The sequence below is a fragment of the Nerophis ophidion genome, linkage group LG16, assembly GCF_033978795.1.
Source record: "Nerophis ophidion isolate RoL-2023_Sa linkage group LG16, RoL_Noph_v1.0, whole genome shotgun sequence".
Classification (NCBI taxonomy): domain Eukaryota; kingdom Metazoa; phylum Chordata; class Actinopteri; order Syngnathiformes; family Syngnathidae; genus Nerophis; species Nerophis ophidion.
Genome location: NC_084626.1, coordinates 14,086,105 through 14,158,193, shown reverse-complemented (window position 1 = coordinate 14,158,193; position 72,089 = coordinate 14,086,105). Strand labels below are relative to the sequence as shown.

The window sequence follows — 72,089 nt, the reverse complement described above, 5'->3', positions numbered from 1 at the left end:
CCCAAAAACACCAGACCTACTGTGAAGCATGGGGGTTGAAACATCATGCTTTGGGGCTGTTTTTCTGTTGAGGGGACAGGACAATTGATCCATGTTAGGGAAAGAATGAATGGGGCCATGTATCGTGAGATTTTGAGCCAAAACCTCCTTCCATCAGTGAGAGCTTTGAATGGTTGACCAAATACTTGTCTTCCACCATAATTTACAAATAAATTCTTTAAAATTCCTACAATGTCAATTCCTGGATTTTTTTTTCACATTATGTCTCTCACAGTTGAAGTGTACCTATGATGAAAATTACAGACCTCTGTCATCATTTTAAGTGGGAGAACTTGCACAATCGGTGGCCGACTAAATACATTATTTCCCCACTGTAGGAGAGGAGAGGAGAGGGTGAATAGAATCTGATAGGATAGGATAGGATAAGATAGGATAGGATAGGATAGACTTTATTAATGCTGCGATTGCAGTGCATATTTCACATATAGTAAAAAAAAAGTAGAACGTAATAAAAGACAGGAGGGAACAAAAATGACTAATAATAAGATAGGATAGGATAGGACAGAACAGGACAGGATAGACTTTATTAATGCTGCAATATGGAAATGATGTGATTGCAGTGCAGATTTCACTTACAGTAAAAAAGTACAACGTAATAAAAGACAATAAAAAACTAAAATGAGTAATAATAATACAAATAACTGCCACACTGGTGCCACATATGAACATAATGCAAACTAAAAGATTGCACTATGTACAAATAATAAAACTGTGAGAACAATATCAAAAAGTCTCTTTTTAATGAGTGGACATGTCCTTGTGTGTTTCTTCTTAGCGCATCAAGACCAGCTGCCAGTGTGCCGACGACCTGCCCATGATGGCCAAGGAGATGGCAAACCTTCGCATCGCACTGAATGTTCACGATGATGGGAAAAACAGTAATATTCGATAAAGTAACAATCATTATTTAATGTCATTTTCAAAAAATAGTAAATGTACATTTTATAGATGATATTTTATGCTAGTATCTGCTAGTAATTTCTATGCAGTTTTTTTATATTGTTGACCTACAAGTCAGAAAGTCATGGCAAAGTGACACTATGAGATATAACTTTTTATACTATGCATTAGGGGTGTACCCATACAACTTGTTTACTTTAGCTACGACGCCAATATTGCAGCATTGACTATTGGCCGATACCGATACCGAGCTGATACGATATCAACACAAATAATACATACAGTACGTTTTACTTATTTTGTAGTTTGGAATGCTAGAAAGTATTGTTTTGATGACGTGTGCTCTGCATGCTGGATAGAATACTTGAGCGGAGTCTAGAATGGACTGTATACCGTTTCGATGTTATAAGTTTCTTTTTTTACTCTTTTGGGTCTCATTTGCAAGTATGCATTCATTTTAGTTTCTACAACTGTAGGTGTGTTGGCGGTGCCAGGAAGTAGTCTTTGCCGTTAAGTTGAATGTGCCAGCCCTGTATTTTGTTGAGCCCGACAAAGTGTTTATACCCTAAGTATTTTACTTATTAATTTGTTGATTGTAACCTACATTTTAGATGTGGTTTGGATTGACAAGTTTTGAGGTGTGGAAAATCGCTATGTAAAATTAATATTGCCAATTATTATCATGTATATGGCATATACAATGTAAATTAGCATCGAGGTACCCCATTTGTTTTAATTAATTTATTTCATGTTGGAATTTTGCAGAGAAGTTATTTTGAATCTCATATAAGTTATATAGGCATACTGTAATTCTGTATGTTCAAGTCATCGGTATTTTAAAGTAAAAATTCTAACTTTAAGCTAGCCAGAAAAGATGGTTGCGGGAGCATAATAAACTGCTTGTATCTGACATTTTAAATGCAGGTCAATTGGATCTGATACCTGTTTTTTGCTGATATAGGAACGATATCAGTATCGGATCAGGACACCCCAACAATGCGTAGTAATATAACTGTATCACTTATTTCACCATCTACTTTTTTCCTAACGCATACTGTGTATTACATCTTTTTTTATTACTTTACCACATTATTTAATCTAAATTTCCCCGCCATCTCAGATTATGCTGTTACCTCACACATTGGCTACTCAACTGCAGAGAGCACCTGGCATCTATTAGAGGTAGTTCTTTCTTTGTACAAGTGCCTTATGATAATATATAATCATAGTTGTCATAGTTTTTTCCACAAATAGTGATACTTCTTAAAATGTACTTAGAAGTAAATTCTGCACCATTGTTATTATTATTATTATTATTATTAAAATACATTCAATATAATATATTTCGTATTGATCTGAATATAAGATGACACTGAATATAAGATGACACTGAATATGAGATGACCTGCCTTTTTTGAGGCTAAAAAACATTTAAAAATTTTGTTTTGTAGCAATAGTGTTGACCCTGCGATGAGCTGGCGACTTGTCCAGGGTGTACCCCCGCCTTCCGAGAGGGACAAGCGTTAGAAAATGGATGGACGGATGGATGGATGGATTTTCATATCAGAGAAATAACAAGTGGTAGATTACAATAAAAAGGCAATCATATTTTTTAGCTGCTGAACTTTTTAAAGTCTTTTAAAGCATTTTTAAAATTATCACGGTGGCAGAGGGGTTAGTGCGTCTGCCGCACAATACGAAGGTCCTGCAGTCCTGGGTTCAAATCCAGGCTCGGGATCTTTCTGTGTGGAGTTTGCATGTTCTCCCCGTGAATGCGTGGGTTCCCTCCGGGTACTCCGGCTTCCTCCCACTTCCAAAGACATGCACCTGGGGATAGGTTGATTGGCAACACTAAATTGGCCCTAGTGTGTGAATGTGAGTGTGAATGTTGTCTGTCTATCTGTGTTGGCCCCGCAATGAGGTGGCGACTTGTCCAGGGTGTACCCCGCCTTCCGCCCGATTGTAGCTGAGATAGGCGCCAGCGCCCCCCGCGACCCCAAAAGGGAATAAGCGGTAGAAAATGGATGGATGGATCATTATTTCTTCCCCTCTGTTGTTTGCTAACTTGCTAACAGCCTTCACAACACTTGCTTTGCTGTTTGAGTGAGTGACGAAAGAATAGCTCTGACTTGATTGGGGAGAAGTAATATAGCACCCCCTGTTAGTAAGCATGTGTAGACCTCAAGTCCTTGCATATAGGACAGATCTGGGCAAATTAAGGCCCGGGGGCCATATGCAGCTCCGTTAAGATTTTCAATCTGGCCCGCCGGACATTCCCAAATATATATTTTTAGATCTTTAAGATTGAAACTGTAGTTGCCATTATGATGTGCAGTGATGTTTTCAAATTACCGTAAATCTTGAACTATACAAAGTATTCCAATGGTTGGAATTTGCGGTTTTGCATGATATACCAGTTACTAAAGTAATCCAATTAGTTACTAAGGTCATCTAGTTAGTTACTATGGTAATCTACGTCACAGCATCTTAGACGAGGCACCAAGCAGTGTGAGTGGGGAGCGTTTCCACAGAGTGTTTCCAGAGCTGCCAACCTGAATTGCGGGACAGGTACCGAAGCGGAAGGAGATTTTTACAACAAAGTTCTAAAGCTTAGTGAAGTATAAAATCGTAGGTGGTGGTTTTTTTACCTATCGCGTTCATTTTTCACTGTGTTTGTTGCATTTTTGTTGCGTTTCGCTTGATTGAAAAAAATATGTCGATTGAGAGAGGGTGTGACGTTCATATGTTGTCAATATTCAGTGTTTTATCGTTCATAGTTAATACTGTGAATCCCACATTCTTTATTTTCATGTACATTCTGGGTGTCTCATTCAGTAAAAAAAAAATTAAATTCCATTTAGTTTTTAACCTGTGATGAGGTGGCGACTTGTCCCGAGTGTACACCGCCTTCCGCCCGAATGCAGCTGAGATAGGCTCCAGCACCCCCCACAGCTCGGCCGAGATGGACAAGCAATAATAAACGAATGGATGGCTTCTATTTTTAAGGCGGTCTGTCATAACGTTTTCAGCATTCAATCAGACATTATTGTGAGGTTTTGTATCAGTGTTCCTGAAGATAGATGTACCGGCCCCTAGACACATTTTTTCTCTAATAATTCAAAAATGATTGTCCAGGCCTGATATAGGACAATATTTTTTGGACCTTTTCCCTAGAAAAGGTACTGTCTTATGTTCGGATCAAAAATGTGTTATTAAGAGTATTTAGTGTTTATTCAGTGATAAATGATTGATAATTACATACATTTTAGGGATGGAATTCACAATTAAATTTCATCTCCTGGGGTGATGATTTGATTGAGAATCAATTCACGATTCAACACAATTCTCGATAGTCATTATATGTATTGTGAAACAGTGTTGTGTTATATATCCGACTGAAATTAAACAGTCATTGTCACACCCGACAGACTGCTATGATGTTAATGATGTGTATATATATATATATATATATATATATATATACATACATATATATATATAATTATTTTTATATGTATATATATATATATATATACATATACTTAAGACATCTGATTGTAAAGCTAATCAATAGCGTTGTTTTCAATTTCTGAGGAGGGGGTGCTTGAGGTGCGGCGTTTAGTTATTTAAGTGGACGCACTCTGCAATTATTGGTGCTCGGCGTCTACTAAGCCACTGTTGGAGGAAATCGGCAGACATAAATGTGCAGTGTGGTGGCATAAGCTTGTTTTTTTAGTGTGTATTTTTTGGAGAAAAAAAAAGATCCAACATTTTTTGCCCTGCCGGAGCAGCCCTTTCGTATTTGCGGCATGGCAACACTTGGCTTCCTTCCCCTGCACCGTCTGCTTAGTTAAGTCGGCCTCTTGCTGGGCATCACCGTGCCGGTTTGGACATTTACGCTTCATTTCCATTTTGGCACCTTTCCTCTCACGCTGCTCGGACTTTTTAGGCCGCCAGCCGAGCAGCACGCATGACCTCATCATCACCAAACACATCAACTCAACTTTTGGCAAAGATTTTGTATTTAAGCGAGCATTAATACGATTTCAGCTGAGAGGGAAAAGTTCTCGTTTTTTTTTACTTGTCAGGGAAATGCAGGAAAGTTTGTTGTGATTTTGTTTCTACCCTGGTAGCATAGCATGCCGCTAAATAACTTCCCAGCCAGGTTACAAATATTTGATCCCCAACCAACTTGAAGCATTCCAATGTGCCCATGAAATTAAGTCAGGTTGGCACGATTCCACTTTCTGTCCAATACCACTTTTGTAACATTGTACAAACCCTGTTTCCATATGACTTGGGAAATTGTGTTAGATGTAAATGTAAACGGAATACAATGATTTGAAAATCCTTTTCAACCCATATTCAATTGAATGCACTACAAAGATAAGATATTTGATGTTCAAACTCATAAACTTTATTTTTTTTTTTTGCAAATAATAATTAACTTAGAATTTCATGGCTGCAACACGTGCCAAAGTAGTTGGGAAAGGGCATGTTCACCACTGTGTTACATCACCTTTTCTTTTAACAACACTCAATAAACGTTTGGGAATTTAGGAAACTAATTGTTGAAGATTTGAAAGTGGAATTCTTTCCCATTCTTGTTTTATATAGAGCTAAAACTCTCAGGTAAACAAATAAACACAGCAGAGATCAGAAAGTTCACTGAGGTCCTCAGATCAGTCCCGCTGGGGTCAGCTTTGGTTCTAAAATTTGACGATCTAGAGCGGGGTGTCTCCGCGGGGCTATTTGCAGCCTGCAGCTCAATTTTATTGGCCCGCCACATATTATAAATAGAAAATAATCATGTCCCAGATTAGAATGTTAAAAATAAATTTCCACCAAAAATGGGACCTGAAAACCACAATGGCTGACGACCTGTGGATGTTACGGCTCTTTCATGTTTTCCATATGTCCTCTCATGATGAACATGTGTACCACTTTCTTGCAAGAGATGCTATGTTTTCGATTGTGTTAAAGCCCTCAAAAAAGTTTTACAGACCCAAAACCATAGAAGTTGGCACGTTGTATAAGTAGCAAATAAAAACAGAATAAAATGATTTGCTAATCCTTTTCAACCTATATTCAATTGAATAGACTGCAAAGACAAGATGCTAAATGTTTGAACTGAGAAACATGTTTTTTTTTTGTGCAAATAACCATTACCTTAGAATCTAATGGCAGCAATACATTGCAAAAAAGTTGTCACATGGGGCATTTTTACCACTGTGTTACATGGCCTTTCCTTTTAACAACACACAGTAAACATTTGGGAACTGACGAGAACAATTTTTGAAGCACTTCAGGTGGTATTCTTTCTCATTCTTGCTTGATGTACAGCTTAAGTTGTTCAACAGTCCAGGGTCTCCGTTGTAGTATTTTACATTTCATAATGCGCCACACATTTTCAATAGGAGACAGGTCTGGACAACAGGCAGGCCAGTCTAGTACCTGCACTCTTTTACAATGGGAGACAGGTCTGGACTACTCCCAGGCCAGTCTAGTACCCACACTCTTTTACTACGAAGCCACGCTGTTGTAACACGTGACTTGGCATTGTCTTGCTGAAATAAGCAGGGGCGTCCATGATAACGTTGCTTGGACGGCAACATATGTTGCTCCAAAACTTGTATGTACCTTTCAGCATTAATGGTGTCTTCACAGATGTGTAAGTTACCCATGTCTTGGACACCAATACACCCCCATACCGTCACTGATCCTGGCTTTTGAACTTTGCACCTATAACAATCCGGATGGTCCTTTTCCTCTTTGTTCCCGGGGACACGATGTCCACAGTTTCCAAAAACAACTTGAAATGTGGACTCGTCAGAACAGTTTTGCACTTTGCTTCAGTCCATCTTAGCCCAGCGAAGTGTTTCTGGGTGTTGTTGAATAAATAGCTTTGTCTTTGCATAGTAAAGTTTTAACTTGCACTTACAGGTGTAGTGATAAATTGTAGTTTCTGACAGTAGTTTCCTAAAGTGTTCCTGAACCCATGTGGAGATATCCTTTACACACTGACATCACTTTTTGATGCAGTACCGCCTGAGGGCTCGAAGGTCACGAGCTTAACCGCTTACGTGCAGTGATTTCTCCAGATTCTATAAACCTTTTGATGACATTACAGACCATAGATGGTGAAATCCCTAAATTCCTTGCAATAGCTCCATCCTTGTTTGTGGATGACTGAGCATTGAAAATGCTTAGATACCCAATCATGGCACCCACCTGTTACCCATTTGCCTGTTCACCTGTGGGATGTTCCAAATAAGTGTTGGATGACCATTCCTCAACTCTCTCAGTTTTTTGCCACATATGCCAGCTTTATTGAAACAGGTTGCAGGCATCACATTTTAAAATGAGCTAATATTCGCACAAAACAACAACGTTTTCCAGTTTGAACATTAAATATATTGTATTTGCAGTGTATTCAATTGCATATAGGTTGAAAAGGATTAGCAAATCATTATATTCTGTTTTTATTTACACAACGTGCCAACACCCTGTGATGAAGTGGCAACTTGTCCAGGGTGTACACCGCCTTCCGCCCGATTGTAGCTGAGAAAGGCACCAGCGCCCCCCGTGACCTCAAAGGGACTAAGCGGTAGAAAATGGATGGATGGATGGATGGACAACGTGCCAACTTAACTGGCTTTGGGTTTTGTAGTTGGAGCTATAATAATAATGATAATTACATAGGCTCATGCCACTAACCATCCACCCCCCATCCCCACCCAGCCCTAGAGAGGGACAAGCGGGTGAAAAATGGATGGATGGATAGAAAAGAAAAATTTAAATGAAAAAAATTAATAACTTTACCCACATGCTCCCAGTGCCACCCATACTGGTTTAAAAATGTAACTTAGATATTGGGTTTCACAATGTACAGTGCTTTGAGTCACTAGAGAAAAGCGCTATATAAATTCATAATAATTCATTTCACTTCACAATTCTTGGGCAAAGTGCTTTACTTTACTTTACTGTATTAAAGTAAAAGAAGTTGAATAAAATCATAAGTACATTAGATACATTACTTTAAAAATAATAATAATAATGTTATTATGAAACAAAAAAACATTTGTTTCCATGCCGTACTAATAAATGTTAAAGGCAGCCACACTGGAGAACAGTCCAAAATTCCTAGGCAGAAGATAGTTGATGATCTCAATGGAGCAGGAAAGAAAAGCTGTCATGGATTAAGGGGGTATATGTAAGAAATCAGCAGGGGATCAAATACCTCTTTGCCCCCACTTTAATGTGGATGCTGTTGCTCGGGAAAATAATCCAGGCCTGAGCTGAGAAAGTAAGAACAAGTTGCCACACACTTCATGTTTGGTTGTACAATCATGCAGGCCATGAATCAATGTGTGCCCAAATAATGACTCAGAGAGTATTATTTTATTTAATCAAAACAGTCTTTTATATCACGTGAAAGCTCGGATGGCGTGAGGAGCTTGGTTATGGAGTGATGTAGCGCACATTTTCAAAATGAAAAATTTTAAGCGTGAACCTATTCCAAAATAATTATAACAATAAGGCTGCCGGACCTTAACAGCCAATTGCTCTTTGTCTAACATTTATAGCAGCCACATATGCAAGTAATCTCCTTCCCACTACCTCTCGTTCTAAAAATGGAGTCGTGAAGCGAACGAAATATCATCACACTTTAACATCTCATCCAAAATAGAGGCACAGTTGGACTAAAGTGATGTTATGAATATTGCATGTTATGTTTTACGTCTATTTCAAGCCAAAACAAGTCTATCTTACCTGAGTCTACCTAAAGCTTGCTGCTGGCTATCTTTTTTATTTTACTACTATATCTTATAATTTTTTGGGTAAAATGTCTCTTTGCATTTTTGTTTTGACGGATTTATTGTTCTTTTTATACGTCTGTATGTCACTATAAAATGTGTATAATAAAATCCATTATGTGCCAGTATGGGTCATTTATTCAACACTATACATTATTATGATATTTCACAATGTGTTACCTGAAAACAAGGCGCATTAATGTCAGCATGTCTTAATCTGTGCCTGTAGCACTCCTTACAATTAAAAATGATATCTATTTCAAATGTTGGTCTTTTTCTTAGAAAAAATTGAGAGTGTGACACATAAGCGTATTTGGCCTTTGTGTGTGCATGTATGCGCTCCCTACATTGCCTGAGCATTAAACATAAGAAGCTCTGTGCAGTCAAATCTCTGTGCATTTCCCAAAACAATAGCATGTATGGGCTCCATGTTGCGGTATGCACTCCCTGCCATGTCTGAGCATTTAAAATAAGCATAGACAAACTAACTCAAACGTGTGTGTATTTTCTTAAGACAACTGAGAATGCAGTTCAGTCGTGTTTGTGGCCTCCACCTGCCTGTCTGGACTCCCAATAATGTCTGAACATTGAACATAAGATCGCAGTCATGGTCTAATTTCTGTGAATTTCTCCAAAACAACTCAGAATGTTGTGCAGACAGTGATGGGCAGTAACAAGCTACATGTAACGAAGCTACGTAGCTTAACTACGTTTTCCAGCAGCTTAGCTACTTTTTTAACGAGTACCTTTTCCTGTAGCTTAGCTACTTTTAGAGCAAAGGTGGCTTACATCAAAGCTCTAAGCAACAAAGAGAGAAAATGGACTGCGAATCCCGGCCCCCCAAAAATATGAAGAAAATACAATGACCTGGATGTATGAGAAGATCCATACTTACGAAAAAATCCATGATGATTGGTTGTTCGTATGATGAGTCACAATTGGCTAAGGTCAGGACGAAACCTTACGAACTGGCCAGTCAGAGGCAAGATATGGCGGGTAATCGAAACTACTAAGCAAAGTCATAACAGCTACATGACGAGGAGGGAGTCAGAGACAGAGGGACGCTTCAAGCTGACAACTCAAAAAAAAAAATGTACTTGAAAATGTCAGAGGAATTCCTTCCTGCAGATTAGATTTTTCCTTTAGTGATGAAGAAACCCACAATAATACATGTCCTTGGCCATATTTAGACACATGTATGAATTTAGAGAAAACAATGCCCTAAACCTTAGTTTTTATTTCTTCTCTCTGTAAATCAAAATCATAACTGCTCTCTTCATCTAAGACGTGGAACACACATTTAGGAACACACATTAAAGTGAGTTGAGTTCATGAAAAGTTTTACTCACATAGCCATTACCAGAGGTGGGTAGTAACGCGCTACATTTACTCCGTTACAGTTACTTGAGTAACTTTAGGGATAAATTGTACTTCTACGAGTAGTTTTTATGCAACATACTTTTACTTTTACTTGAGTATATATAGAGAGAAGAAACGCTACTTTTACTCCGCTCCATTTATCTACATTCAGCTCGCTACTTGCTACTTTTTTTTATCGATCTGTTAATTTTTGTTTTGGTTTATGACAGACCTTCAATGTAAGATACGCATGCCTGCGTTTCACCAATCACATGCAGTCTGGTGACGTTGGACCAATCAAACAGAGCCAGGCGGTCACATGACCCGACTTAAACAAGTTGAAAAACTTATTGGAGTGTTACCATTTAGTGGTCAATTGTACATATTATGTACTGTACTGTGCAATCTACTAATAAAAGTTAAATCAATCAATCAAAAGTGTAAAGGAAAAAAGACACTTTTCATTTCAACCGTACTTCCCGTCAGACTGATCGCACAGTTCCTGTCTTCACAATAAAAGTGCCGCTCCATCGCGCCTGCGCAAACAAAATAAGAGTCTCCGAAAGCCAACACAAACAAGCTAGCAAGCTACCGAGTTTGCCGCCAATGTATTTATTGTAAAGTGTATAAAAAAGAATATGGAAGCTGGACAAATAAGATGCCAAAAACCAAAGACTTTCATGTGGTATTAGACAGAAAAGAGGAACTTTTTTTCTTTTCCATCTGAAAACGTGGACGTTATCAGCAATACTGTCTAATTCCAATCAATGCAAGTCATCAGAATCAGGTAATACACCAACTTATATTCTTGTCCTCATGAAAGATAGGAATCTATATGTTAAACATGCATGTATATTCATTAAAACACCTTTAACGTGAACAAAAACAGCAAAATAAATAAATATAAATGGTATATATATATATATATATATATATATATATATATATATATATATATATATATATATATATATATATATATATATATATATATGTTATGTGTGTGTATGTATATATGAGGTAGATCACCTCGACTTGGTCATTTATTAAGTAATTGATAAACGTTGAAAAACCATTTAGTGGTCAATTGTACGGAATATGTAATGTACTGTGCAATCTAATAATACAAGTTTCAATCAATCAATCAATCAATCAATGCTTACTGAGGCTATAGTGCTGTTAAGTTATTGTGGCTCAATGTGCCTTAATTTTTTTTTTTAATGTACTATTATTTAATTAATATTATTGTTTTAGTTGCTTAAGAGATATTCCTGGCTCTGAAATTGCTCATTGCTGTTTTTATGTTTGTGTGCATTATTTGTTGCCATAATCAGGTTACTCATCAGTTACTCAGTACTTGAGTAGTTTTTTCACAACATACTTTTTACTTTTACTCAAGTAAATATTTGGGTGACTACTCCTTACTTTTACTTGAGTAATAAATCTCTAAAGTAACAGTACTCTTACTTGAGTACAATTTCTGGCTACTCTACCCACCTCTGGCCATTACTGGCCAACATGCTTAATGGACCAAAATGGAAACAAGCGTTTTGGCATTTGGTGCCATCTATTTGTCTTTTTAAAGCATTACATGGATTCAATTATTTAAAATGTCAATAAACTTCAAAATCAATTGATCAATTACCAACTGTTCCCAGACAACACGCAAGTCATTGTTTTTTTTGTTTTTTTTGACGAAATGGATAGACACTGTTTTTTTACTGCAGGTAGAAAAATTAATAACATTATAGGGGTGAGCAAAAAAAAAGGCAAACTAAATAAATACATACAGTGGAGTGTGGGGACCCCTAGAGGTAGTTGTAGGGTGTCCCAAGCTAAATGATAGATAGTTAATAGTAATGGACCCTTGTTGGTTCCATTTGTACACTCTCAGTGACATGAACATTGATGTTATACATGTGGGCACATGGATATAAATAGCGGAAAATGAAGTTTTAATGTAGCAAGATACTTTTGCTGTGTAGCTTGCTACAATTCTACGCGGATAGCTTCCCCTTTGGCTTAGCTACGTTTAATCTAGAGCAGGGGTCACCAACGCGGTGCCCGCGGGCACCAGGTAGCCCGTAAGGACCAGATGAGTAGCATGCTGGCCTGTTTTAAAAATAGCAGCACTTACCAGTGAGCTGCCTCTATTTTTTGAATTTTATTTATTTACTAGCAAGCTGGTCTGGCTTTGCTCGACATTTTAAATTCTAAGCGAGACAAAACTCAAATAGAATTTGAAAATCTAAGAAAATATTAAAAGACTTGGTCTTCACTTGTTTAAATAAATTCATTTATTTTTTACTTTGCTTCTAATAACTTTTAGAAAGACAATTTTAGACAAAAAATATCATCTTAAAAATGATTTTAGGATTTTTAAACACATATACCCTTTTACCTTTTAAATTCCTTCCTCTTCTTTCCTGACAATTTAAATCAATGTTCAAGTAAATTTATTTTTTTATTGTAAAGAATAATAAAAAAAGTTTAATTTAATTCTTCATTTTAGCTTCTGTTTTTTCGATGAAGAATATTTGTGAAATATTTCTTCAAACTTATGATTAAAATCCCAAAAAATAATTCTAGCAAATCTAGAAAATCTTTAGAATCAAATTTAAATCTTATTTCAAAGTATTTTGAATTTCTTTTAAAATTTTTGTTCTGGAAAATCTAGAAGAAATAATAATTTGTCTTTGTTAGAAATATTGCTTGGTCCAATTTGTTATATATTCTAACAAAGTGCAGATTGGGTTTTAACCTATTTAAAACATATCATCAAAATTCTGAAATTAATCTTAATCAGGAAAAATTACTAATGATGTTACATAAATTATTTTTTGTATTTTTTCAAAAAGATTCGAATTAGCTAGTTTTTGTCTTCTTTTTTTCGGTTGAATTTTGAAGATAAACTATGTTTCAAAATTTTATTTTCATTTTATTCCTGTTTTCTCCTCTTTTAAACCGTTCAATTGTTTTTCTCATCATTTATTCCCTACAAAAAACCTTCCGTAAAAGGAAAAAAAATTAAAAATGTACGACGGAATAATAGACAGAAATACCCATTTATATATATATATATATATATATATATATATATATATATACATATATATATATATATATATATATATATATATATATATATATATATTTATTTATTAAAGGTAAATTGAGCAAATTGCCTATTTCTGGCAATTTATTTAAGTGTGTATCAAACTGGTAGCCCTTCGCATTAATCAGTATCCAAGAAGTATCTCTTGGTTTTAAAAACGTTTGTGACCCCTAATCTAGAGTAACTTGTAGCTTAGCTAACTACATGTTCCAAGTAGCTTGCCCATCACTGTGTGCGGAAAAGTGCACAGTATGGCCTCCACATGTCTGTATGCGCTCCCCACAATGTCTGCACATTGATGATAAGATCACAGGCCTGGTCAACTTCTGTGGGTTTCCTTGAGTGTGGTTTAGTAGTGTGTATGCCCTCTACGTGTGTGTGTGTGCACACCTTACAATGTCTACACTAGCATGAGATCTGGAAATGGTTTAAAGGACTCATCCTGGTACCAACAGCAGTCAGGGTACCACGGTAGACCTGTGCGGCCCTCTTGAGTAGATGTCCCAATAAATATTCATCCTTTAACCATGCAATGTGATGTACAATAAAAATGTATAAACACTGCATCATTGAAGACGTATTTATTTTGTAAAAAGCATTTTTGTTTAGTTGGCCGCGTAAGCGGAGATGATCCTCACGTCGTCGACAGGCCGATCTTGACCGCTGGTTTCCACCAACCCAATCCGGTTCAGCACTCCCATGCCCTGATGCACCCTTCCAAAGATGGTATGTTTTCCATCTAACCACTGGGTGGGTTTGAGAGAGAGGAAAAACTGACTTCCATTGGAATCTGGTCCCGCGTTAGCCATTGCTAAGATACCAGCACCTAAGAAATGATTCCATTGTTAAATTGTAAGTACAGGGTTTTATTGGACAGACCTCTGCTGGGCATTACGTTGTCTTTTCATATTGTTTTGGTTATTTGAGCTCAATTTACCTGTGAATTTGAGCTCTTGGTGCAGTTCATCTTCAAACTGCTTGCCATATATGGATGCACCACCCCGACCTGGAAGATAAACAAATAAAAAGTGTGCATGAAGTAGGGCTGGGCGATATATCGATATACTCGATATATTGCGGGTTTGTCTCTGTGCGATATAGAAAATGACTGTTGGATTTATTATGTGTCTTTGTTTTGTGTACATGTATTTATGGCGGGCTTGCTTGGGAATTTTAAAATGGCCGTGGCTACCACTGTCAGGTGACTACTTAGGTAGCTTTCAAAAATGGTGTCATTGTTCGTTTGGTAAAATACATACAGCGTGCTTCGTCACCGGCATACCCCACCGGTAAGATCATTTTATGTCCGCTTTTCTTGGTTAGATCAACTGAACTATTGTTTAAAATCCATGCTTGCTCGCTTCCTTTCTTTTTTGTTTGTTGTGTGTTCGGTAAGTCCGCGGCGCTTGTTGTGCGGCTGGCTGGCTGGCTGTTTGACAGCCAGAGCAAACACGCACTGTTTAAGCTTTTGAACGACATCGGCAAAATTACTAAGTTAAAGGGTACAACCACAGTAATGTGCGGATTGAAAACTGTTGTATTAGAGTGTTGTCACGTTGTGTGTGTCCGGCTGAATTTGAGTGATCGTAGGTTTATTCTTGGCTTGAGTTTGAAAATACATACTTCCTGGTTTGGCTGATGGGATTTGTAGTTCTCTAATGTAGTTCTGCTTAAAAGTGTAATGTGTGGCTCAAACAGAGCACCTCTGTTTTATGTTTTGTTTTAGTATGCTTGTCCATGAATCATGGCGACATTATAAATGATTCTGATTACATTTAAAACATTATATGACATAAATTAATGATGATAATAAAATGTAATGCTAAAATTAATAAGTTAAGATAAAATCAGTGATTGATAATATGTCATATCATGGTTGACAACAATATGGTTCAGTTGATTAATTGATGTCTATTATTTACATTATGATGATTCAAAAATAGATACATTGTTTTGTTGTGTTCATGTTTACTTTTAGGTTACTACCTGCTGCTGCTGCTGCTGCTATTGCTACTACTGCTACTACTGCTGCTGTTGCAGTACCAAATAAAACAAGCAAAAAAGTGCAAAGCGAGTAATTCCTTTCATTCTGAGTGACGACCCCTATTCAGAGGGCCAATACTTTAATAACTGAACAATGACTATATCGTAATATTCGAGTATACGTTCTCATGCAGTTGCTTTTAGCTGCGGCCATTACACTGCATGCTCTTCTCACTCTTTCCTGTCTCTCCTTCTCACAGTTTTGCAGGCGCACAAACTTACACACGTCACATACGTATACGCCCTCGCCCAGCAGAGAGGTAGCAGACTGGGTAACGTTAGCTGTGATGCTAACGTAGCCGTACGAGTGGTGATACGAGCGAAAGAAGGTGCGGATCTGGTAACAAATGAAGGAAGACTTAATTCCCAATAAAAACAGCTGGGGGTCCATCGTCTGGCGGTGGTTAGGCTTCAAGTGGGAATACGTCGAACAGACAACCGTAATTTGTCAAGTGTGGGGCAAAAATGTTGGTATAAAAAGTAGCATTACTGCTAATATTTAGCATCATTTGAAAAGTCACTCGCTAGAGAAAGAAGAGAACTTCATAACGTCCGTAGTAACCTACCACATAGTGAAAGAAGAATACTATTTGATTTCCTATTATGCAGCTCATTTTTATTTCACACTTTAAATGAGAATCTTGCACTTTGTTTTGGAAATGACATTAATGTTTGTGCCATTGCTTAATGACTTTAATGAATACACTTTTGGTCAATTGACTTAGTCTTGATTTCCCTCTCTGCATGAGAGTTTAAAAGTAGCATATATTAACGCGTTGGTGACTCCTGATGTAGACACATAGATTCATCATAATGCTGTGATTATATGAATAAAGTGTTCATTCAAGGCCAAGGCAAAATGTAGACCAGGGCTCACCAACCTTTTTGAAACGAAGAGCTACTTCTTGGGTACTGATTAATACGAAGGGCTACCAGTTTGATACACACTTAAATAAATTGCCAGTAATAGCCAATTTTTCTCAATTTACCTTTAATAAATACATATATATATCTATGTTTTATATATATAGATATATATACACATATATATCTATATATATAAAATGGGTATTTCCGTCTGTCATTTCGTCGTACATTTTTTTTTCTTTTACGGAAGGTTTTTGTAAAGAATAAATTATGAAAAAAATACTTAATTGAACAGTTTAAAAGAGGAGAAGACACGAAAAAAATGAAAATTACATTTTGAAAAATAGTTTATCTTTAATTTCGACTCTTTAAAATTCAAAATTCAACCGAAAAAAATGAAGAGAAAAACTAGCTAATTCGAATCTTTTTTTTTAAAAATTAAAAAATACTTTATGGAACATCATCAGCAATTTTTCCTGATTAAGATTGATTTTAAAATTTTGATGACATGTTTTAAATAGGTTAAAATCCAATCTGCACTTTGTTAGAATATATAACAAATTGGACCAAGCTATTTTTCTAACAAAGACAAATCATTATTTCTTCTAGATTTTCCAGAACAAAAATTTTAAAAGAAATTCAAAAGACTTTAAAATAAGATTTAAAATTGATTCTACAGATTTTCTAGATTTGCCAAAATAATTTTTGGGGATTTATATCATAAGTTTGAAGAAATTTTTCACAAATTTTCTTCGTCGAAAAAACAGAAGCTAAAATGAAGAATGTATTATTTATTATTCTTTACAATAATAAAATAAAATAAAAAACTTGAACATTGATTTAAATTGTCAGGAAAGAAGAGGAAGGACTTTAAAAGGCAAAAAGGTATATGTGTTTAAAAATCCTAAAATCATTTTTAAGGTTGTATTTTTTCTCTAAAATTGTCTTTCTGAATGTTATAGGAAGCAAAGTAAAAAAAAAATGAAGTTATTTAAACAAGTGAAGACCAAGTCTTTAAAATATTTTGTTGAATTTTCAAATTCTATTTGAGTTTTGTCTCTCTTAGAATTAAAAATGTAGAGTAAAGCGAGACCAGCTTACTAGTAAATAAATACAATTTAAAAAAATAGAGGCAGCTCACTGGTAAGTGCTGCTATTTGAGCTATTTTTAGAACAGGCCAGCGGGCGACTCATCTGGTCCTTACGGGCTACCTGGTGCCCGCGGGCACCGTGTTGGTGACTGTAGACACATAGAATCATCATACTGCTGTGATTATATGCATCAAGTTTTCATTCAAAGCCACGGAAAAATATCGTAATATATATCGTATATCGCGATATGGCCTAAAAATATTGAGATATTTAAAAAAGGCCATATCGCCCAGTCCTAACATGAAGGTGTAATTATTAATGATAATTTAAAATTACATATCAATTAGAAGATGGTGAACCAACCTGTTCCTGTGGGGTCACCGCCCTGAACCATAAAGTTCTGTATTATCCTATGGAACTTGGTATTATTATAGTAGCCTCTTCGAGCCAGCTCTGCGAAATTCTTGCAGGTTTTGGGTGCATGTTTCCAGTAAAGCTCCAACACAATTGTCCCCATCCTGCAGTGAAAAGTGGACATGTTTAAAGTCTGTGAAAACTGATTAATCTAAGTTTTTTAAGTGGGAGTTAATCCATTTTATGACTATAGTAATGAACAGAGATCACCAAAAACTGTAAGCAGGCTGGCAAGTTGGCATAAAGGCTTTAAATAATATACATACGTTGTTTCTAGTGTAACAGTGGGAGGCTGCCATGTATCCGGAGGAATTCCTGACATTATGTACAAAAAAACACCAACCGATGTATCAACAATTAAAACCGTTTCAGTAAGAAGTTGATACAAATTCGTTGCACGCTCATTCAAACCCTTCTCGGTGTGTTTCCGCTTTGTGTGACTGACGTCACTTCCGCCGTTTGTTGACGAGAATAATTTGTTTGTGCCGCCCCCTGCTGGACACTATGCTGTGCTTCACTTAACGCCGCTAGAAATGCTTTAATAAATCAAAATGTTTTATGAAATACTTATTTAATATTAACCCCGATGTGATCTTGGGGATGTGTTTGTTTGTGCTTTTTTTTTTTTTTTTTTTTACCATAAACTTTAGTTGTGCTACTCCGATTGGAATTATTTTTCGTAAGATGGTTTCCATGATCAATTTTAGTAAAAAAAAAAGAAATTACGTAAAGCAAACAATATTAGTCTAACTTTAACTGTTTAAAGGTTCAATGTTCAAATTATGAACTCTTCCGATGCTTACGTGTGCCTTCAAAACGTTTAGATCAGAGGTCACCAACGCACCAGGTCGCCCGTAAGGACCAGATGAGTAGCCCGCTGGCCTGTTCTAAAAATAGCTCAAATAGCAGCACTTACCAGTGAGCTGCTTCTATTTTTTTAAATGTATTTATTTACTAGCAAGCTGGTCTCGCTTTGCTCTACATTTTTAATTCTAAGAGAGACAAAACTCAAATAGAATTTGAAAATCCAAGAAAATATTTTAAAGACTTGGTATTCACATGTTTAAATAAATTCATTTATTTTTTTACTTTGCTTCTTATAACTTTCAGAAAGACAATTTTAGAGAAAAAATACAACCTTAAAAATTATTCTAGGATTTTTAAAAGCATATACCTTTTTATCTTTTAAATTCCTTCCTTTTCTTCCCTGACAATTTAAATCAATGTTCAAGTAAATTTATTTTTTCATTGTAAATAATAAATACATTTTTTAATTCTTCATTTTAGCTTCTGTTTTGTCGACAAAGAATATTTGTGAAATATTTCTTCAAATGTATGATTAAAATTAAAAAAAAATATTCTGGCAAATCTAGAAAATCTGTAGAATCAAATTTAAATCTTATTTCAAAGTCTTCTGAATTCCTTTTAAAATTTTTGTTCTGGAAAATCTAGAAGAAATAATGATTTATCTTTGTTAGAAATATAGCTTGGTCCAATTTGTTATATACTCTTAAGAAAGTGCAGATTGGATTTTAACCTATTTAAAACATGTCATCAAAATTCTAAAATTAATCTTAATCAGGAAAAATTACGAATGATGTTCCATGAATTATTTTTTTTCTTTTTTCAAAAAGATTCAAATTAGCTAGTTTTTCCTTTTCTTTTTTCCGGTTGAATTTTGAATTTTAAAGAGTCGAAATTGAAGATAAACTATGTTTCAAAACTTAATTTTCTTTTTTTTCGTGTTTTCTCCTTTTTTAAACCGCTCAATTAAGTGTTTTTTTCATCATTTATTTTCTGCAAAAAACTTTCTGTAAAAGGAAAAAATGTACGACGGAATGACAGACAGAAATACCCATTTTTTATATATATATATAGATTTATTCATTAAAGGTAAATCGAGCAAATTGTCTATTTCTGGCAATTTATTTAAGTGTGTATCAAACCGGTAGCCCTTCGCATTAATCAGTACCCAAGAAGTAGCTTTTGGTTTCAAAAAGGTTGGTGACCCCTGGTTTAGATCTTGTTTTTTTTAGCCTAAAAAAAAAGGTCATATGTTGACCACATGGTGGCAGCAGTGTTTTATACAGAATTTAGGAGGAATGGAAAAAGAGAGAAAGAAGCAGTGTTTCCTGTTTAGCATGTTTTCCAGTCCTCAAAACCGTAGGGTTTGAACTTTTGTTTTGTGAAAAAGATCAACTATTGAGAATAAGTTGACTGTCATAGATCATTTTTAAATGTAGTTTGCATTGTTGTATAAATGCTAATGTATTAATGTTTAGCTGACCTTTTTTGATCAGGTTAGCAAACTACACTATAATAAACATGATGAAAGTAATATATATTATCCATCCAACCATTTCCTTCCGCTTGTCCCTTTCGGGTCCAAAAGGTAACGTAAAAACAGGAGGTACCTAATACGTTGGCTCTGGGTCAGCAGACCAGTGACGTGCGGCGAGGATCATGGCTGGTGAGGCACTGACTTAATCACAGTCAGATTTATAAACATATGAACCCTATATCCATCCATCCATCCATCCATCCATCATCTTCCGCTTATCCGAGGTCGGGTCGCGGGGGCAACAGCCTAAGCAGGGAAACCCAGACTTCCCTCTCCCCAGCCACTTCGTCTAGCTCTTCCCGGGGGATCCCGAGGCGTTCCCAGGCCAGCCGGGAGACATAGTCTTCCCAACGTGTCCTGGGTCTTCCCCGTGGCCTCCTACCGGTTGGACGTGCCCTAAACACCTCCCTAGGGAGGCGTTCGGGTGGCATCCTGACCAGATGCCCGAACCACCTCATCTGGCTCCTCTCGATGTGGAGGAGCAGCGGCTTTACTTTGAGTTCCTCCCGGATGGCAGAGCTTCTCACCCTATCTCTAAGGGAGAGCCCCGCCACACGGCGGAGGAAACTCATTTCGGCCGCTTGTACCCGTGATCTTATCCTTTCGGTCATGACCCAAAGCTCATGACCATAGGTGAGGATGGGAACGTAGATCGACCGGTAAATTGAGAGCTTTGCCTTCCGGCTCAGCTCCTTCTTCACCACAACGGATCGGTACAACGTCCGCATTACTGAAGACGCCACACCGATCCGCCTGTCGATCTCACGATCCACTCTTCCCTCACTCGTGAACAAGACTCCTAGGTACTTGAACTCCTCCACTTGGGGCAGGGTCTCCTCCCCAACCCGGAGATGGCACTCCACCCTTTTCCGGGCGAGAACCATGGACTCGGATTTGGAGGTGCTGATTCTCATTCCGGTCGCTTCACACTCGGCTGCGAACCGATCCAGCGAGAGCTGAAGATCCCGGTCAGATGAAGCCATCAGGACCACATCATCTGCAAAAAGCAGAGACCTAATCCTGCGGTTACCAAACCGGAACCCCTCAACGCCTTGACTTCGCCTAGAAATTCTGTCCATAAAAGTTATGAACAGAATCGGTGACAAAGGACAGCCTTGGCGGAGTCCAACCCTCACTGGAAATGTGTTCGACTTACTGCCGGCAATGCGAACCAAGCTCTGGCACTGATCGTACAGGGAACGGACCGCCACAATAAGACAGTCCGATACCCCATACTCTCTGAGCACTCCCCACAGGACTTCCCGAGGGACACGGTCGAATGCCTTCTCCAAGTCCACAAAGCACATGTAGACTGGTTGGGCAAACTCCCATGCACCCTCAAGAACCCTGCCGAGAGTATAGAGTTGGTCCACAGTTCCACGACCAGGACGAAAACCACACTGTTCCTCATGAATCCGAGGTTCGACTATCCGACGTAGCCTCCTCTCCAGTACACCTGAATAAACCTTACCGGGAAGGCTGAGGAGTGTGATCCCACGATAGTTGGAACACACCCTCCGGTCCCCCTTCTTAAAGAGAGGAACCACCACCCCGGTCTGCCAATCCAGAGGTACCGCCCCCGATGTCCACGCGATGCTGCAAAGTCTTGTCAACCAAGACAGCCCCACAGCATCCAGAGCCTTAAGGAACTCCGGGCGGATCTCGTCCACCCCTGGGGCCTTGCCACCGAGGAGCTTTTTAACTACCTCAGCGACCTCAGCCCCAGAAATAGGAGAGTCCACCACAGATTCCCCAGGCACTGCTTCCTCATAGGAAGACGTGTTGGTGGGATTGAGGAGGTCTTCGAAGTATTCCTTCCACCTATCCACAACATCCGCAGTCGAGGTCAGCAGAACACCATCCGCACCATACACGGTGTTGATAGTGCACTGCTTCCCCTTCCTGAGGCGGCGGACGGTGGTCCAGAATCGCTTCGAAGCCGTCCGGAAGTCGTTTTCCATGGCTTCCCCGAACTCTTCCCATGTCCGAGTTTTTGCCTCCGCGACCGCTGAAGCTGCACACCGCTTGGCCTGTCGGTACCTGTCCACTGCCTCCGGAGTCCTATGAGCCAAAAGGACCCGATAGGACTCCTTCTTCAGCTTGACGGCATCCCTCACCGCTGGTGTCCACCAAGGGGTTTTAGGGTTGCCGCCCCGACAGGCACCAACTACCTTGCGGCCACAGCTCCGATCTGCCGCCTCGACAATAGAGGTGCGGAACATGGTCCACTCGGACTCAATGTCCAGCACCTCCCTCGTGACATGTTCAAAGTTCTTCCGGAGGTGGGAATTGAAACTTTGTCTGACAGGAGACTCTGCCAGACGTTCCCAGCAGACCCTCACAATGCGTTTGGGCCTCCCAGGTCTGTCCGGCATCCTCCCCCACCATCGCAGCCAACTCACCACCAGGTGGTGATCGGTAGAAAGCTCCGCCCCTCTCTTCACCCGAGTGTCCAAAACATGAGGCCGCAAATCCGATGACACAACTACAAAGTCGATCATGGAACTGCGGCCTAGGGTATCCTGGTGCCAAGTGCACATATGGACACCCTTATGTTTGAACATGGTGTTTGTTATCGACAAACTGTGACGAGCACAAAAGTCCAATAACAAAACACCACTCAGGTTCAGATCCGGGCGGCCATTCTTCCCAATCACGCCTCTCCAGGTTTCACTGTCGTTGCCAACGTGAGCATTGAAGTCTCCCAGTAGGACAAGGGAATCACCCGGGGGAGCACTTTCCAGTACTCCCTCGAGTGTTCCCAAAAAGGGTGGGTACTCTGAACTGCTGTTTGGTGCATAAGCACAAACAACAGTCAGGACCCGTCCCCCCACCCGAAGGCGGAGGGAGGCTACCCTTTTGTCCACCGGGTTGAACTCCAACGTACAGGCTTTAAGCCGGGGGGAAACAAGAATTGCCACCCCAGCCCGTCGCCTCTCACTGCCGGCAACGCCAGAGTGGAAGAGGGTCCAATCCCTCTCGAGAGAAGTGGTTCCAGAGCCCTTGCTGTGCGTCGAAGTGAGTCCAACTATATCAAGCCGGAATTTCTCGACTTCGCGCACTAGCTCAGGCTCCTTCCCCCCCAGTGACGTGACGTTCCACGTCCCAAGAGCTAGCTTCTGTAGCCGAGGATCAGACCGCCAAGTGCCCTGCCTTCGGCTGTCGCCCAGCTCACAATGCACCCGACCTCTATGGCCCCTGCTATGGGTGGTGAGCCCATTGGAGGGGTGACCCACGTTGCCTCTTCGGGCTGTGCCCGGCCGGGCCCCATGGGAACAGGCCCGGCCACCAGGCGCTCGCCATCGTGCCCCACCTCCGGGCCTGGCTCCAGAGGGGGGCCCCGGTGACCCGCGTCCGGGCGAGGGAAATCTGGGTCCATGGTTTTTCATCTTCATAAAGGTCTTCGAGCTGCTCTTTGTCTGATCCCTCACCTAGAACCTGTTTGCCTTGGGAGACCCTACCAGGGGGCTTTATGCCCCCGGACAACATAGCTCCTAGGATCATTGGGACACGCAAACTCCTCTACCACGATAAGGTTGCAGCTCAGAGAGGAGAGGAGAACCCTATAGAGTATCTTATTCACAATTTGATTGGCAGCAGTTAACGGGTTTAAAAGCTCATACCAGCATTCTTCCCTGCTTGGCACACAGCATCAAGGGTTGGAATTGGGGGTTAAATCACCAAAAATAATTCCCGGCCGCTGCTGCTCACTGCTCCCCTCACCGCCCAGGGGGTGAACAAGGGGATGGGTTAGATGCAGAGGACAAATTTCACCACACCTAGTGTGTGTGTGACAATTGTTGGTACATTAACTTAATGTAGCAGGTACTTTAGTTAGTATAGTAGAAGTTCTCAATATTTGGGCTAATCAGAAGTCTAGATTACGACTCGGAGAGAGTAGGAGAGACACAATTAAATACTTTAAATGATACTGGTGTTATTTAAACATGTACAGTGCAACAACTAGTGGACAGACATTAATAGGAATGGCCATTCAAAACAAAAGAAAAAAACAGAAAGGAATCTCAACAAACAATGTTGGTTTAGTTCAGGTAATTCATAAAAAGTAATATAAAAAGTTCTTCAAGTTTATAGGAGAAACATTGGAGGAAACGGGATTAAAACTCGATGCTAACCGCCCATAGAAAATACATGGGTACGGCTAGTAGCTACTATTAGCAAACAGATAGACTTACCAACTCGGCGTAATATCTCAGCATCGACACACTCTTTCGTCGCAACTCGGCCCTGATGGTCGGTACCTATAAGTTTACAATTAGTAGTAAAATTTTGGACGGTTGTTTTTACGATATGCAGGCAAACAACAACTTTAAAACATACCGGCTTCAGATGTCCCCATGTCTAGCCGAGTATTGCAAGAATGATCTCTGGGATCAATAGCGCCCTCTACCACCAGGAGGCCGGAAAACAGGTGCCTCACATAATGGGTCTTCGCAGCCGTTTTATGATTGCCCAGCACAAGAAATACGTTACACACATACAGTTGTTGACAAAATACACTGTACATTATATACCCGAGCTAACTAAACTATGGAAATATATAATATAATTCATAAGGCAATACGGTCTCACTGCACAGCAGACAGCAGTAGCCGAGTCATTGCGCAATCCATAGTGACGGGGAGGCTCAGCTGGCTGTGACTCACCGCAAGTCTCTGATCAGTATTTGAACGGCAAATGTGAAAATTCAGCGATTTTGAATAAAAATAATCCAAAACTGGTGAAGTTAAGGCCTTGCGATGAGTTGGCAACTTGTCCGCCCGATTGTAGCTGGGATAGGCGCCAGCGCCTCCGCAACCCCAAAAGGGAATAAGCGGTAGAAAATGGATGGATGGATGGATGTATCCAGTGATTATACTATAAGTTATTTTCCGTTTAACTTCACCATCCATTTTCTACCGCTTATTCCCTTTGGGGTCACGGGGGGCGCTAGTGCCTATCTAAGCTACAACCGGGCGGAAGGCAGCGTACACCCTGGACAAGTCTCCACCTCATCGCAGGGCCAACACAGATAGACAGACAGCATTCACACTCACATTCACACACTAGGGCCAATTTAGTGTTGCCAATCAACCTATCCCCAGGTGCATGTCTTTGGAGGTGGGAGGAAGCCGGAGTACCCGGAGGGAACCCACGCATTCATGGGGAGGACATGCAAACTCCACACAGAAAGATCCCGAGCCCGGATACATATAACAATTGAATTTTTTTTCTTTTTCAATTTTTTTCTTTCCATGATAACGTGCAGTCAGGGTAGGCAGATGAGGCGGGGCCTGACTGCACGTCACTGCTGCAGACATATATTGTTGACTAACCACGGTGCGAAGTGACGTCACCATGCATACTGTAGATCTGATGTTGTTCGTAAACACAAAAACTTTTTAAACTACGAATTATTTTCAACTCTACATGGGTCGAAACAAATGGCGCCACCTGTGCGTGATCAGGGTCATGCGACCATTCAGATGAGGATGAGGACGCGTAATCCAATTAGGAAGAGGAGCAACATGTTTGTTAGGACTCCTAAGCTTCAAGCAAGGTCAGGATATATTTGTGTGTGAGCTTCAACCGGGAGAGAGTAAATAAGAGAGGTGAGTCGCATACATTTTATTACAGTGAGAAATAGAATTGAATGTTACTTGCTGTTATTAAGTTGTAAACACTAGTCAAAGATCCTCTTATGATAGAAAACCTACAGCAAAAAGACTAGTCAAAGATCATGATGCTGTTTTTTTAAAGACCTACAAAAACACTCGTCAACGATCATTTATGTGACAGAAAAACTGCTGTTTTTTCAAGGACTAAATGCAAGAACTCAAGTCAAAGATGCTAGAATTATGATGAAAGCACTCGGCCAAAGATCCTCTATGTAACAGGAGCGCTCTGCTGCTGTTATCAAGACCCAAAACAAAAACTCCTGTCAACATTTCTCTATAAAACAGATTTGATTATTGTGCTGTAACAACAGAAATACGCTGATGTTTTTATATTAGATCTGCAAGTCAAATATCTGCAGGACAGCACTGCTGTTTTTCAAGGAGTAACTTTCGAAATGCATGGATGCCATATTTGACAATATAGCGTTTCTGTTTTCAAAGACCCTCAGCATAGAAAAAGCTTGTCAAAGATCCTGTGCATCAGGGGTCCACAAACTTTTTGACTCGGGGGCCGCATTGGGTTAAGATAATCTGGCCGGGGGCCGTACTATATATATATATATATATATATATATATATATATATATATATATATAATATATATATATATATATATATATATATATATTATATATATATATATACTGTATATATATATATATATATATATATATATATATATATATAAACATGCACACGCATACACAAGTCTCCAAAATGTTAACCACCATGTTGCTACAATAAAAAACGGAAAATATAAAAAAGTGGTACTGTTTTTATAGTATATATATATATATATATATATATATATATATATATATATATATATATATATATATAATTCGCGCACTAATTGAAAGAGTGCGCACTTGCCGCTGATGATGTCACGTTATCAATGGGAAAATGCATTTTACGACAATATGATTTGCCTGAGTGGCTAGGTGAGTAAAATGGATTAGAAAGGACGGATGTTAAACAAATTCAAATTAAAAATAAAATATATATATATTTTTTTTTTTAACTTGGGATTTCTCACTGGCCTGATTTTGGACGCTGGCGTGCAGTAGTTTGGGGACCCCTGCTGTGCATCATTGGTTGTCCAACCTTTTTTTTTTTTCTCCAAGTACCGCCTAGAATACACTTGGCTCTCCAAGTCCAACCATAATGACTGACATTGCAATACAGTAGCGCAGTGGGCTTAGTTTTTCAATAAAAACAAAGCATAGGTTTTATTTACCAAGTATATTTAATATTTTTGACCACTGTAATGTTACACACAATTTGAACAGTAACATTGGGTTTGAAAATAGGGGGGAAAAAACACTTTTCATTGAAGCCACAGGTGTCAAACTCAAGGCCCAGGGGCCATATCTGGCCTGCAACATCATTTGGGCAACGGCATGGTGCGGTTGGGAGAGTAGCCGTGCCAGCAACCTGAGGGTTTCTGGTTCGATCCCCACCTACTACCAATTTTGTCACATCTGTTGTGTCTTTGAGCAAGACACTTCACCTTTGCTCCTGGTTGGTGGTGGTTAGGGCTTTGCATGGCAGCTCCCACCATCGGTGTGTGAAAGTGTGTGTGAATGGGTGAATGTGGAAATAGTGTCAAAGCGCTTTGGGTACCTTGAAGGTTGAAAAGAGCCATACAAGTATACAATTTTACAGTAAAATTATGTAAATGTACCATTTTTACTGTAAAATCTACAGTCTTCTTAATATATATATATATATATATATATATATATATATATATATATATATATATATATAATTAATAATGAAATCCAAGCGGCCCTCAAATGGCAGCCATAACTGCCATGTGGCCCTCAATGAAAACAAGTTTGACATCCCTGATTTAAGTGATTCTTTGGTGTGCCACTAAATAGAGCCTTCATACCATATTAATTGAGTAACGAGGACAAGTCAAACAAGTTGAAAATCTTATTCGGGTGTTACCATTTAGTGGTCAATCGTAAGGAATATGTACCGTACTGTGCAATCTACTAATAAAAGTTTCAATCAATCAATCAATAAACAGTTTAAGAACCACTGCTCTGCATAACATGAGCACCCCTGTTTTCAAGGATCAACTGCAAAAACACTCCGATTGGGTTTAGACAGTCATGAGACAGGTTAGTTTTACCCTACTGGTGATGTGTTGTTGGAATAGTAATCTGTTGCGTTTGCAGATGTACTGAAACAACACTAGTCAAAGATCCTCTATGACAGCAGTACATGGCTGAACACTTTTCATTGTCTGAGAAAATGTCAGTTCGGGTGTTTTTGGGAATTTGCCCGAAAAATGTTGGAAGCTCTCACTTTAGGAATGGATTAGGTGAGCCGGTCAGATGTCATTCCTGCACGGGTTCTGATTCGTGGACTGGCAGTTTAAAAAAATCTGATTAAGTGTGTTGTTCCACATAGTAACCCGCTGTCTCTATATACTCCTGAAGTGCTTCATCATGTCCATCATCAAAATTCACGCACGAGAAATCTTTGACTCCCGTGGGAACCCCACAGTAGAGGTGGACCTGTGCACTGCTCAAGGTAAGTTTAGTTTTTTTTATTATTTGATTATGTACAGTACAGGCCAAAAGTTTGGACACACCTTCTCGTTTCAATGTGTTTTCTTTATTTTCATGACTATTTACATTGTAGATTGTCACTGAAGGCATCAAAACTATGACACCTGTGAAGTGAAATCCCTTTCAGGTGACTACCTCTTGAAGCTCATCTAGAGAATGCCAAGAGTGTGCAAAACATTAATCAGACCAAAGGGTGGCTATTTTGAAGAAACCAGAATATCAAACATGTTTCCAATAATTTCACCTCTTTTTTGTTAAGTTCATAACTCCACATGTGTTCATTCGTAGTTTTTGATGCCTTCAGTGACAACGGCGTGGCGCGGTGAGTGGCGGTGCGCAACTCGAGGGTTCCCGAGGGTTCAATCCCCACCTAGTACCAACCTCGTCACGTCCGTTGTGTCCTGAGCAAGACACTTCACCCTTGCTCCTGATGGGTGCTGGTTAGCGCCTTGCATGGCAGCTCCCTCCATCAGTGTGTGAATGTGTGTGTGAATGGGTGAATGTGGAAGTACTGTCAAAACACTTTGAGTACCTTGAAGGTAGAAAAGCGCTATACATGTAAAACCCATCTATCGTTTATTTATAAATAGTCATGAAAATAAAGAAAACGCATTGACTGAGGTGTGTCCAAACTTTTGGCCTGTACTGTATATACTATATTTCATTGATTCATATTAATTTTAGTAAATTTTTTGTTACAAGTTGGATATTTAGACTCACGCTACTGCTCTTGTCTTGTCTTGTTTCTTCCCAGGTCTGTTCAGGGCGGCAGTGCCAAGCGGAGCATCGACTGGCATTTATGAAGCTTTGGAACTGCGGGACAACGACAAGTCTCGTTATCTTGGCAAAGGTTTGCGAAAAGTTAATACACGCCATTTCTTTTTTTCACAGGCTTATTTTACTTTGTGTCGACAGGAGGACGCTGAATAGTATTTTCTTTTGGTGACAACATGCGTTTTGGGTTGAATGAAAAGTTGTTTTTTTCCATCTTGCAATTCATATATTTTTTTGTAGAATTATTTATTTGGGTACATCCATCCATCCATCCATCCATTTTCTACCGCTTATTCCCTTTCGGGGTCACGGGGGGCGCTGGCGCCTATCCCAGCTACAATCGGGCGGAAGGCAGGGTACACCCTGGACAAGTCGCCACCTCATCGCAGGGCCAACACAGATAGACAGACAACATTCACACTCACATTCACACATTAGGGCCAATTTAATGTTGCCAATCAACCTATCCCCAGTCACGTCAATTTTTTCGACTACTTTAATGGTCCACTAGTTATCGATAACTGTATTCAAAGTATTCCCATGCAAGCTAGCCGGTCTAGCAAGCACGCGTCATTCAGTCCAAAACTGTCACGATCCGGTATGCGGATCGTTTATTGTTTTGCCGCTTATATGTCTTTGTTCATGTTTAGTTCTGGACTCTGCCGATTCCTTGTGTTTGAGCACTTCCCCGTTTGTTTAGTCACCATGGCAACGTTTTGTGCTCCTCCTCACGGGCTCCTGTCACACCTGTTTTTGATTATTATTTGTGCATTTAAGCCCACCTGATTCCTCAGTTCGTCCTCGGTCCATTACTTGCTTTTCGCAACACGTCACGTTTTGTATCCTTCTGCCCTCGATTATTTTGTGCTAAGTTCCGCCTTAGCTTCACGTGCGTGTGGCACGTCGTTTAATGTTTTCTGTTTCCTGCTACGTTTTTAGCATTAGCTTTCCGTGCATTGGCACGCGCTTTGTTTTTCTCCTTTTTTGCACCAGTGTTCTTTTGTTTTATTATATTAAAACATATTCTTACCTGCAATCCTGCTGACTGGTAGTGTGTGCATCCACGAAGTGGCAACTCCGCGCAAGAAGTGCGCCGAACGCGTGACAAAAACGGCCCAATCTATCCACATTCAGAATTGTCTGGCGGTCGTAAGTGATCCTGGAGTGACCGAGCTGTAAGCCAGCCATGAAATTTGCAGAATTGTCCGGTATTTTTGCCAAATGTTCCATCTTTACCAAGAGCCCCTCGACGCCGAAGCCCATCCGGGCGACGCCATCTTGTTAAGAAAAGGCGTTAACAAAATAAAAGCATGTAAACAACACACGCAAATGTGCGATAAAATAATTGTCGGCGTTAATAGATTGATGAGTTAACTCGTAATTAACGCATTAATTTGCCCACCCCTAATATAAATATATATATATATATATATATATATATATATATATATATATATATAGTTGTTTTTTTGTTACATATATATAATGTGGTAACAGACAGATATAATCAATATTTACCGTATTTTGATCATTTTAATCAGTTTCTGACTTCTTCCGCACATTGATTTCCGTTTTCATAGCAGCACACGTCCGACTTCTGGCAACATCTGTGTGTCCTACTTCCAAATACAAAACATTTGTTTGTGTTCTAATCATGGCAAACTTGGTAGAAACCAAAAAACATGACTATTTTTGAACCAATGAGGATTAAGAACCTTATTTTTTTTAACTTGAATGATCGGAGGATGAACTGCTGCTTCTAGAAGTTAGCACAAAAAAAAGGGTGAAACGTTGGAGCAGACGGAAGCCGATAGAGTGAGGTGAAAGCCACTCAAAGCTACAAATGTGGAATTAGGAGACAAGCTATTTCAACATAAATGGCATGCTTACCCCAAATTAACCAGAAAAAGCATCCCCGGCCATAACTACTACAATGAAACGCAAGTTCCATTTTGTAAACTGAGCAAGTTATTGGTATCTTTTACATGTATAAGGTGAAATATTCCCCTACTTTACATGTTTTTTTATGTTGTGTTATGTTGCACACAGAGGTATTTTAGTGATGGGCTGTAAAGATCAGAGTTGATAACAAGTGATTTTGTGGTTTATGGTTTAAGGTTAATTTCCAGCATGCATACATTTACACTATGGTACATCACTTAATTCCTGTTTTTTCATTACAGCATGCCCGAAAAAGCGTAAGAAAGCTTATTCAATCCTACCACTTTTCCATTTAATAGCAATTATTAACACTTTTGTTCCCTTCCTGTTGTAAATTTGTACTCAATTTATGACTATCAATGCTCATCCATCCAGTTTGTTGGGTCAGTACTAGACTGAACAATCCGAAACACGTCACACACAGCATCATGTGCAGCTTCTCAATATTTTTATGGATAAAAAACGAGTTTGTCGTTTGAATGATTGTGGCCGCATGCTGAGGAGGCTGGTGGTGGCTTCTTGTAAAGCAGAGTGTTGCTGTTGCAGGGCTGACTCTTCTGGGAGGTTGCTCACCGGTTGGACATATGTATGATTTGTTTTTGGGGTTGTGCTGAAAATACTTTGTAGGACATGTTAGCGTACTTTTAATATTACAGATTGTTTTCATAATCCTTAGACAAATGCTCAATGACTTATAAACCATTAAGCTGCTCATTGCAAAGGTGTAGAAACTAGGGATACAGCCGACATAGATAACTTTCTGCAGACTGATACCAATAACTTGTTTGTGTTTATATTTTTTTAATCAACTATAGTTTGTGTACACATTTCTTTGCAGCTAGCTTGGGGAAAGCTTCGTAGGCTCTCACAACACGGTTGTGGCGATGCTGGCGTTTCTGGTGGCTGATAAGGTTTCATGTGTTGAAGCTTTCTTTCCACCAACTTGTGTATAGTTTGCAAAATATTTGGTGCAAATAAGATGCAAAATGTATTCCACTGAAACAGCGAAGAAATCCCACATGATCGACGCAATGTTCACGGCAGGCTGTTTACAGCATGGCACAGTTTGGGGCAAAGGACAACTTGATTTGCTCACCCTAACCCACCTACAGCATGATACGGGTTTTTTCTTTTCACTTCAATGACACATCCTTATTTTTATTGGCATATCCTATAGAAAACTTACTGTATGTGAACAGGTGAAAACTCATATCATGATGTGGAGTGCAAGATTAATCGGAGCTATTTTGAATTTTATCTGATTCATCAATATGATGTCATAATTCCTTATATCTGTCCAATATTTATGTGGAACTCTACAATGCTATTTTACGAGATGCCCTGTTTTTATTGCTCAAATGTAGACCAAAGTGTCCCTTAAGGTGGTACCTATATCAAATTTTGCTGTGATTTGGCAAAACATCCTCAAGTTACACTGGGTGTTTTAGTATGACAAAATTAAATCCATTCCCCATGATGTTTAATGGTAAACAATACCATGAAGTGTATTTGTGAGAAAAATAATAGCACATGCAACACAGTAAGAGTGCTTGTTTTTACCAAGTTTCCCAGATTTGCTAACTCTACATTGTTGTGTGTATTAATGTGTAATATTTCAACTTTGTTACTGCAGGGGTCTCTAAGGCTGTAGAGCATATCAACTCATCAATTGCACCAGCGCTTGTTGGACAAGTAGGAAAATAATCAGTCACTTATAAGTTTTCATGCTTTGTGCTCACGTTAATGAATCATTGTGAGGGTTTTTTCAGGATGTGTCTGTGGTTGAGCAAGAGAAAATTGACCAGATGATGATTGACATGGACGGCACAGAAAACAAATGTAGGTGGCGATCATTGTTGTTGTGACTTCTCACTTCCTAGACAACAATCTTTGGGATTGTCTGTAATTTGCATAATTCTTTTCATGAAGGTTAAAAAAAACGTTATAAATATTTTCATAGACATGTCTTTGTTTACTATATAAAGGTAAAATATGAGCGTGTCCGTTTTTCGGTTAAGTAGGGAGAAAGTGATTTTTCTGGAAAAAAAGTAATTGTTCCAAAAATAATAATGCATGATAATCAGTGTTGTTATAAATAATTGACCTAATACAGGCTGTTACCTCATCTTAAATATTGCTGTTTTTTGGAAATATTGCACATTTTAGGTTTTTGTTGTAATCATTTTTTTTAATTACCAAACCCATTATACATAAAATAAAAACCTATTACAAATATGTATGTGTGTGTGTATATATATATATATATATATATATATGTATATATATATATATATATATATATATATATATATATATATATATATATATATATATGTATGTATATATACATACACATTACTTACTGTGAGTAAGTCACTTACTTTGTGAGTTTTTTGGCAGAGAGGAAGAATGTGTAAAACTGTCAGTGTTTCAAAATTAGTATTGCATCAAAATCGGTGTTGATATGAATTATTGACTTATGCCCTGCGATGATGTGGCGACTTGTCCAGGGTGTACACCGCCTTCCGCCCGATTGTAGCTGAGATAGGCACCAGCGCCCCCCGCGACCCCAAAGGGAATAAGCGGTAGAAAATGGATGGATGGATGGAATGATACTATTACCCTATCTAAAATATTCCACTTTGAAACTCTTTTTGGAAATATGTATTTGCCTTATAACACTTTTTGAACGCGTCTGTTTTTCGTCGCTTTGTACCCTTAACATAATTTTAGATGAAGAAGACTCAAGGGTTAAGATGCTAAAAGCAGCACAATGTAAGTCAATATATGCTGAGCTATCTAAACAAAAGAACCATATCTTATCATCTTATAGCTGACAAGCAAACTAGTGCATGATCTATTAAAATAGCTCAATAACCATGAATTGTGCCGAGGACCAAAAAATAACAGCCATCTGTACTACGCTAAACTAATGTTATGTATATTTAAATATATATCACATCCATCCATCCATATATACATCCATCCATTTTCTACCGCTTGTCCCTATTAATTATTTCTTTATTTCTTTATTATATACATATATATATATATATATATATATATATATATATATATATATATATATATATATATATATATATATATATATATACATATGTATATATATCTTTTTTTAATTTTTTTATTTTTTTTTTTCAATTAAACATTTTTTTATTTTTTTGAACAGCCAAATTTGGTGCTAACGCCATTCTGGGTGTGTCGCTGGCGGTTTGCAAAGCCGGCGCCGCAGAAAAAGGGGTCCCTCTTTATCGTCACATTGCTGACCTTGCAGGAAACCCGAAGGTCATCTTGCCTGTGCCGGTGAGACGTCACTCCCACCTTAACCACGCTTCATACTCATTTCCAGCTTAAATTTGCTTACTTTCACATTAACGTCACATTCACTTCCACTTTAATGCCACCTAATCAAATATGTCCTCAATTATGGCCTCGATCTTGCTTTCATTAGTTTAATAAAAAAAAAAAACATCACACCTTAAAAATAATGTTCTGGAAATACATATTTACCATGAGACACAGCAGGGTGGCAACTGTGAAACTTAAATTTAAGGTGGAGGTTGAAATTGAAGCCTGCAGCACCGATAATTATGGCTCAAAGTCCTGCTAAACCTTTTAGGCATTTTTTTTAGAGAATATTATTTATACCAGGGGTCACCAACACGGTGCCCGCGGGCACCAGGTCGCCCGTAAGGACCAGATGAGTAGCCCGCTGGCCTGTTCTAAAAATAGCTCAAATAGCAGCACTTACCAGTGAGCTGCCTCTATTTTTTAAATTTTATCTATTTACTAGCAAGCTGGTCTCGCTTTGCTCGAATTTTTAATTCTAAGAGGGACAAAACTCAAATAGAATTTGAAAATCCAAGAAAATATTTTGAAGACTTGGTCTTAAATGATAAATGGGTTGTACTTGTATAGCGCTTTTCTACCTTCAAGGTACTCAAAGCGCTTCGACACTACTTCCACATTTACCCATTCACACACACATTCACACACTGATGGAGGGAGCTGCCATGCAAGGCGCTAACCAGCACCCATCAGGAGCAAGGGTGAAGTGTCTTGCTCAGGACACAACAGACGTGACGAGGTTGGTACTAGGTGGGAATTGAACCAGGGACGCTCGGGTTGCGCACGGCCACTCTCCCCACTGCGCCACGCCGTCTTCACTTGTTTAAATCATTTATTTTTTTACTTTGCTTCTTATAACTTTCAGAAAGACAATTTTAGAGAAAAAATACAACCTTAAAAATTATTTTTGGATTTTTAAACACATATACCTTTTTACCTTTTAAATTCTTTCTTCTTCTTTCCTGACAATTTTAATCAATGTTCAAGTACATTTTTTGTTTTATTGTAAAGAATAATAAATACATTTTGATTTAATTCTTCATTTAGCTTCTGTTTTTTCGATGAAGAATATTTGTGAAATATTTCTTCAAACTTATTATGATTAAAATAATCTGTAGAATCTAATTTAAATCTTATTTCAAAGTCCTTTGAATTTCTTTTAAAATTTTTGTTCTGAAAAATCTAGAAATCTAGAATTTTAAAGAGTCAAAATTGAAGATAAACTATGTTTCAAAATTTAATTTTCATTTTTTTCCTGTTTTCTCCTCTTTTAAACCGTTCAATTAATGTTTTTTTCATCATTTATTCTCTACAAAAAACCTCCCGTAAGAGGAAAAAATTGTACGATGGAATGACAGAAAGAAATACACATTTTTTTGATATACATAGATGTATTTATTAAAAGTAAATTGAGAAAATTGGCTATTTTCTGGCAATTTATTTAAGTGTGTATCAAACTGGTAGCCCTTCGCATTAATCAGTTCCCGAGAAGTAGCTCTTGGTTTCAAAAAGGTTGGTGACCCCTGATATATACGCTAATAACTACAGTACATTTCTCCATTAGGCCTTCAACGTGATCAATGGAGGCTCCCATGCGGGCAACAAACTTGCCATGCAGGAGTTTATGATCCTTCCGGTTGGCGCCAGCACCTTCAAGGACGCCATGCGCATTGGAGCCGAAGTCTACCACAATTTGAAAAATGTCATCAAGAAGAAGTACGGCCAGGATGCCACCAATGTGGGCGACGAAGGCGGCTTTGCCCCAAACATCCTGGAGAACCAGGAAGGTAGTTTGGTTTGACCCCGTTACAGTACAACTTATCCTGTTTCTTCATGTTTTAACGCAATGTGTCACACCGCAGCACTGGAGCTAATAAAGGAGGCCATCGCCAAGGCAGGGTACACAGATGAGGTGGTGATCGGTATGGATGTGGCAGCCTCTGAATTCTACAGAGAGGGAAAATATGACCTTGACTTCAAATCTCCCGACGATCCATCTCGCTACATCGCTCCTGAGGAGTTGGCTGAGCTCTACAACAGTTTTGTTAAGGATTATCCAGGTCATCTACTCACAGGCTTTTTTGACCAAAAGTTCAGGATCTTTAAGTTTCTGGAACCTTTAGTTCCCTGTACACGTGTGTGTTTTGTATTTCCAACGCAGTGCACGGTTCAGAGTAGTTTCGACAAATCAGGCTGATGACATATGCCAGTGGTTCTCAAATGGGGGTACGCGTACCCCTGGGGGTACTTGAAGGTATGCCAAGGGGTACGTGAGATTTTTTTTAAATATTCCAACAATAGCAACAATTTAAAAATCCTTTATAAATATATTCATTGAATAATACTTCAACAAAATAAATGTTTAGAATTAAATCCATGAATCCAGATGGATCTCTATTACAATCCCCAAAGAGGGCACTTTAAGTTGATGATTACTTCTATGTGTAGAAATCTTTATTTATAATTGAATCACTTGTTTATTTTTCAACAAGTTTTTTGTTATTTTTCTATATTTTTTTCCAAATATTTCAAAAAAGACCACTACAAATGAGCAATATTTTGCACTGTTATACAATTTAATAAATCAGAAACTGATGACATAGTGCTGTATTTTGCTTCTTTATCTCTTTTTTCAACCAAAAATGCTTTGCTCTGATTAGGGGGTACTTGAATTTAAAAAATGTTGAGATCCACTGACATATGCAATAGTGCTACAGTCATACTTGCCAACCCTGCCAATTTGCCCGGGAGACTCCCGAATTTTAGTGCCCCTCCCGATTTCCACCCGAACAACAATATTGGGGGCGTGCCTTAAAGGCACTGCCTCTCACCTGAAAATGATACGTCTCCGTTATCCATAGGTTTATCTATAACCCATAAAGTAGGCAGGCCCGGAGGTATTTCTCACCGTGTGTTTATTCCAGCCGGCACGCTAATACACTGACACACAACATCCGGTTTCCCATCATGCATTGCTTCAAAACTACGGCAAGTAGTAATGGCCAAAAACATAACAGAGACGAAGCAGAAGAAGGAAGAAGAGACATGGCGACGACGAGTAAGAAGAAGTAGTACGCTTGCAAGTTCCAAAATGATTGGAAAAAGTAATTTGAGTTCATCCAGGACAGCTCGAAGGGGAAGGGGTATGCTGCTTGCAAATTTTGTAGATCAGATTTCTCTATTGAACACGGTGGCCGAACGGTTAAACTCATTCATGAACGGATTATATATATATATATATATATATATATATATATATATATATATATATATATATATATATATATATATATATATATATACTGTACATATCTATATATATATATATATATATATATACACATACCACATTTCCTTGAATAGCCGCCGGGGAGCTGATTAATTTTAAACCTCTTCTCACCACTGTGCTTACTAATGGCATGCAGTAAATTACTGAATGTGATAAAAATAATTAAAAATAATAATAATAAATTATTCTGCGTCCGCGGCCCGGTGGTTGGGGAACTCTGCTCTACAGCATGTCATCTCGCCCACTTTTACTCCATGCCGTCTGCATGCCGGCCGGACGCATGCATTTCGCTGCCAATTGTACGAGATTGTAATGCATACATGGTCAACAGCCATACCTTTTACACTGATGATTGTGATGTAGGCAGCTTTAACACTCTTGCTGGTGTGCGCCACACTCTGTGAACCCACACCAAACACATTTCTGGAGAGCATTGGCTCAGTGGCACATTATAAACGCAGCATAGGGATTACCCATAATGCCGTGCATCCGAGACTCTTGGCTGTATTATACACTCGCCCCCCTACCCCGGCCATCTCAACCTAAGCATGGGGAGGGGGGGGGTTGTTTTTGTTGCTAGTGCGTGTATAATATAGCCAAGAGTCATGGATGCCATTGCATCCTGGGTAAGTGTTATGTTGCGTTTATAATGTGTTACAGAGCCAATGTTCTCCAGAAATGTGTTTGGTGTGGGTTCACAGAGTGTGGCGCATATTATTAAGAGCGTTAAAGTTGTTTAATATCACAACCATCAGTGTGATCTGTATGGCTGTGGAACAAGACCCCTGTTTATTTTTTTATTTTCAGTAAAAGTAATAATTAACTCCTGCCAATTTGAAAAAGGAGGCAGTGGAAGCATCACTCGTGACGTCACGAATTTGACCCGGCAGTTAAAGTAAGCATTTGCTTATTAATTTAGGGATCGAGTTTTATCCGGTAGTAATTCAAGGCAGGCGCATAATACATGCCCGCCGGCTATTCAAGGAAATATGGCGAATTCGAAGGTTGGCAAGTATGACTACAGTATATTTCTACTCTGATGTAAATAAACAGACATTAGGTCATATTTCTTTTACTAAAGTGTAAGTAAATGAAATACAAAAACAATATTTGTACCAGATTTTACATACGAAGTCAGGCTTTTGTGCACAGTGTCAAAAGAAAATCAGAAAAATTCAGAAAATTGTGCCCACAGTAAATATGTTCATGAGGGTCAGGCGATTTCTTGATGTCCATTTCAGCTGTAAATAATAAATAAATAATAAATATCAGTGTTTATTTCACAGAGATGACAAACACATTAGATTTAGCGTGAGCCTTTCAGCATTAGCAAACGGTTCACTTGGGTTGAGGCAAGAAACTACACAAATGGCGTGTCACTAACTACTTTTAAAGCATGTCACAAAGTAAATAGCGAATATTTGATGTTATTTACCTTCGTTCAACTTCACATTTCTCTTGTTAGAGTCTTATTGTGAGCAGCTTGCCGCGCCACTTTGAAGTATGGATAAATATTTTATATTCCTCACTAATGTTAGAAAGAGTCTGTCCACTTCTCTTACAGTAGCTTTACACATGAAATGAAGTTTGTAAAAATTTAAAAACAACAATAAACTGCATATAGTTTAACGACTATGGCTAAGTAAAAACCCTGCAAGATAGTTCCACTACTCAGCGTTCTTCAGCACCCAGATGCCCCCCAAAAGTACCTGCAAGTCAAAAGTTCCTTTCGTTCTTATTTCTCTCTTTTGTCAAGTATGTTGTAATAGAAATACACGACAAATAAGACATAAAGAAGTTTTCCTCGCATACTCTAATGGCGGATGAAACTTCAAATACAAATTATTCCGAAACGCCCCAACTGTGTTCAACCAATCAGCGTTCGACAGCACAATCTTCCTCGCTAAAGTTCTTGGGGACTCCCGAAAGTCCCACCTCACTACGAGGAACTAATAATTGTTACTGACGAACTAAATCTAATCTACCGGAGTAGTTTTTTGGTGGAAACACAGGGGATACTTTAATTACCCTGGTAAATGTGAAAGGTCCTGTAAAGGTTTTTTTCAGTGTAAAAAGGTTTTTCTACACACTTTTTAACACAACACCTGAAAAACCTGTGAAAGAATATTTCTATTTTTCTAATATTTAGTCCCTCTAGGATTTTGCGATGTTGCAATCGCACCAATTCACGTAAATTTAACCAGTCATCGCAAATTATGTGCGGCCTCGCAACTTTTTTCGATGCCCGGACCCTCCATGAAATATTAAAGGCCAATCAGTGTTATTTTCGCCAATCAGATTGATCTCTGAGCAGCACTCAAACGCACACGTCAACTTTAAAATCAAAACTTTTTTTTTATCTTGTGTAGACATAGAAGGAAAAGCTTTCACCACAATTGCAACCCAGAGATACAATTTTAGAATCACCAATCCAGTTTTACACTAACAAAATAAGCAGAGATATAGCTGAGTTGCATATGACATCACATCCATTTTTCTTCCTTGCGGCTTAATTCACATGATGGCCAAACAGCTTTAGCGTAGCTTTAAAAAACAAGTGAAAGTGAGTGGAAAGTTTGAGCAGAAAATGCCGTATCGCCGTTTTGTTTTGGGGCGTTCCAGTCATTCAAATAGAGGGATAGGACAGAGCTTTCATAGAGTCCGGAAAGAAGTGGTTCATAAAGGTAATAAAGTCAAGGAAAAAAACGAAAGTGCGCCGAAGAATATGGTTCTTAAAATTATCACTTTCATCATCTTGTGGGATACAATCGCACTATGCTCGTGTCTGCAGCGATCATTTTGTAAAATGTTTGTTTGAGCATTTTATTTGTTTGAGAAACTTTCTGTGATGCAATCGAATTTATCCTCTACTAAGTTAGTAATGTTTGAAAGCAGAACAAAATGTAAGGAAAGGACAAGAGATCACATTAGTTTGTGTTCTTTTGTGGTTGCTATGCCTAAATATGACTACATTAAAGACCTAGGTGTGCACATAAATTACCATCATGGTTAGTCCTAGTAATAAATATTGTGATTGTTGGTCCAATCCACCGTATCAACGTTGTCAATTTTCATAACAGAAACTAAAAGGTTAGTTGTTGTTGCACAGGAAAGCCATGTGCATTTATTTGACACAGATGACCCCATTACAGCTTATTTGGTGATATTTGTTAGCATCAACAAAATATCCTTATTAGAGTTGCTGAACTAGATGAATAAATCTTCTAAATATGAGACACTTTTTCCCGGCATGTGGTCATCTGTCCAGGTCACTAATGTGTGTACGAGTGACGGGAACAAAAACTCTTGACTCACTTGTGGAGCAGTCGTTTGGTGCAATCTGTAAGTTTGTGTGTACTGTATAAATATTTATACCCCAAACGACCCTGTTTATTTTCAGGGTTTTTTTTTTTAAAGGAAAGAATATGCTTATATTTGGGTCAATATCGATGCTAACATGCTATTTAGGCTAGCTGTATGTACATTTGTAGCTATATTTGCATCCAGCCTTTCCCTCCACCCATATTTAATGCCAAACTAACAAACATCAATCGACGGATTTAAGTTGCTCCGGTGTCAAAAGATGCGAAAGTCTGCTATGACAGACATGGCACAGAGATGTATGGATACCCTGCGACACTCAATCGTTCGTTAGAAGGCGATCGCCAAATAGCTTCAATGGCTATTCGTTCAATAGCTTCTGTTTCTTCTTCAATTTCGTTTTTGCTATCTGCCTCCATACTCCAACCATCCGTTTCAATAGATGCGTAATCTGTTGAATCGCTTAACCCGCTGAAATCCGATTCTGAATCCGAGCTAATGTCGCTATATCTTGCTGTGCTATCCACCATGTTGTTTGTATTGGCATCACTAGATGACGTCACAGGAAAATGGACGGTGGATTTTTCAGATCGCGAAAATCAGGCACTATAAAGCCTTTTTTCGGGATATTCCATGATGGGTAAAATTTTGAAAAAAACTTCAAAAAATAAAATAAACCACTGGGAACTGATTTTTATTGGTTTTAACCCTTCTGAAATTGTGATAATGTTCCCCTTTAAAGACTAACAATTGGTAATTGATCATGTTATCTTAGTAGTTTGTTCTAAATCTTTTGGGGTCAGTGTTAAAATGCTGAGTGGGTTTTGCTCTAAGCTGCACTTAAACCCCTCCAATTTCAGCTTTAAATTTGCCATGTCCACCCTTCAAGAGTTGTGCAGACTATCTAATCTCTTTTTAGAGGTGTGTGTGACACTGTATTGGAGTCTGTAAGTAGAGTAACATTTGTAGAAAATGTTGAATATGAACCCCAAAAGTGTAATGAATATTAAGCTAATGCTCAAATTGTGTTGTGATGGACAGTGGTGTCCATCGAGGACCCATTCGACCAGGACGACTGGTCGGCGTGGAGCGACTTCACTGCCACGACAGACATCCAGGTGGTCGGCGACGACCTCACTGTTACCAACCCGACTCGCATCTGCAAAGCCGTGGAGGAGAAAGCCTGCAACTGTCTGCTGCTCAAAGTCAACCAGATCGGCACCGTTACCGAATCAATGCGAGCGTGAGTCTTGTTTTTTGATGGAGTCACGCTGCAACTCGCATGGACCGTACACACAGGAGGTGATCTTGTTCCAGGTGCAAGATGGCACAGGAGAGCGGCTGGGGAGTGATGGTGAGCCATCGCTCTGGAGAGACAGAAGACACTTTTATTGCAGATCTGGTGGTTGGCCTCTGCACTGGACAGGTATAGCTTAAATACAACATCGAATATGTGACACAAAGATAATAAACCTAACATTTTTATTGCTCACTTTTAGATCAAAACTGGTGCCCCTTGTCGCTCGGAGCGTTTGGCCAAATACAATCAGATTCTTAGGTACAACTCTTTTATTACCTCTGCCAGGTCGGGGTTTGTTTGTCTGTCAGGCTACTTTCACACTGCAGGTCAATTCCGATTTTTTTTTTCCCAGATGTCAATCACTCATTTAATCATCCCTCCATCCCATCCATTTTTTACCGCTTATTCTCTTTGGGGCTGCGGGGGGCGCTGGTGCCTATCTTAGCTACAATCGGGCCGAAGGAGGCGTACACCCTGGACAAGTTGCCACCTCATTGCAGGGCCAAAACAGATAGACAGACAACACTCACACTCACATTCACACACTAGGGCCAATTTAGTGTTGCCAATCAACCTATCCCCAGGTGCATGTCTTTGGAAGTGGAAGGAAGCCGGAGTACCCAGAGGGGACCCACGCATTCACGGGGAGAACATGCAAACTCCACACAGAAAGATCCCGAGACCGGGATTGAACCCTGACTACTCAGGACCTTCGTATTGTGAGGCAGACGCACTAACCCCTCTCCCACCCCAGCCCGTCATTTAATCAATCAAAATTTATTTACACAACCTGTAATCCCAAGTGCCTCAACAGGCTTCATAAACAAAAATAACATCTTCAAATATGAACCCAAATCTGTGCAGGAAAACAACTCAACCCAATAAGAACAATGAGAAACCTTGCGTGAGACCGCAGATTTGGGGGACTCTTCCAGGTGACCGGGTGCAATGGATGCAGAGTGGGTAGGGTTCGTAATGTGAGAGTCCAGTCCAGAAGAAGGTCAGCAGGGGGATCCACTTGCATGTAGACGAGTAAGCAGTGCAGAGATGTCACCAACTGATGCATAGAGGAGCGGTCCCTCATGGGTCCTGACTTGGAACAGCCAGCGCCTCCTCTGTGGAAACTGAGCCGTGTCCACCTGATAACCTCTCCACACAGGAGAGGGTGGTAGAGCAGAGAAGAGAAGCGGCACGTCAACTGTTCTAAAAAGGGGTCTATTTAAAGGCTAGAATAGATAAATAAGTCTTAAAATGGGACTTAAATGCTTCTACTATGGTAGCATTTCTGAACCGGTAGGGCATTCCAGAGTAATGGGGCCCGAATAGAAAACGCTCTAGAGCCCGCAGACTTTTTTTGGGCTCTGGGAATCGCTAATAAGCCAGACTTCTTTAAACGCATATTTCTTGCCAGGACATATGGTACACTACAATCAACCAGACAGGAGAGAGCTAAACCGTTAAAGGCATACTGAAATGAGATTTTCTTATTGAAACGGGAATAGCAGGTCCATTCATTTTGTCATACTTGATCATTTTGCGATATTGCCATATTTTTGCTGAAAGGATTTAGTAGAGAACATCGACAATAAAGTTCGCAACTATTGGTCGCTAATAGAAAAGCCCTACCTTTACCGGAAGTATGTGCGCGTGACGTCACGAGTTGCAGGGCTCCACACATATTCACATTGTTTATAATGGGAGCCACCAGCAGTAAGAGCAATTCGAACTGAGAAAGCGACAATTTCCCCATTAATTTGAGCGAGGATGAAAGTTTCGTAAATTAGGATATTGACAGTGAAGGACTAGAAAAAAGAAAAGAAAAAAAAGTGACGGCTCCGGGCGGCAGCAGCGTGAGCGTTTCAGATGTAATTAGACACATTTACTAGGATAATTCTGGAAGATTCCTTACCTGCTTATTGTTTTAATAGTGTTTTAGTGAGATTCTAAAGACATACATCGAGGTCGGATGGCTGGGGTGAACAAGCAGTGTCTCAGAGAGAAGCCAAGGAGCCAAGCTCACAGCTGCCTTTTTTGACAGCTGCTGCAGGAGGAAGTCCCATAATCCACTGATTGCTTCGGTAAGACTTAATATCACAATTTTCCCATCCAAAGACATGCTGGTTGACGTAGAGAAAACATGTTCGCTTGACCGCTCTGCTTCAAAACTAAGAAACACCGGCTGTGTCTCGGTGCTAAAGACAGCTGCAATCCGCCGCTTTCCACCAACAGCATTGTTCTTTGTAGTCTCCATTATTAAATGAACAAATTGCTAAAGATTCAGCAACACAAATGTCCAAAATACTGTGTAATTACACCATGAACAGAGACGACTTTTATCCGTGTTTGGTGCCTCGCTAATATGTCCCCTCCGACATGTGAAGACACGCATACGCGTCATCATTCCGCGACGTTTTCAACAAGAAACTCGTGGGAAATTTAAAATTGCAATTTAGTAAACTAAAAAGGCCGTATTGGCATGTGTTGCAATGTTAATATTTCATCTTTGATATATAAACTATCAGACTTCGTGGTGGGTAGTAGTGGGTTTCAGTAGGCTTTCAAGTATTTTATATGCAAGTAATAAAACCATACAACCGCATCTGAAGTGCACAGGAAGCCAGTGCAGGTGAGCTAGTATAGGAATAATATGATCAAACGTTCTTGCCCTTGTCAAAGGTCCAATAGTCGCATTTTGTACCAACTGTAGTAAATTTTGAATATATGGACATAGAGAGAGCTTAGAATTATACGGTACAGTAATGGAGATGGAAATTAATGAACACATGAATAATTATCTCAGCATCGCTGGGAAACAAAATGTGATGGATTTTGGCGACGTTTTGGAGATTAAAAAAAAACTGTTTTGGTAACACTCTTAATATGCAACTCAAACAAGAGAGTTGGGTCGAAAATAATTCTGAGATTTTCACCAAATCGCTCTGTATAATTGTTTTGCTGTCAAATATTAAGGACGTACCTTTTAAATAATTGCTGGTGTCCAGCAGGACCGATAATAAATATTCAAACATGAGCAAAGATGATGGCAATTTCATTTATTCTTCAATTAATTACCTCCACCAAGGGGTTCTGTATTGGTTGAGGTTTGTTTATCTGTTTGGTATTTACAAAACATAACTCAAAAAGTTATTAGCGTTTGATAAAACTTTTCAGGAAATGTGAAAAATGGGATAAGGAACAACTGATTAGATTTTGGGGATGATCTGGATCAACATCTGTATTAAGGATTTTTTATTTGTTTTATTCTTTACTATAAAGTTATATGGCCCGACGCAGGTCTGCGCTCTCCGAGTGCTTTTCAGTTGCTGTTTTTTTGTTTTTTACTATTTTAATTTACAAAGCAAGGAATGTTGTGTGGAAAATTAACTACAGTATGTTTTTTATCACACAGAATTGAAGAGGAGCTGGGAGATGAGGCTTGTTTTGCTGGGAAAAACTTCAGACAGCCCCTGGCAGAGTAAATGTGGCGTTTGTAATCCTATCAATCTAATCAATAAACCCTAGCTAGAAGCTGCTAGAATTTAAAGCTAAATGTTTTTTTAATGTGAAGTAAATGATGATAGATGAGTTATGCTATTCACAGCCACTCATTACAAATAAGGCTGCTTGTGAAGATCTAGTCAATAAAAGACAATTGCTCAGTGACAACTACTCTTGTGATTTTTTTCACCCTCATTGAGGATTTAATGTCAATAATATGCATTAAATATATTTCATTGAGTATTCTTTTACATGTGTGCAATTTGTTGGTATATGGCGTTGGAACACTGCTATTTGTTTGTATTTTTAAACCCACCTTATGTGATGGTTAACTGTTTTTTTCATCATGCTTAATTTGATAATGATAAACATTTTTATTATTTTATATAAAGGACACAAAAAAGGTAAAACAGTGTCTGTCTGTATGTGTCTTCAAATGACTTGAATAATCTGAATTAAATTGGCTTCTTCCCACATGATGAATTGGAATTACAGGAAGTGGAATTAATTGCAATGCGAATAAATTCCTATTAACTAGTGATGGGTCACACAATACAGACACATTGATGCATTATGAAACACAAGGAGAGATACTGTATTTTAAGAAAAAAAACGTGACCAACACAACTTTTTGTCGCAACCATCGATCTAAATTGAAATGAAGTTCTGAGGTGTGTGATCATTTTTGATTTAAATATCTAAATATTTTTCCCTTTCTAGTTCTGCACAGCTATTCCTTTATCCATCCGTTTTCTACCGCTTGTATTTCTTTAAAAAAAAAATTGCTTACTATGAATTGTATTTGCAGGTCAAATGTAGTGATATTGTTAATCGAGCACTTGCCGCTATTATGAAACATCCATCCATCCATTTTCTACCGCTTATTCCCTTTTGGCGCCTATCTCAGCTACAATCGGGTGGAAGGAGGGGTACACCCTGGACAAGTCGCTACCTCATCGCAGGGCCAACACAGATAGACAGACAACATTCACACTTACATTCACACACTAGGGCCAATTTAGTGTTGCCAATCAACCTATCCCCAGGTGCATGTCTTTGGAGGTGGGAGGAAGCCGGAGTACCCGGAGGGAACCCACGCATTCACGGGGAGAACATGCAAACTCCACACAGAAAGATCCCGAGCCTGGATTTGAACCCAGGACTGCAGGACCTTCGTATTGTGAGGCAGACGCACTAACCCCTCTGCCACCGTGAAGCCTATTATGAAACAGTCCAGCGTCAATACAGCCAGTGAGTGTGCCACACACTCACCGAGGTGTCTTTTACCCTAATGGCCAAGTAACAAGAAGAATTTATCACAAATAACATTGTAGCTTGAATACTAATAGTTTGGTCTGTAAATAGGTTGATTGGCAACATTAAATTGGCCCTAGTGTGTGAATGTTGTCTGTCTGTATTGGCACTGCAACGAGGTGATCACTTGTCCAGGGTGTACACCGCTTTCTTCCCGAATGCACCCCTGTGATCCCGAAGGGGACAACCGGTAAAAAATTTAAGAATAAAGAAATTAACTAATGTAATTAATCATGTATATAAACAGATTAATCACACCATTTATTTAGACTGTATATGCCCTTGGAATGGGATGCTATACGGACATTGTGCTTACCGGCACATTTCACTTCTAAATAGACAATGACAAGGCATTAGGTATAACACTGTTACCAAGTTTGGAGCAAAATAAATGATGTGCATTCTAGGTATACATTTTGAAAATGTTCCGGGGATAACATTCAGACAAATTGCATTTGTGTCAAAATATTGTTTTTTAAGTTAATGTATGCAACCCAGTGATAACCTGAGAATAACCATGATTAATCTGCTTTTAACAATAGAAGATTGACAGCACTAATATTATATATTTGATAACTAAAATTGCATTTGCAGGTCAAATGTAGTAACTTTGTTTGTCCATTAGATGGCACCATTATGAAACATGAACAGTATCAGTACAGTTTCAACACAGCTGGTGAGGGTGCCATATACTTACAGAAGCATCATTTACTCACCACAATACTAACAGCTAAGTAACAGGAGGAATGTGTCATATTTAGTTTTGGCTTAAATAATAAAAACGCTTTACATGCACTAACATGAAACACAAATTCCCTCCATTTTGAATATTTGGATGAAGAAATTAAGCCTTCTGACAAATTAAATATTCTTCCACCATTTTCCGTAGTTTGATGTCAAGAGGAGCCAGAAGAGGTGGTTCGGGCATCTGGTCAGGATGCCACCCGAACGCCTCCCTGAGGAAGTGTTTAGGGCACGTCCGACCGGTAGGAGGCCACGGAGAAGACCCAGGACACGTTGGGAAGACTATGTCTCATGGCTGGCCTGGGAACGCCTCGGGATCCCCCGGGAAGAGCTGAACGAAGTGGCTGGGGAGAGGGAAGTCTGGCTTCCCTGCTTAGGCTGCTGCCCCTGAGACCCGACCTTGGATAAGCGGAAGAAGATGGATGGATGGATGGATGATGTGTGAATTGAAGTTATGTTTTATAAAAGATGCTTTTTATCCTTGTCGATGAAAAATAAAAGCTGACATTAAAACATGTCTACTTAAGTTAACACTGTAGTAATAATATTTACATTAAATAATGTAAAATAATCATAAATGGAGGCAGCATGGTGGAATAAGGTGTTAGTGCATGTGCCTCACAATACGAAGGTCCTGAGTTCAATCCCGGGATCAGAATTTTTCTGTGTGGAGTTTGCATGTTCTCCCCGTGACTGCTTGGGTTCCCTTTGGGTACTCCGGCTTCCTCCCACCTCCAAAGACATGCACCTGGGGAGGTGGGATAAGTTGATAGGCAACACTAAATTGGCCCTAGTGTGTGAATATGAGTGTGAATGTTGTCTGTCTATCTGTGTCGGCCCTGCGATGAGGTAGCGACTTGTCCAGGGTGTACACCGACTTCCGCCCGATTGTACCTGAGATAGGCACCAGCGCCCCTTGCGACCCCAAAGAGGAATAAGCGGTAGAAAATGGATGGATGGAATATATATAATATATGTAATAAATTATACATAATATATGAATAATATGGATATATTCTACATATATCCTACATTTAAGTGCAGTCAAGAAGGAACATATGCATTATACAGTCTGATGGCTGTCGGAATGAAGGACTGTCATTCCGTTTTGCATTTTGGGAGTCTAAGCCTTCCACTGAACGTGCTCATTCTCTCCGCAAGGTCCGAGTGTAGTGGTTGGGAGGTGTTGTCCATAATGGCTAGGAGCTTCGATAGACTTCTCCTCTCGGACACCACCGCCAGAGAGTCGAGCTCCACTCCCACCACGTTACTGGCCTTCTTTACCAGCTTGTCCAGTCTGTTTGCATCCCTCACTCTATGCCCGCTGCCCCCAGCAGGCCAGGGTAGAAGCGGTAGAAAATGGAAGGATGGACTCCTAAATGGAGTATACCGTTAAGCAGGCGTGTCAAACTCATTTTCATTGAGGGCCACATCACAGTTATGGCTGCCTTCAGAATGGCTGCTTGTAGCAGTGAATAATATCCATCCATCCATCCATTTTCTACCGCTTGTCCCGTTCGGGGTCGTGGGGGTGCTGGAGCCTATTTCAGCTGCATTCGGGCGGAAGGCGGTGTACAAGTCGCCACCACATCACAGGACCAACACAGATAGACAGACAACATTCACACTCACATTCACACACTAGGGCCAATTTAGTGCTGCCAATCAACCTATCCCCAGGTGCATGTCTTTGGAGGTGGGAGGAAGTCGGAATACCCGGAGGGAACCGACGCAGTCACGGGGAGAACATGCAGACTCCACACAGAAAGATCCTGAGCCTGGGATTGAACTCAGAACTACATATTAAAGTATTTTTTGGATTATAAATCGCAGTTTTTTTCACAGTTTAGCCGGGGGTGCGACTTTTACTCTGGAGCGATTTATGTGTGAGATTATTAACACATTACCGTAAAATATCAAATAATATTATTTATCTCATTCACGTAAGAGACTAGGCGTATATCAGCAATCATCAAACACAAACGTCAACCAATAAAAATATGGTGTGGGCGGGTAATGGCAGGAGTGCATTGTGGGAAAAAAAGATGCTACCTGCTACTACTTCCGCACCTGTGAAAATTGATAATTTCAACATTGGCGGTAACTTATTAAAACTGAAAAGGGCTGAACAAAAATGGCACCGAAAAGGAAATCATATACTCCAGGTAACGAGCTGGAAGTAGCGAAATATGCACCAGAAAACGGCGAACGAGCAGCAGAAAGAAAGTTAGGAGTAAGCAAGAAACTTGTAAGGGACTGGCGAAAAGCGGAGGCTACTATTACTGAAATGAAGAAAACTGCCTTTCAAATGTCTATTGTTGGTGTTGGATTTTATCAAATAAATTTCCCCCAAAAATGGGACTTATACTCTAGTGCGACTTATATATGTTTTTTTTCCTTCTTTATTATGCATTTTCAGCCGGTGCGATTTATACTCCGGAGCGATTTATAATCCGTAAAATACGGTATATGACATTGTTTCTGTAATGGGAGTACGCGTACCCCTAAGGGTACTTGAAGGTATGCCAAGGGATACGTGAGATTTTTTAAAAATATTCTAAAAAATAGCAACAATTCAAAAATCCTTTATAAATATATGCATTGAATAATACTTCAACAAAATATGAATGTAAATTCATAAACTGTAAAAAAAAAGAAATGCAACAATGCAATATTCAGTGTTGACAGCTACATTTTTTTGTGGACATACTCCATAAATATTGATCTTAAAGATTAATTTTTTTGTGAAGAAATGTTTAGAATTAAGTTCATGAATCCAGATGGATCTCTATTACAATCCCCAAAGAGGGCACTTTAAGTTGATGATTACTTCTATGTGTAGAAATCTCTATTGATAATTGAATCACTTGTTTATTATTCAACACGTTTTTAGTTATTTTTATCTTTTTTTTCCAAATAGTTCAAGAAAGACCACTACAAATGAGCAATATGTTGCACTTTTATACAATTTAATAAATCAGAAACTAATGACATAGCACTGTATTTTAATTCTTTATCTCCTTTTTTCAACCAAAAATGCTTTTTGTTTTTTTAGGAGGTACTTGAATTTAAAAAAAATTCACAGGGGTTACATCACTGAAAAAAGGTTGAGAACCACTGCTCTAGTGCGACTTACATATGTTTTTTTCCCCTTCTTTATTATGCATTTTCGGCCGGTGCGATTTATACTCCGGAGCGATTTGTAATCCGAAAAATACGGTATATGAATATGCCTCATGATATTACAAAATTGTCAATGCATTTGAATATTGGAAAATCAGGTTAACTGTTTTTGGAATGGCAAATAATTGAGCCAAAGATGGTCCCCTGGCCGCACTTTGGACACCCCAATATTAATTGTTATGTAATGTGCCTTGACTTTATCAATCTGCAAGTTGTTGGGGGGGGTGGCAGTACATCTAAGAAGGACAGCTCCAGACTAAAGAAACTGGTCAGGCGGGCCGGTTCTACACTCGGATTTAAACTGGACTCACTGGTGACGGTGGCAAAGAAGAGGACTGTGGACAAACTACTGAGCATCCTGGATGATGCCAGTCACCCTCTGCATAGCGTTATCAGTAGCCAGAGGAGCCTGTACAGTGCTAGACTGCTTCATCCCAAGTGCAGGACTATTAGACTAAAAAACTCCTTTGTCCCACACGCCATTAAAGGCCTACTGAAACCCACTACTACCGACCACGCAGTTTGATAGTTTATATATCAATGATGAAATCTTAACATTGCAACACATGCCAATACGGCCGGTTTAGTTTACTAAATTGCAATTTTAAACTTCCTGCGAAGTATCCTGTTGCAAACGTCGCAAAATGATGACGGACATGTTCTTCCAGCCCGATCCAAGCTGTAAGTAGTCTTTTTTAATCACAAAATTACACAGTATTCTGGACTCTGTGTTGCTGAATCTTTTGCAATTTGTTCAATTAATAATGGAGAAGTCAAAGAAGAAAGATGTAGGTGGGAAGCGGTGTATTACAGCTGCCTTTAGCAACACAAACACAGCCCGAAGGTGAAGCTTTACTATGGAACAGAGCGGTCAAGCGAAGATGGTTCCCGACCACATGTCAACCAGCAGGTTTCGGTGAGAAAATTGTGCCAATAAGTCTGCTCTTACCGCAGACAAGAGCGGAGCTTGCGTCCTCCTGCAGCTGCGGACTATTACCTCCTCCCACCGGAGACACTGGCGGTCACCACACCCGTGGCCACACCCCTCCGACTTTCAGGTACCATGTAATCTCACTAAAACATTAGTAACACAATAAGCAGATAAGGGAGTTTCCAGAATTATCCTAGTAAATGTGTCTAATAACATCTGAATCGCTCCCACTGCCCTCGCCTTTTTTTTTTTCTAGTCCTTCAGTCTCACTATGCTCATCCACGAATCTTTCATCCTCGCTCAAATTAATGGGGAAATTGACGCTTTCTCGGTCCGAATCGCTCTCGCTGCTGGTGGCTATGATTGTAAACAATGTGAGGATGTGAGGAGTTCCACAACCCGTGACGTCACGCGCACATCGTCTGCTACTTCCGGTACAGGTAAGGCTTTTTTATTAGCGACCAAAAGTTGCGAACTTTATCATCGATGTTCTATACTAAATCCTTTCAGCTAAAATATGGCAATATCGCGAAATGATCAAGTATGACACATAGAATTGACCTGCTATCCCCGTTTGAATAAGAAAAGCTCATTTCAGTAGGCCTTTAAACTGCAGAACTCCTCTCTGGGGAGAGAGGCAGGGGGTACTAGGATGACAGGGGATGCAAAACAATAACAGTACAATACATTTTCATAACATGGTCACTACTGCCTAGTTTCTCTTGTTATATTCTTATTTTTCTGCTATATTTTTATTCCCATTGTTGCTTTTTATTTTTGTTCTTATTGTAATATTTTTATATTTTGTTTCCATTTACACCCCCATTATTTACTTTTTAAATTGATCTCAACTCTGTACACTGCTGCTGGAATTTAAATTTTCCTGAAGGAATCAATAAAGTACTATCTATCTATCTATCTATCTATCTATCTATCTATCTATGCCTTTTGATATTACAAAATTGTCAATGCATTTGAATAATGAGAAATCAGATTAACTGTTTTTGGAAAGGCAAATGATTGAGCCAAAGATGGTCCCCGGGCCACACTTTGAACACCCCAAAGTTAATTGTTATGTAATGTGCCTTGACTATATAAATCTGCCAGTTGTTGCAATACAGTAGATCAGTGGTTATCAACCTTTTTTCAGTGATGTTCCCCCTGTGAACATTTTTTTTAATTCAAGTACCCCCTAATCAGAGCAAAGATTATTTGGTTGAAAAAAAGAGATAAAGAAGTAACATACAGCACTATGTCATCAGTTTCTGTTTATTAAATTGTATAATAGTGCAAAATACTGCTCATTTGTAGTGGTCTTTCTTAAACTAATTGGGGAAAAAAGATATAAAAATAACAAGTGATTCAATTATAAATGTAGATTTCTACACATATAAGTAATCATCAACTTAAAGTGCCCTCTTTGGGGATTGTAATAGAGATCCATCTGGATTCTTGAACTTAACTCTAAACATTTCTTCACAAAAAAAGAAATCTTCAACATTAGTATTTATGGAACATGTCCACAAAAAATCTAGCTGTCAACACAGAATATTGCATTGTTGCATTTCTTTTCACAGTTTATGAACTTACATTCATATTTTGTTGAAGTATTATTCAATAAATATATTTATCAAGGATTTATGAATTGTTGCTATTTTTAGAATATTTTTGAAAAATCTCAAGTACCCCTTGGCATACCTTCAAGTACCCCCAGGGGTACGCGTACCCCCATTTGAGAACCACTACAGTAGATTATGTCCAGGCTCCATGCACGATATATTATATCCATACATCAGGGGTCACCAACCTTTTTGAAACGAAGAGCAACTTCTTGGGTACTGATTAAAGCGAAGGGCTAACAGTTTGATACACACTTAAATAAATTGCCAGAAATAGCCAATTTGCTCAATTTACCTTTAATAAATATATATGCAGAGGGGTTAGTGCGTCTGCCTCACAATACGAAGGTCCTGCAGTCCTGGGTTCAAATCCAGCCTCGGGATCTTTCTGTGTGGAGTTTGCATGTTCTCCCCGTGAATGCGTGGGTTCCCTCCAGGTACTCCGGCTTCCTCCCAGTTCCAAAGACATGCACCTGGGGATAGGTTGATTGGCAACACTAAATTGGCCCTAGTGTGTGAATGTGAGTGTGAATGTTGTTTGTCTATCTCTGTTGGCCCTGCGATGAGGTGGCGACTTGTCCAGGGTGTACCCCGCCTTCCGCCCGATTGTAGCTGAGATAGGCGCCAGCGCCCCCCGCGACCCCGAAAGGGAATAAGCGGTAGAAAATGGATGGATGGATGGATATATATATATATATATATATATATATATATATATATATATATATATATATGGGTATTTCTGTCTGTCATTTCGTCGTACATTTTTTTTCTTTTACGGAAAGTTTTTTGTCGAGAATAAATGATGAAAAAAACACTTAATTGAACGGTTTAAAAAGGAGAAAACACGAAAAAAATGAAAATTCAATTTTGAAACATAGTTTATCTTCAATTTCGACTCTTTAAAATTCAAAATTCAACCGAAAAAAATGAAGAGAAAAACAAGCTAATTCGAATCTTGTTGAAAAAATAAAAAAAAGAATTTACAGAACATCATCAGTAATTATTCCTGATTAAGATTAATTTTAAAATTTTGATGATATGTTTTAAATATCAATCAATCAATGTTTACTTATATAGCCCTAAATCACTAGTGTCTCAAAGGGCTGCACAAACCACCACGACATCCTCGGTAGGCCCACATAAGGGCAAGGAAAACTCACACCCAGTGGGACATCGGTGACAGTAATGACCCAGTGGGACGTCGGTGACAATGATGACTATGAGAACCTTGGAGAGGAGGAAAGCAATGGATGTCGAGCGGGTCTAACATGATACTGTGAAAGTTCAATCCACAATGGATCCAACACAGTCGCGAGAGTCCGGTCCAAAGCGGATCCAACACAGCAGCGAGAGTCCCGTTCACAGCGGAGCCAGCAGGAAACCCTCCCAAGCGGAGGCGGATCAGCAGCGCAGAGATGTCCCCAGCCGATACACAGGCAAGCAGTACATGGCCACCGGATCGGACCGGACCCCCTCCACAAGGGAGAGTGGGACATAGAAGAAAAAGAAAAGAAACGGCAGATCAACTGGTCTAAAAAGGGAGTCTATTTGAAGGCTAGAGTATACAAATGAGTTTTAAGGTGAGACTTAAATGCTTCTACTGAGGTGGCATCTCGAACTGTTACCGGGAGGGCATTCCAGTGTACTGGAGCCCGAACGGAAAACGCTCTATAGCCCGCAGACTTTTTTTGGGCTTTGGGAATCACTAATAAGCCGGAGTCCTTTGAACGCAGATTTCTTGCCGGGACATATGGTACAATACAATCGGCAAGATAGGATGGAGCTAGACCGTGTAGTATTTTATACGTATGTAGTAAAACCTTAAAGTCACATCTTAAGTGCACAGGAAGCCAGTGCAGGTGAGCCAGTACAGGCGTAATGTGATCAAACTTTCTTGTTCTTGTCAAAAGTCTAGCAGCCGCATTTTGTACCAACTGTAATCTTTTAATGCTAGACATGGGGAGACCCGAAAATAATACGTTACAGTAGTCGAGGCGAGACGTAACAAACGCATGGATAATGATCTCAGCGTCTTTAGTGGACAGAATGGAGCGAATTTTAGCGATATTACGGAGATGAAAGAAGGCCGTTTTAGTAACGCTTTTAATGTGTGCCTCAAAGGAGAGAGTTGGGTCGAAGATAATACCCAGATTCTTTACCGTGTCGCCTTGTTTAATTGTTTGGTTGTCAAATGTTAGAGTTGTATTATTAAATAGAGTTCGGCGTCTAGCAGGACCGATAATCAGCATTTCCGTTTTTTGGGCGTTGAGTTGCAAAAAGTTAGCGGACATCCATTGTTTAATTTCATTAAGACACGCCTCCAACTGACTACAATCCGGCGTGTTGGTCAGCTTTAGGGGCATGTAGAGTTGGGTGTCATCAGCATAACAGTGAAAGCTAACACCGTATTTGCGTATGATGTCACCTAGCGGCAGCATGGAGATGCTGAAGAGTGCAGGGCCAAGGACCGAACCCTGGGGAACTCCACACGTTACCTTAACGTAGTCCGAGGTCACATTGTTATGGGAGACGCACTGCATCCTATCAGTAAGATAAGAGTTAAACCAAGACAGGGCTAAGTCTGACATACCAATTCGTGTTTTGATACGTTCTAATAAAATATTATGATCGACGGTATCAAAAGCAGCGCTAAGATCGAGGAGCAGCAACATAGATGACGCATCAGAATCCATCGTTAGCAATAGATCATTAGTCATTTTTGCGAGGGCTGTCTCCGTGGAGTGATTTGCCCTGAAACCGGATTGAAAGGTTTCACATACCATGAATTGATTAACGTGGACCCCGACTTAAACAAGTTGAAAAACTTATTTGGGTGTTACCATTTAGTGGTCAATTGTACGGAATATGTACTGAACTGTGCAATCTACTAATAAAAGTATCAATCAATCAATGTGTTTAAAAATCCTAAAATCATTTTTAAGGTTGTATTTTTTCTCTAAAATTGTCTTTCTGAAAGTTATGAGAAGCAAAGTAAAAAAAAAAAAAAAAAGAGTTTATTTAAACAAGTGAAGACCAAGTCTTTAAAATATTTTCTTGGATTTTCAAATTCTATTGGTTTTGTCTCTCTTAGAATTAAAAAATGTCGAGCAAAGCGAGACCAACTTGCTAGTAAATAAATACAATTTAAAAAAAATAGAGGCAGCTCACTGGTAAGTGCTGCTATTTGAGCTATTTTTAGAACAGGCCAGCGGGCGACTCATCTGGTCCTCACGGGCTACCTGGTGCCCGCGGGCGCCGCGTTGGTGACCCCTGCCATACATCATGTTATGTAATCGACTTAAAATGTAATGACGCTTGAATTTGAATTTATTTCATTAATTGCGATGCAAGCATAGCTGCTGAGAGGTTTCGGTTCATGTAAACTTGGCAAGTTTGAAGGCAGCAGTGTGATTGCACGGGGGGGAACAGAGAAACAAACTCCCTCCGCTACAGCGCCTCCATTTTGAATGGCCATGTAATAGGGGATTGCATAGTTAGTGTAGTGTGTACGTGCGTGTGCATGTGTGTGCGTGCGTGTGCATGTGTCGCCCGCTGAGCTGCGTAGTGTCAACAAGCCACAGCCAAACATCCTCTCGACATGGACGACCTGTTCAGCCCTCGAAGGTAATGGCTTCGTGGTTTATTTTCTTCCCCCTCCCCCGAACCCGTTGGCGTGCATTTGACGGCCGTGTAGTGTCGGCGAGGCTCGGCGGTGCACGCAGCGTGTCAGTGGTCACCAAGTTGTGGCGGACCAGCTAGCCGAGAAGCCAGCTAGTGTCACTGGTCTTGTTAGCAGACTAGCTCGGCTAGCACGGTCGTTTTCGCCTTTTTTTGAACAGGCGCAAATGTCGGCAACGGAGCGCATGGAGTTACGTCTTTTTACTTACACGTAGCCTATATAGTGTGGCGTTTTGGTTGGCGGACATGTTTCGCGAATAAAACGCAATTCGCAGTCGAGGCTGTGTGTATTTACAATGTTTGGCCATAACCATAAGCACGTATGACATGTTACGCGCATGCTAATGGCGAGGAGCTACATCGAGCAGGCGCTGGACTGTTTTTGAATGTTGCTGTCAAACCTCTCAGACGTGTTTCCAAGCAGGCACTCTTACTGTAATGGTGACTGCAAGAATGGACGGCTTGTGATTGATTGACAGGCCTCCGCGTCTGCTGGCATCGTATTTCACTGGCTTCATGTCAGGAAACATGGCGGGTCGGGGGCTTTGATTGGACGACACGTTGACGGGTGGGCGGGGCTCGGTGTTAACGAGAGCACTGAGTAGATGGAGCAGATTATCAGATGAGACTGTGTGTGTGTGTGTGTGTGTATGTGTTTGTAAGTGTGTGTGTGTGTGTGTGTGCGTGCGCGTGTGTGCGTGTGCTTAATCGCCTGTTAATTCACAGCCCATCAACGCTGCCTTGATTTCCACTTGTTCTTAATCACTGTGACACTGTGATGATTTATCACTGCAAAGAAAATTGAATTACTGTCATGCCCTTTTTACATTTGCAGGAGCTTGAACAGCACTCAAGGAGAGATACGAGTGGGGCCAAGTCACCAGGTACACACAGTGATGGAAAAAAAAAAAGATGATTTTGATTGATACTTTTATTAGTAGATTGCACAGTTCAGTTCATATTCCGTACAATTGACCACTGAATGGTAACACCCGAATAAGTTTTTCAACTTGTTTAAGTCGGGGTCCACGTTAATCAATTCATGGTACAAATTAGGGCTGGGCGATATTGGTTTTATTAATATTGCGATATTTTTATGCCATATTGCGATATACGATCTATATTACGATATTTTGCCTTGGCCTTGAATGAACACTTGAGGCGTATAATCACAGCAGTATGATGATTCTATGTGTCCACATTAAAACATTCTTCTTCATACTGCATTAATATATGCTACCTTCAAACTTTCATGCAGATAGGGAAATCAAAACTAAGTCAATTGACCAAAACTGTATTTATTAAATACTCTTCATTCTCTCACGGGTGACTTTTTAAATGAAAGAACAAATTTGTAGTGTTGCTACCTTTTTGTAGTAACACTTCTGCTCCATTGATTGATTGATACTTTTATTAGTAGATTGCACAGTACAGTACATATTCCGTACAATTGACCACTAAATGGTAACACCCCAATAAGTTTTTCAACTTGTTTAAGTCCACGTTAATCAATTCATGGTACAAATATATACTATCAGCATAATAGAGTCATCACACAGGTTAATCATCAGAGTATATTCATTGAACAACATATTGCTGTTGTCTGCTGAATATCTTCCCACTTGAAGCCAAACCACCACCAGATGATGGACCCCCTTGCTCTTTATGTTCTTCCTCCATTTGTGATAAGTTTCGCACCATCTCTCTCTCTCTGATCGGCGAGAGCTATGACGCTAGACTCGCGAGAGTATGTGACGTATGTAAGAAGGCGGGCTTGTTTTCTGTATCTGTCAGAATGAGAGACGAGGAGGACTGAGAAACGCCTGTTGTGTGATGCACACAGCTAAAAGCAACTCGACCTGCCTCAGCTAATGTTAGCTATGCTAACGTTAACTCTCGGCGAGAGCGTGTTACGTATGTAAGAAGGCGGGCTTATTTTACGTCTCTGTGAGAAGGACGGACGAGAAGGAGTGAGACATGCCAGTAATGTAATGCACGCAGCTTAAAGCAACGGTGTGAACATATAATCGAATATTACGATATAGTCATTTTCTATATCACACAAAGACAAACCTGCGATATATCGATATATCGCCCAGCCCTGGTACAAATATATACTATCAGCATAATACAGTCATCACACAGGTCAATCATCATAGTATATACATTGAATTATTTACATTATTTACAATCCAGGGGGTGGGATGAGGAGCTTTGGTTGATATCAGTATTTCAGTCATCAACAATTGCATCAACAGAGAAATGGACATTGAAATAGTGTAGGTCTTACTTGGTAGGATATGTACAGCGAGCAGAGAACATAATGAGTTCAGATAGCATAAGAGCAAGTAAATACATTAGAGGTACATTTGATTATTTACATTAGGTTTTTTATAATTATTAATTATTAATTATTAATTTATATTATAATATATATTTTCCTTTAAATAGACTCCCTTTTTAGACCAGTTGATCTGCCGTTTCTTTTCTTTTTCTTCTATGTCCCACTCTCCCGTGTGGAGGGGGTCCGGTCCGATCCGGTGGCCATGTACTGCTTGCCTGTGTATCGGCTGGGGACATCTCTGCGCTGCTGGTCCGCCTACGCTTGGGATGGTTTCCTGCTGGCTCCGCTGTGAACGGGACTCTCGCTGCTGTGTCTTGGATCCTCTTTGGACTGGACTCTCGCGACTGTGTTGTATCCATTGTGGATTGAACTTTCACAGTATCATGTTAGATCCGCTTGACATCCATTGCTTTCCTCCTCTCTAAGGTTCTCATAGTCATCATTGTCACCGACGTCCCACTGGGTCATTATTGTCACCAATGTCCCACTGGGTGTGAGTTTTCCTTGCCCTTATGTGGGCCTACCGAGGATGTCGTGGTGGTTTGTGCAGCCCTTTGAGACACTAGTGATTTAGGGCTATATAAGTAAACATTGATTGATTGATAATCCGGGGAGATGGGATGTGAATGGAGGAGGGTATTAGTAAAGGGTTGAAGTTGCCTGGAGGTGTTGTTTTACAGCGGTTTTGGAGGAGGATAGAGATGCACTTACTTTTACACCTGTTGGGAGTGCATTCCACATTGATGTGGCATAGAAAGAGAATGAATTAAGACCTTTGTTAGATCGGAATCTGGGTTTAACGTGGTTTGTGGAGCTCCCCCTGGTGTTGTGGTTATGGCGGTCATTTACGTCAAGGAAGTAGTTTGACATGTACTTTGGTATCAGGGAGGTGTAGCGGATTTTATAGACTAGGCTCAGTGCAAGTTGTTTTACTCTGTCCTCAAACCTGAGCCTGCCCACTTTGGAGAAGTGGGTTGGAGTGAGGTGTGATCTGTGGTGGAGGTCTAAAAGTAACCGGACTAGCTTAGTGTTGAACATACACAACTGATTATACAACTTGAAAGTATGGAATTGAACATTTTAACAATTTCTTAAGCAAAACTAGCTGCACTTGTGTTGCCACTTTAGACTAATGCCGTGTCTACACTATGGCTGGGCGTTATGGCCTTTTTTTAATATCTCAATATTTTAAGGCCATATCGCGATACATGTTATATATCTCGATATTTTGCCTTAGCCTTGAATTAACACTTGATGCATATAATCACAGCAGTATGATGATTCTATGTGTCTACATTAAAACATTCTTGTTCATACTGCATTAATATATGCTACTTTTAAACATCCATGCAGAAAAGGAAATCACAATTAAGTCAATTGACCAAAACTGTATTTATTAAACAGTTATTAAGCAGTGGCACAAACATTCATTTAATTTCAAAACAGAAAGTGCAAGAATGTCAGAGACATTTTAAAACTAGCTATTAATGCACTTTTGTGCATAATGCCACTAAGATGACATATCAAAACAACACTAAATTAAAGTGCACATTTTGTACAGAACACCACTACAATAGTTTAAAACAAATAAAGTGCCCGTTTCTGCATGATGTCACACAAGATATTTCAATAACTGTCAAATAAAAATGAGCTGCATGATAGGAAATCAAATCGCTATGTGGGAGGTTACTGGGAACGTTATATCCTTATGTTGCTGACTATTTTTTTCATACGGTGTTGATGTGGAAATGGTTGCCTCTGCATTTTGTTGGTGTGGCATCGAATGGAGATGTTGCCTTGTAGATTAAGCACTCTTCATTCTCTAGCAGGTGACTTTTTATTTGATGCTACACATTAGCAGTAATGCTACATTTTGTAGCAACGATTTTGCGCCACACTTGACAAATTACAGTTGTCTTTTCGACATATTTCCGCTTGAAGCCAAACCACCGACAGACGACAGACCCCTGCTGTTTTTCTTGGGAATTAATTCTTCCTTCATTTGTTACCAGATTCGCACCTTCTTTCTTTCGTATTACCCACTTGCACCACAGCTAACGTTACCATGCTGCTACCTCTCTGCTCCGCGAAGGCGTATACGTATGTCACGTATGTAAGAAAGTGCGCTTGCTGTCTGTGAGAAGCAGAGACAAGAGAGTGAGAAGAGCCTGCAGTGTAATGCCCGCAGCTAAAAGCAACTGCGTGAAAACGTATACTCGAATATGACAATATAGTAATTTTCTATATTGCACAGAGACAAACCCGCGATATATGGAGTATATCGATCTATCGCCTAGCCCTAGCATTCAATAAGTCGTTTAACCCCTTAAACAAGTAATTATTTAGCCTAAGCCACACTTAACCAGTGTTTAAGGTTTCCCCTCCTCGGGCAATTCTTTTACACGGGTTAGTCAGCCGTGTAATTCTTAAATCTCCGGCACTTTGCTTTGTATGGACTCATTGATCGTTTACAAAGTGAGTTCTGAGTGGAAATGACGCCAGAAAGACTTTGTTCACACAGGAAGTGACATCAGAAAGAACTCGCCACAGCCAGCTTCATAATAAAGCTCAGAGCTAACGACTGGAAATATGAAGGCGAGTCCAGACATGCCCATGTTTCTCTTTCCGTCTGTACAGACGCTTGTGGAAATCACACATTGGATACCTTAAGAGAAAGCGATTGCAACTATTTGGGATACAAAACTTCTCAGACGGCAAGAGAACTTTCCAATGTCCGGGTCAGCTTTGATGCTACTTGGTGAAAAACTTTTTCAATTTGTCGATGGAGAGTAGGGCTGAGCGATATATCGATATATGCGATATATCGCAGTTTTGACTCTGTGCGATATAGAAAATGACTATATTCTAATAATCGAGTATACTTTCTCACACAGTTGCTTTTAGCTGCGGACATTACACTACAGGCTCTTCCCACTCCTTCTTGTGTCTCCTTCTCACAGACAGCGAGCGCACATTCTTACATACGTCACATACTGTCACGTCATACGTCAAATACGTATACGCCCTCGCCCAGCAGAGCGGTAGCAGCGTGGCTAACGTTAGCTGTGATGCTAGCGGACTCGGAAGTGCTGATTCTCATCCCAATCGAGTGGTAATACGAGAGAAAGAAGGTGTGAATATGGTAACAAATAGTGGTGCAACGGAGCAACATTCATCCGTGATCCGTTCGGATCAATATCTTCGGTTCGGCACACACGTGATCCGCGGTCTGATTTATGAAAAAAAAAAAAAGTTGTTCGCACAGCGTGGTAATGGCGAGCGGAGTAACAGAGGAACTTGAACGCCCTGTGCCATTTAATCGGTGTTTTTATAGGTGCAGTCTCCATTGTGCAAAACGAGGGCTTTAAACACATGCTGAAACTGCGTCAGCCACATTACGACATCCCGTCGCGCACCAACTTCAGCGATAAGATTGTACCAGATTTTTATTAGCAAGAGAAGAAAAAAGTTGTGGACGAACTATCCCGAGTCATCTGTTGCGCTCACGACAGAAGGGTGGAGGTCCAGGGGAACTATGTGACGATAAGCGCTTATTTCATCACAGCAGAGTGGGAGATGAGAAGCCACGCCCCCTCTACGAGAGTCACCTTGCGCAGTTACTGACACAAGCAGTGGAGGAATGGAAGATAAAGCTATCCCAGTCACAACTGATAATGCCAAAGATCAAATAAATGCAGTGAATGAGGCAGGACTGGGACCACAGGTAGGGTGCTTTGCACATGTAGTGAATTTGTATCACATCTCAGTCAATAGGATAGAGCGCCTCCTTGGGAGGTTCAGGAAGGTTTCCTACTTCCACCCAAGCACAACAGCTGCTCATGTGCTTAAGACAAAGTAAGAAATCCTAGAGCTGCCTACCCATAAGCTCATACATGATGTCCCAACAAGGTGGAACTCCACTTTTGATATGTTGGAGCAGCAGGCAGCTATATCAGCTATATACTCTGCATTGACCCACAAGACACTGAAGACAAATGTCAAAGACTTCATCATCCTTTCTGAGATGATGTGAGAGTGGCAGAGGAGGTCCTCCAGGTGCTTAAACCCCTCAAAACTGTTACATCTCTGCTGAGCACTGAAACTTCACCATCTGTGTCAATGATCCTGCCTCTGAAAACAAGGATTCTACAATCCATGGCTCCAAGTGTGGAAGACAGCAGCATCACTCCAGATGTCAAGCTTTATTTCACTACCTATGTTTCAGGGAAGCTGTTGTGCATTCTCATGTTGCACTTTAAATTATTTTTTTTAAATTAATGGTCATTGGTCCAAGTTTAAAGAAAGGAGAAATCCCTTTTTATGTGGCACTGTTTTTTATTAATTATGTTAACTTGATTTTATATATTTTAATTTAATAATATAAAAGTGTTACAAAACAGCAAAACTTCTTTTTATTTGTCTCGTCTTTTTTTTTTTTTTTTTTTTTGCTGATCCGAAAAATTATCAGATCCGTGACTCTGATCCGAGAAACGATCCAAACCGTGAGTTTTTTGATCCGTTGCACCCCTAGTAACAAATGAAGAATTAATTCCCAAGAAAAACAGCACGGGGTCCATCGTCTGCCGGTGGTTCGGCTTCAAGCGGAAATATGTCGAATAGACAACTTTTAGTTTGTCAAGTGTAGGGCACAAGCTGTTACGCCGGTTCGGCATCGTAGTACCGGGTTCGATTCCCTCGAGGATGCATCAAGTGAACACAGCAAAGGTAAGATATACACTATTTAAATAACAAAAAGAGCTATATAACAAAAATGCTGGAGCTAGTAGAATAAAACAAACAAAGGACGCTAGCATAAAAGCTAGGATACACAACAATGAGAAATAAACTGGCACGTAGGCACATAAAACAGTAAAACAAAACTTTCTGCATGATAACTGGAATGAACAATGAATGGATAGCGTGAAAAGCTTAGCGAGAATATACATACTTGAGAGTATTGCAGGCGTAACTCGTTGCGTGAAAAGCAAATCATGAACCCAGGCTGAACAAACAAAAGAGGACGGCTTATAAAGTGACGGTGATTATCTGTAGCAGGTGTGCGGGGCCGTGAGCAGCAGGTGAACTGATGAGTAACCATGGTAAATGACTAATCAGGAAGTATGAGGGTAGAACGACGGAGTGAATAAAAATGCAACAAACCGTAATATGGGAAGATCGGAGTACGGATCTTAACAGTATCCCCCCCAAAAAAGACAGATCCCAGATGTCCCAAAATCATAAACACAAACTTGAACCCCCTCCCCAAAACCAGAAAGTCCACAAATGAAGGGAGGGTGGAGGGAGGCCACGGTGGAGGGTCGCCAGGTCACATGTCCCCGAATCCACCGAGGACAGGCAATGTGGCGGCGGCGGATGGAACGCCGCTGCCGAAAGTTTTGGCGGCCGACCTTGAAAAGGCCACATCAGTGGCCGCCTTGTAGAATGAGGTGCCCGGCGAGGCGGACGACCCGGGCACAGCCACATCCGTGGCCGACACATCAGCACCGAAGTCCTAGCAGGCTTGGAAGCAGCAGACGAGGGTGCGGGGACTGCAGCCCAAGCCGGCCCGAGTGCAGCAGGCGACGTCCTCGTCACCGTGAAGACAGTTGCGGTTTCTGCAGCTGAAGAAGGCGTCGTTGGCGTGGAAACCGCAGTCGTCGTGGGCGGCGTGGAAACTGCAGTCGTCGTGGGCGGCGTGGAAACTGCAGTCGTCGTGGGCGGCGTGGAAACCGCAGTCGTCGTGGGCGGCGTGACTGGTGTGAGCTCCAGCCCCTTCGTCGGCGCCGGTGTGGGCTCCAGCCCCTTCGTCGGCAGTGCATGGCGGCGTGGAGCTGGTACCGGTACCTGTCGAGGTGCTGGAACCGGCACTTGTCCAGGAGCTCTTTTGGGCTCCAGCCCTGTCGACACAGGTGTAGGCTCCAGCCCCGTTGTCGACGTTGGTGTGGGCTCCAGCCCCGTCGTCGACGTTGGTGCCGGAGTAGGCTCCAGCTCTGGAGCCGGTACTGGAGTAGGCTCCAGCTTTGGAGCTGGTACTGGAGTCGACTCCAGCTTTGGAGCTGTTGCTGGAGTGAGATCCAGGCTAAAGTCTGTAACTGGTATGAGAACCAGTTCTGGGTCGGAGGCTGGTGTGAGAACCAGGTGGGAGTCTAGTGCTGGCTTGAGAACCAGGCTAACATCAGTTTCTGGTGCGAGAACCAGACTAGAGTTCAAAACTGGTGTGACAACCAGGCCCGAAAAAGCTGCTGGTGTGTGAACCAGGCGAGAGTCGAATTCTGGCGTGAAAACCAGGTTAGTGTCATGTGCTGGAGGTGTTGACCTCGCGAGTCTGAACACCGGTGGAGGAGGTCTACTTGGTCGTTGGGATTTGACCGGGGGAAACACAGGTGGAGGAGGTCTACAAGGCCGTTGAGACTTGGCCGAGGGAAAAACAGGTAAAGGTGGTCTGCATGGTGGCTGTGGTTTAGAGGGTAGTATCTGTGCTACCTCCGTAGCACAGCTATAGGTAATAGCCCCTCCCTCCAGACGGGGATCCCAGACCCGTTCCCTATGGTCAGGGACTGACCTTAAGGGAGGGTGGTGGGAGGTTTGGAGGCGGGCAGACTCCTCCCCTTTAATTTGTCCAGAATTTCCTTTAGAAAAGGGAGGAAACACCTTGGACTTGGCCGGAGAATGAGGTTTTAAAGGAGGTGTAGGAGAAGCAGATGATTGTGAATTACCAGAATAATAAAAAGAAAAATTGTCCTGATAATTTTGTATTTTATCATAAATGTTATTGTTAGGAAGTTGTTGAGAGGTAGATTTACTGTCCACAATATAAAAATCTTCAGCAAAGATATCGACGACAGGGGGCGGTGTTGCGTCACCGGTGGGCGTTCCCCACATGTCATCACTACAGTCTGAGATGGTGTCATGGCGGCTGAAGGAATGATTGAAAAAAAAATCAAGCAGGATTACCGGTAGTGGAAGGTGAATCCTGAATGGAATGACAGTTGCTGTGTCCATGGGGAGGAATAAGTGGTGCTGGAACATTACTGCCGCGCGGGGGACCTCTCCACTGGACCCCCCGCCTCTTCGGGGCAGCGCGAACGGCTTCGGAGGAGACTTCAGGCCCACAGTCGAGTCTTTCCTGCTCCCAAGCCATGAGCTCCAAACACAACCCTAAGTCGAAGGGTTCCTTCTTCTGGTTCGACGCGAGGGAATTCTTTTTTGCTGGGTTCATACTGTTACGCCGGTTCGGCATCGTGGTACCGGGTTCGATTCCCTCGAGGATGCGTCAAGTGAACACTGCAAGGGTAAGATATACACACTTTATTTAAATAACAAAAAGAGCTATACAACAAAAATGCTGGAGCTAGTAGAATAAAACAAACAAAGGACGCTAGCGTAAAAGCTAGGATACACAACAATGAGAAATAAACTGGCACATAAAACAGTAAAACAAAACCTTCAGCATGAGAACTGGAATGAACAAGGAATGGCTAGCCTGAAAAGCTTAGCGAGAATATACATACTTGAGAGAATTGCAGGCGTAACTCGTTGCGTGAAAAGCAAATCATGAACCCAGGCTGAACAAACAAAAGAGGACGGCTTATAAAGTGACGGTGATTATCTGTAGCAGGTGTGCGGGGCCGTGAGCAGCAGGTGAACTGATGAGTAACCATGGTAAATGTCTAAACAGGAAGTATGAGGGTAGAACGACGGAGTGAATAAAAATGCAACAAACCATAATATGGGAAGATCGGAGTACGGATCTTAACACAAGCGTTGCTACCAAAAGTAGCATTACTGCTAATATGGAGCATCATTTGAAAAGTCACCTGCTAATAATTTTAATAAATACAGTTTTGGTAAATTGACTTGGTTGTGATTTCCTTCTCTGCATGAAAGTTTAAAATGATCATATATTAATGCAGAATGAAGAAGAATGTTTTAATAGAGACACATAGAATCATCATACTGCTGTGATTATATGTATCAAGTGTTCATTCAAGGCTAAGGCAAAATATCGTAATATATATCGTATATTGCGATATGGCCTAAAAATATTGCGATATTAAAAAAAAGGCCATATCGCCCAGCCCTAAAGGAGAGTCAACGAAAATGCGAGCTCCCGTGGATGTGATAAAAAAAGATAGCGTGTGCTTTGTATTACTTGGCCGTCGAGGAAAACGGCAAATGCATTTTGACTGGCAAGGCAGACTGTATCGGTTATTGTCCTCCTTGTATGTCGCAGACTCGACCTCTCGGTCCAGAGTATTTAAGTCACCAAAAACAAATTGACAATGAAGGTGAAGGCAAAAGAGTGAGGAGTGTCCTGAACATATATCTAGATCCCTAAATTAATGTTAAATGTTTTTTATATCATTGGCAACACTAAATTGGCCTTAGTGTGTGAATGTGAGTGTGAATGTTGTCTGTCTATCTGTGTTGGCCCTGCGATGAGGTCGCGAGTTGTCCAGGGTGTACCCCGCCTTCCGCCCGATTGTAGCTGAGATAGGCGCCAGCGACCCCCGCAACCCCGAAAGGGAATAAGCGGTAGAAAATGGATGGATGGATGGATGGATGTTTACGTGTGTAATAAAGATTTGATTAATGTATGATGGCTCAGGTGTGCTTCACTACAATAGAGCCCCACAGCACACTGGATTGCAGTTAATTAAAATACCACAAAACTGGATATTGTTCAGATAAGTTACAATTAAGAACTTGCTTTCAAAGCAACACTGGATATGAGTATGACGTGCGCATTTTCCGCGCATGCGTACTAGCTTGCGTTGCGCCGGCGGACGGGGGGACCTGGGGGTCTCAAACGGTGGCATTGTTGTGTGTCGGCACGGATAAGGTTAGGTGTGATTTACCCTGGATAACCTTATCCGGCTTAGTGTAAACGGGGCCTTAGACTAGACTTAGACATCCTTTTATTGTCATTCGAATTTGAATTTTACAGTACAGATAAGAACAAAATTCCGTTGCATTAGCTTGTTGTAGTGCAGGATAAAAGAGCAATAAGGTGTAGAAATAAATAAATAGATTACTGTACAGATAAATATTTTGCACTTTTGCATATGCATCCACATTTATGGATGTATGTTATATTGTCATTATATTCCAGCGAGTTAATCAGTTTTGGGGGGGAATTGAGGGGATTATTATGATGACTTAATGGTTGTGTGTTGATTCATTTTGAGTGCAAAGTAAATCTATACTGGCGACTCTAAACTATGTGAAGGTTTCATTTCTATCAGATTGTCTCTTTTGAGAAGATAACCTGTTAGAAATAGTGTTGCTAAAATGTCTACAGATTGTCTCTTTTGAGAAGATAAACCATTAGAAATAGTATTCCTAAAATGTCTAATCACTTTGGTGACATTCTGTGTACAGTCTTTCCCACAAGACTGCAATCTATTTGTGACAGTGGTTTGGATGGTTGCAGGGAAATGCGGAGATGTGGAATTTTCATAGTTAAGCTTGACACAGCTGCAAAAAGTGAGTTTAAACCGTAAAAGGCAAAACAAATGAATTTTGAAGTACAATGGAACTTTGTTCTGTCGTTTCTTTTTGTTGGTTTTTATAGCGTATTAAACAAGCCTGTGAGTAGGGATGGGTATCGTTGAGATTTTAACCAATACTTGTACCAAATCTGTACTGTAAAAAAAGTCCTGGTGCTTAAACAGTGCTTGAACTTTTATTTTAAAATGGAAGACATTCACATTTTTTTAAAAAGAAAAACAATTTTGTTTTATATTAATGGAATTTTGTGACATTCGAGTTGAACTAGTCATTTAAACACTTCAGTGATATAAATGAAATGGTAACTAAGTAATGCATTAAAAAGATTAAATAAAGTTATCATAAATATTGCAGCAGTGCAGCCAACATTGGTGCATATTAGGAAGCGCTGTGTTGTTGTAACTACTCGCTAACGATGTCACGAGGGCTGCTGTTAGCGTGTTAAGGTCGGTAATAAAGTTTAAAAAGTGTCAGAATCTGTGTGCTTTTGTTGAGATGCTGCATTATTTACAAGACGTTACTTGTACATTATCACCACCAAGTTGCTAGTTAACAGGTTGCTAAGTGTGCATTCATTTAGCACAGAAATGAGGCACTGATAGCTACTTTTTTTTTTCAATCTGGTTACTACTGTTTATGTTGACACTGGTGTCATTATTGAACTGGGATTCGGTGCCTATTCCTACCTGTCAGGGCTTTCAGCAGCACTTGCTGCTCGTTGAGGAGTCCAATACCTGCTTTAATATAAGAGTCACCAAAAGTCTCTTCACTAGATTTAAAAAAAATAAATAAATAAGGTTCTGATTACTCGCCAAATATAGCAACAAAGTTGCCTCGTTGGCAACACAAAGAAACCCTTTATAACACATTATATGTTCTACTAATGTACGAGTATAGAAAATCTGTCCACAGATTGAACTAGATTATTTAAATGTTTTTTGTTGATGTCTTGCAAGGCAAAGCTTCCTGAGCTGCAGCCTCGGCCTTCGCCTACTTCCCAGACTCCGATGGACAGCGAGGAGTTGATGTGGACGCCTGGCGTCAATGACTGCGACCTTCTCATGTACCTGAGAGCAGCCAGGTCAGTGACACTGATCTGCACATCGATTGATAGAAACTTTTGCAGTCTTAAGAGAGTCTGTCTTGATGTTTGTTAATAAAAAGTTTACAAGTCATTGATTTATTTTCAGTGATGGCAGGGCTGAAAGCTAGAGTATGTTGATTTTTTTTTGCCTTTGGGCTTTAATTCTGGTCCAGAAAGTGCCCCCGAGTACTGGTATTTTTTGGTACCGGTTCCTAATTGGGTAAATCCTGGAAGACTGGATTTACTGCACTCATGATACGGCTATTAGTTGTTTTTTATCCAGCTGACTGTCGTAATTATGACATGTTTTCACATTCAGTTCAAGTGCAGCTGCTACACACAAAAAAAGATGACAAAGATATATGATTATCAGCTGGGAACAATCACAAATAAGGAATCAACACCACACAAAAGTTTGTAACGACAAACTTTTGTTTGGATTACTGGATCGCTAGGATGCAAAATACACAGGCCTATAGTAATTAACTCAAAAAGAGAAAAATTAAAATAATCACCAGGTCTTTTTATTTATTATACATTTGATATATAATGTATACAGTCTGTGATCTGCTCATTAATGCCATACATAAATATTATTTAAGATTATTATTTATTAATGTGTTACTAATTTTACAATACAGACAAGCAGTAGAAAAAGGATGGATTGATGCATATACTGAGTGTAATTGTAATTACAGTGATGGATCTGTCTTATACAAGATGATGATACAACTGCATTGCACCTTGCACTGCAAACATGGTTTATTTGTTCAAGACTTAAAAAGTAGGTGTTGATAAAATACTTCCCTGCTGTGAGATGTTATATAATGTTGCTGCTGTACAACCGCTTGTGCTAATAGACTGCTAATTAAAAAAAACATGTTCACATCTTTATTTACACAAATTAAGTACCAATAAGCTCACCAATGAATAAGGAATATCGATATTGATATTGATAAAATCCTAACAATAGACATGCATACCCCTTACTATAAATGTAATTAATTTCTATCAAGTCCAAGCCCAGCTAGGTTCCGAGTGCCCAGTGTGAGTGCAGCCCTAGTTTAACAATTGATACTGTAGTGCCTCATAGCAAAGTACCGATACAAGTGTTTTTGAGATGTAACATTTTTTCCCATTGTGGGACATAAAAAGTGTTTTTTTTTTTCAGGTGAAATCAAATGTATCATATTACAGTAATCCCTCGTTTATTGCATCTAATTCATCATGGGACTGAATGTGGTAAAATACATTTCACAAAGTAGGATTCTTATCAGAAAAAATATGTTCATAGTTAGAGAATACAAACCTGTTAACAACCTTCCAATTATGTTTTTTTTAGCATTATTAGATCCCTCTTGGCACAAAATAACACCCATAAACAGTAGTCACCTTTACACTCGCTTAGTCCAATATAGTAGCCATCTGCGCATAATACTTGCCGGCAGCTGAAGGATCTTTCAAGCGTATTTCTCTGGCTGTTGTCGAGGCTTCCAACATGGCCACTATGTGAAAATACTTTGTCATTCCTTTAAGTTAACACTGGGCTTTACTGGACTTGATGTGCTGAAACCAAATGTTAGTCAACTTAATTGTCGTGGCGAAGATGCCATCGACATTATGCGTGTCGCTAGCATTAAGTGAAGTGAAGTGAAGTGAATTATATTTATATAGCGCTTTTCTCAAGTGACTCAAAGCGCTTTACATAGTGAAACCCAATATCTAAGTTACATTTAAACCAGTGTGGGTGGCACTGGGAGCAGGTGGGTAAAGTGTCTTGCCCAAGTAAACAACGGCAGTAACTAGGATGGCACAAGCGGGAATCGAACCTGCAACCCTCAAGTTGCTGGCACGGCCACTCTACCAACCGAGCTATGCCGTGGCACAAGTGTGTTGTTCCTGCTGTTGTCGTTTGT

General features: G+C 39.9%; 4 protein-coding genes across 9 annotated transcripts in view; 3 read left to right on the top strand and 1 right to left on the bottom strand.

Moving 5' to 3' along the window:
- slc6a11a (solute carrier family 6 member 11a) overlaps nt 1-8,902 on the top strand; it is a 92,437-nt gene extending 83,535 nt beyond the window's left edge. The window contains exon 14 of the mRNA XM_061874361.1: nt 836-8,902. Within this exon, the coding sequence (XP_061730345.1) occupies nt 836-952 (117 nt within the window). The 3' untranslated portion in view covers nt 953-8,902. The remainder of the gene's footprint in view (nt 1-835) is intronic.
- A 4,915-nt stretch (nt 8,903-13,817) lies between these two features.
- On the bottom strand, nt 13,818-18,127 carry ppil1 (peptidylprolyl isomerase (cyclophilin)-like 1). The gene is made up of 4 exons (XM_061874363.1): nt 17,934-18,127; nt 17,617-17,771; nt 14,189-14,257; nt 13,818-14,077 (listed from the first exon to the last, which is right to left on the bottom strand). Exons 1-4 carry the CDS (start codon nt 17,987-17,989, stop codon nt 13,857-13,859), a joined length of 501 nt encoding a protein of 166 aa, XP_061730347.1. The 5' UTR covers nt 17,990-18,127; the 3' UTR covers nt 13,818-13,856.
- A 7,340-nt stretch (nt 18,128-25,467) lies between these two features.
- eno1b (enolase 1b, (alpha)) lies at nt 25,468-45,931 on the top strand. Its single transcript, XM_061874362.1, has 12 exons — nt 25,468-25,620; nt 28,140-28,233; nt 29,026-29,121; nt 32,620-32,678; nt 32,756-32,825; nt 34,177-34,310; nt 35,920-36,142; nt 36,218-36,415; nt 42,007-42,208; nt 42,283-42,391; nt 42,465-42,523; nt 45,675-45,931. Exons 2-12 carry the CDS (start codon nt 28,149-28,151, stop codon nt 45,742-45,744), a joined length of 1,305 nt encoding a protein of 434 aa, XP_061730346.1. The 5' UTR covers nt 25,468-25,620; nt 28,140-28,148; the 3' UTR covers nt 45,745-45,931.
- Nucleotides 45,932-56,983: 11,052 nt separating this feature from the next.
- rereb (arginine-glutamic acid dipeptide (RE) repeats b) overlaps nt 56,984-72,089 on the top strand; it is a 31,500-nt gene continuing 16,394 nt past the window's right edge. The window contains exons 1-3 of one of the 6 annotated variants that reach the window (XM_061874356.1): nt 56,984-57,181; nt 58,071-58,119; nt 70,046-70,170. In XM_061874356.1, coding sequence (XP_061730340.1) covers nt 57,156-57,181; nt 58,071-58,119; nt 70,046-70,170 — 200 coding nt within the window. In that variant the 5' untranslated portion in view covers nt 56,984-57,155. The remainder of the gene's footprint in view (nt 57,182-58,070; nt 58,120-70,045; nt 70,171-72,089) is intronic. The other 5 variants (XM_061874355.1, XM_061874357.1, XM_061874360.1 and 2 more) reach the window with 5 other exon arrangements.

Coding starts and splice junctions, on each gene's coding strand:
- eno1b (XM_061874362.1), top strand. CDS start 28,149: ATGTCCATCATCAAAATTCACGCACGAGAAATCTTTGACTCCCGTGGG. Junction 28,234..29,025: donor GGACCTGTGCACTGCTCAAG/GTAAGTTTAGTT, acceptor GTTTCTTCCCAG/GTCTGTTCAGGGCGGCAGTG. Junction 29,122..32,619: donor GTCTCGTTATCTTGGCAAAG/GTTTGCGAAAAG, acceptor TTGTTACTGCAG/GGGTCTCTAAGGCTGTAGAG.
- ppil1 (XM_061874363.1), bottom strand. CDS start 17,989: ATGTCAGGAATTCCTCCGGATACATGGCAGCCTCCCACTGTTACACTA. Junction 17,772..17,933: donor ACTGTTACACTAGAAACAAC/GTATGTATATTA, acceptor TTTTCACTGCAG/GATGGGGACAATTGTGTTGG. Junction 14,078..14,188: donor CCAAGAGCTCAAATTCACAG/GTAAATTGAGCT, acceptor ATCATTTCTTAG/GTGCTGGTATCTTAGCAATG.